General features: G+C 38.3%; 1 protein-coding gene across 1 annotated transcript; it reads right to left on the bottom strand.

The window, feature by feature from the left end:
* Positions 1 to 20786: 20786 nt before the first annotated feature.
* HTR7 (5-hydroxytryptamine receptor 7) lies at positions 20787 to 58430 on the bottom strand. Its single transcript, XM_068688043.1, has 3 exons — positions 57426 to 58430; positions 30655 to 31401; positions 20787 to 21406 (listed from the first exon to the last, which is right to left on the bottom strand). The coding sequence occupies exons 1-3, from the start codon at positions 57950 to 57952 to the stop codon at positions 21370 to 21372; spliced, it is 1311 nt and encodes a 436-aa protein (XP_068544144.1). The 5' UTR covers positions 57953 to 58430; the 3' UTR covers positions 20787 to 21369.
* Between the last annotated feature and the right edge of the window lie 8348 nt (positions 58431 to 66778).

A 66778-nucleotide genomic window follows, 5' to 3' on the forward strand; every position in this document is an offset into this window, starting at 1 on the left:
CCTGATAAAATTTTTATTCTGTGCAACTTTATCTCTGTGTCTAAACTTTGTATTTCAAATGTAAATTCTAATTAAATGTTGGAAAAGAGAACTTACAGCCTGCATTGCAAGGTAACTATGCACTGAGCTGAATAACAATGAGAGGAGATAAACATTAAAGTAGTTTCTTCAGTTAGCAATGCTTCCTATTAATGAATGCTAATGAGTCTCTTCAGACAGTAGCACCCACAGTTGCATTTATATGCATTTTGGGCAAAGTACATATCAAAGTGAGAGCCATATTTCTAATGGCAGGTAGAATGGTAATATTTGTTTTTCATTTGCCTTCTACAAGTTTTTAAAAGTGTTTTCTTCTATGGAGACTGTAAAGTTAGACCTGTGCCCCCTCACGAATCCTTGGCTACTGCTCTTACACAACACAGAAGGCCACTTGCCCTGCTGTGCTCTGTGGCAGCTTTATTAGGTGTGAGGGCTGTTTGCTTATGAAAGGCTATTGCAAGTTCAGACCCTACCGATTTGGGGTTATGCAGGATGAGGAAAAAAAAAGTATGAACTATATGGTACTAGCCCTACAAATATTTGGAGTAGCCAATTGTCTGGCCAGAAATCCTAAGTACTTATGTTTGCAGAATTAAATGTGTTTATAGTGTAATGCTGAATATAATTCCTATGCTACATTGCAAAAATAGTTTTATAGGTTGCATTCCTCATAACAAGAATGCCTTATATCATTTATTTCCATACAAATGCTGATTACCATTTGGTTACATAAGGAATATTAGTGTATTTTTGGGAATACCCACTGTTTCTTGGATATGTGAGATTTTACCAAAAGCATTAATCTAGACTGGCTAAAATATTATGCCCAGAAGTCCAGTTAGAGAACAAATGTTGATTATGTAGGAGATCATGCCATCAGCTGTCTACTCAGTATGCTGAAGATTGTGACTTAGAAAAAGTAGAAACTATTTTGTATAATTAGACTCTTTCAGGTAGAAAATCAGAAGTACAAATAGATGAAAAGTGAGCTAATGAAGATTAACAACTCTGTTCTTCCCCCACTTCTTCTTTTTTCTGTCACATTAAAATTGTTTTCCCACCTCCTTGCTGAAGCTTTACTCTCTTTCCTAGGATATTGTTGCTTAGATCACAACTTAAATTTACTCTTGTTGAAAGGCCAGTGTATCAACCTCTGCACTGGGGCAGTGTGGTGAGTGTTTCAGCATTTGGCATTTGACCATTGAAGGAGTATCACTACTATTTCTTAGTAAGTGGACACAGAGTCCCTGGGAAGAAAAGGAGACACTGTTTTCACTGAGAATTGTTCACAGTTGTGCTCTCAGCTGCTCCTCACATTCCCCCAGGAGATCACTATAACAACCCCATCTTCTCCTTAAGTAGTAAATGACTGTTTTTCATCTCCACAAGTCTGTAGGTGAACTAAGTATAAGAGACTGTCAGGATGTTTTTAAGGCAGCAATTCTCGGGCAGAAAAAAAATAATATCAGGAGAAAAATCATGAATTTCTTATGTGAAAGCATCCTAATGGTGAAGCTGATATGTGGTCAAGAAAGACAAAGGATGCTGTCTCAGGGTACTCAATTTCTTCTTGGATAGCTTACGTGCTAGAAGGATATAATGGGCAAAGATTCATAGGGGTAAAAGGGCAACCAACACCAGGATGAAATGAATCAGTGAAAATGGTTTCAGAGCCATTGTTTTAATTAGAGAGGAAACAGTTACTAGGGTCAAGTGGTTTTTTTTGTTTGTTTGTTTGTTTGTTTTTTTAAGTAAGTTGCAGTAGCTTAAGTATAATATGTCTTGGAGGTGTGGCTGGAGTAATAAAAATAATACTGCATTCATGAGAGAGACACAGGTAAAGAAAATCAACAAAATCCAGGAAAAGTCACAAAGTTGAGAGGGATGGTTAAAGTTATGAATTAAGTGGAGAGTAATTAAGAAATTCCAGGACAATTATAATCAAGGATTTGTGACAACAGATTTTTTCCTCATCTGCAATGGTGCAGTTGGGTCACAAAATTCCCAAAGTTGATCATTTATGAAATGTAATCTCATTATCAGAAGAATTTTGTCTAAATCTGCACTTGTGACATATACAAATGAATTTACATCAGACATCTAAAGTCTGTTTGACTGAACTGATTGCCTATTAGTGAAATGTTAAGACTGCTGTGAGAAGAGTAGACCATAGTTTACAAAAAAAATAAACAAAAAGCAGTTTATCTGAAATATTTTAATGAAGGTTATTTAATTTCAGCACATGCAAGCTGATTTCAAACATATCTAATTGTGAAATATGTTTGGGAAAGGGATGATAGTAATGCATCACCTTGTCACCTTGATCAGAAATTATTTCTCTACAGGAAAGTTTTCCTAGCGGAAAGCAAAAATCAGTTTCCCAGTTATGGTTATTACATCCTGACAGATAGCTCTATCGGTGCAGAGTAAGTTATGTCACTTGATTAGCAAAGCATAAGGAAGTACTGAGAGTACTATATTTTAATCTAACACAAAGATATGGATCATAATAGAAGCAGCAGGACTGATCCTGCTTCTGTTGGCATCCAGGTAGTGTGACATCAGTCACTACAGCTTATTTTATGGAAGACGATAATCTGGCATGTTTTCTTTTACAGTAAGACTCAAATAGCACATACAATTATATACTTACACTCTTTATTGCATTTTGCATGACCAGTATCCAGCCTCCTTTATCAGCAAAGAAACCTCTTGCTTTCTCAAGGAACCCACATAATTTCATGTGCTTAACTTCATGGTCACTGCTGGTTGCTAGCTTGATGGTCACTCCTGCCCAAATGAGCTGTAGGCTGCCAAAGTTTAAATCTGCATGCAAGAGAAAATTTCTAGAAAAGCACCTGAATGGTGTTCCCTCTTGCTGAATACAGATGGAAGGCACAGGACATCCTGGAGTATTTGATGAGATCAGAGAAGCACCTTTTGCATGTCAGCTGAATAGGGCAAGTTGGAGAGAAGGAGAATTAGCTTTTAGATGTGTTCTTACTATAAAAAAAAAATAATAATAATAATAATAATAATAATAATGTCTTCACCTGCCTGTGTTAACTCCTGTAGCAGTGTTATCTCTTAGCAATGCTGTTAATACTTGCATTTGTTTTTTACTGTAATGTGTTTTGACTTATGTTACATAAATACATTTGGGTTTTGAAATTTGGAAAAACCCACCGTCACAAACTCTTTTTGCATCTTACGTTTTCTGAGGGGTTTTTAACATCTTGCAGAGAGTGAAATGTTTCCTAACCAAAGGGAAATGAGACCCATGTATACTGTACCTTCTAAAATGAGACCATGTATCTGCGTTTACCTGTGGATTGGATCCTACTTCTGATAGAAGTTCATTCTTCTTTTCTTTTATGATTTCTTTTACATCTTCCTGTTTGTGTATCTATTACTTCCTAATATTCACAGAATATTCTAGACCTTTATCATTATCATGCTGTTAGAATTCAGGTATTTGTCTGAGTTCATATTTTTTCTTTATATTGTATTTTAAATTTTATATATTACTGGTGGTTAAACTACGTACAGGAATGTTGCTCAGAAGTTTGAGTGAAAAATGTAACAGTTTAAATTGCAGAAGGAAGTTTTTCTGGAGGTAACTGACATAATGAAAAAAAAAAACAGAAAGGTGCAACAATTTTTTTCCTTATAATAAGGAAAAATTATAAAAATACATACATTTATAAAAATAAAAGTGCTTCTTGGACCAGAAATGGATTCCTAGTTACTTTTTGCTGTGTTAATGCAGGCGGAAATCCACAGTTATGGTCTCACATACAAATGTTTTTACATTTTTTTTAAGCCTTTGAAATAAGACGCTCAAAGAAAATATCAAAAAATAAGAAATTGTCTTAGATATAGCCATATTAATTCTCTTGTCTTTCCTCATTTGTCTAATAGGGCTTTGTTTCATCAAACCACTTGAGCTCCACTTAGTCTTATTGATTGCAATGAGAATGACACATGATTAAATGCGTGCTTATATGCTTTGCTTGCTAATGAGGCAATTAAACATATGCTGGAATAGTTTACTGAAGAACAGTGTTCTTTTCCTCCTTCCTAAATATGGGAATGTCTGTGTACGATACAGATGTCATTCTTATACATAATATATCATACACACACATGCTGCACACACAACACTACTCAGGTGATCAGCTGGTAGAACAATAAATGCTTTTAGAAATTTCCCAGGACCAAGTTGTCTCTGGACTGGAGTTCTGCCTCACCAGACCTTTGCAGCATGAGCCTTTTGCACTTTCATGAAATGACGCATGCCAGACCCTCTAGAAAGGATAGTTTACTAAAGCTGCCTCTCTTGGTCAAGCCAAAAAACAATATTGGATACAAATTCAGAATACAGTTCTGTTGATCCGTAGGTTTTCTGGCAGTTGGAATGGACTATTATAATGGTGTCAAACTTTACCATGTTTGATAAGGTAATCATTTCTCATCTCATCTTCAGATAGGTTTATTTGAGGCCCAGTACCTGGAGGTATTCTGTAGTCCTGAGAAAATGTAGGAGATTCCTCTGGCAAGCCTGCTGTTTTCATTTTGGGAAGAGCTGCAATTTTATTTCAACTCCTTTCTTGCCTCCAAATCTCCAGGTTCCTGATACTCTGCATCAATTTTCACACCTTTTAAATCATTAATTTTGCCATGCTGGTTTCACTGTGTGACCATATTTTTCAGTCATATTCATCTAAGTGTCTGGTCTCTTTTCAGTTCAAATTGCATTTGTTTCCTTGCTTCCATCATGAGTTATACTCTTCTATGCACACTCTTTAATTTCAGGCCTCATTTGCTTTATCCTCATTGATCAATCATATGTGGTACCTAAGGTACCAGCTATAGCATATATATTGCCATCCAAAGGCCCTATAGCATTCATAATCAAGGATTTACTATACCCTGTAGTCTACCCTATTGATTGAATTAAGTAAGGAAGAACATTTGATATTTAATACTGTGCATTATCCTGCTCCATTTTACTCCGGGTATTGCTTATTTTTCAACAGTCATTCATAGTGGAGGGACCTGATGGATCTGTTCCACTAAGATTATATCCAAGTAGACATGAAGTTGTGCCTTGGATTATAACCCCTTGGATATAATAGCCCTTGAAACAACAAAACATGGGTCATTGTATCTGAGGAGGGGGTTAAAGCTGCCCAGGAGGAGCACTAGCTGTACGACTGTGGTGGGTGAGCATGCTGGCGCAGCTTAATCATGGTGTCACTGCCTGCCTTGCTGTGTGGGAATGCATCATTTTAGTTTGCATTGCTCAGTGTATTTACCATGAACATCTTCAAAATGAGCCATTTGATTCCACCCAGACTTTACTTAAGAAAAGTTTTTCTATAAACTGCTTGGTGTACTTATTGTTTGCAACCTCTATCTTTACCTGCTTTTCCCAGTCTGCCACTTCTGCGCATCTAGCCACTCAGGAAGCACTGCACTTGAGCTGATGGTGAAGTTTGAATCTGGGATTGTCAGCACAAAAAGCCCCCAAATATGTGCTAAACTTGAAGCACTGAGATCCAAGGACACAAAAAGCTCAATACAAGAGAAGGTGAATGAGGATTTTGTTAGTGTGATGGCATGCTAGAAGAGCATTTGATGTGGTCACAGTTTTGGTCAAGAGCACTCCTTATGATTTAAAAAATAACAAAAGTACTAATTATACTTCAAGGCTCCAGGGGGTATTTACCTGTAGCTGACATTATGTATGCTGACAGGAAATTTAAGTACCAGTTGTTACTATTAGTTCTGCACCTTCATTAACAAATCAGAAATAGGTACCTTTGACTGAAGAATGGTTCCCTAATGTGATATAAAACACAGTGGAGTAAGAAAACAAAAAAGGAAGCGTTAACAAACTAGCCATTTCAAAAGCTGTTTTTCCAGAACACTATTCATTCCCAAAGAGAATAATTATGTAGCTTGCAGACAATTCAATTTGGTGTCATCCTTCAAAGTAGCTCATGTTATTGTTACATACCTACATTGAAGGTACTGTTTTAGTACTGACAGAAGTTAAAAAGCTTAAGCAAATGCCCATTTTGTTCAGTCATGCAGAAAACTCTGGAACATAGACTTATCAGTTTGTGTGGCTCTGTATTGGAGTAACAGTGCAGAGCACTGAGGCAGGTTTTGATTTATCTCTGAATTTTCTGGTAACTTATGTACAAATTCCACATTTTTCCTGCTCTTAAAAATGGGGAGTTTCGGTCCCCAGCTACATGGGGGATATTTCATGCAGACAAATGAGTTTAGATTTAGTATAACCATCATTTACAGACTACTGATTCCTTCGCTATATATAACTCAGTTAAATAGAGATAGTCTATAGTCAAATATATGACTCAGTTAAATAGATAACTTCAAAGTGGTGTTCTTTTATGGTAGCTGTATGATGTGAGGAAAAAAAAAAAACACTGTAGGGTGATCTGTCTTTTATCTTCAACAGACTACGAAGAGTTTGTTCTGATGCTGTTGTATCCTAAACAATGCTTGAAACAGAGTGACAGTGGAGCAAATCCTTTGCCTGAAACCTGTAGTGTTAGGTAAGAACACGCAGTTACTTTGTGTGTTAATGTGGTAAATAAAATTTAAAAGAGCATAAAATGCAAGCTATATAGACCAGATTACAAACTTAAAATTATGCTTCCCTTAAAACTAAATTATAATTGTATCAGTGACAGCCTATGTTCCATGTTCACTGCCACTTTGCATTACAGACGGCCAACTTGCTGATCAAGCTTAGTCTTGAACGACAAATCTGACATCACAGTGTTTTTAACTGCCAGGCCAGCTTCTGTTAAATACGGTTTCTCCCACAAATGCAGACAAAATGTTTTATTTCGAGTTTTCTAAGTTAAATACACTGTAAAAACAGGGAAGTTTCTTTTCCTTTTTAAGTCTATGGATAAAGCATGTGAAGAGTTGTTACATCTGAATTCTGAAATAATGAAGGACAGAGAGACCAGGAAAATGTTAATTCAGCTCATTAAATACAGGTCCCATTACCATAGATTAATAAATCACTTAGTTTTTGAAGTGCAAAGCACTTCTAATCCATTCTCCTCTGTGTAACAAATCAATTATAAAATAGTATTTTTCTTCAAATTTATGAACTTTGTTTCCATTCCAAAGCAGTTTGACACACAACACTAGTTAAAACATCCTTAATCTTTAGGTCAGATCCATTAATCTTTAAATAGGAATGTCATTCACCTGTTCAAAACTTAAAGTTTAAGACTGAGTACATGTGCATTAATCTATATAACTTCTTGAATATCTATGCAAAGCAGCAAAGGCAAATATGAAGTTTAAAGTAAAGGCTGCAAATTAATATGTACTAATAATTTCTTACTCTTGAGACTTAAATTATTCCTTTATAACAAATGACAGAAAGTACAAATACAAAGACTAAAATTGGTATTTTAAAGGTTTTTGCTTCCTAATTTAAATATTAAATAAATAGGTGTTTTAAAATAAAACGGTATAATGGTATTGTGCAATCACTTAAAATTGGTTTAATTGCCAGGTTTTAGAATCATTTTAAAGAGAGGGTGAACTTCCAAAATTTTATTTTTTTGTGCTGAGTCATTCTCATGGCAGACAACAAGGATGTGTAGGAGGGGAATCATTTTTGCAGATTGTTTTTTTGTGACCTCTCATAACCAGCATAATCTGGAACTTTCTGGTGGCTGCTAATATGATGTTCAGGATGTAAGGATGCAGTGAGTTTGCCGCTGTACTCAAGTATGCAGTCCACAGCATATTTTATCAGTCGCAGGCCAATCTCCTTGAACTATTTATGTGCTAGGAAAATAATTATAATGAAAAAACTGTCTGCTCTGGTTATCTCTTCCTGTAAGAGGGAGAAAATGAATTCTGCAGCTTCTGTAAACAATGGCAGGAACAAGATTGCTTCATGGATCCTCTTGGATTCAAATTAGCCAGCTGGCAAACATGTTTGCATGGCACCAGCAACAGATACAGCTGTTTGTTTCTGCTACGGTCCGCAGAGGGTTGATGCACTCCAATTTCTTTCAAAGCTTTTGCTAGCTAGGAAGCAATATCCTTTAGTACAAATTAAAAAGATTCAGATATTTATCACATGTCATTTGAAGGACAGAGATACCCGTATGATTTTGTATCGAGTAATCCCAGGGTCATTTTCTCAAATAAATGCTTGATCTTCTCTGTGTTTTATCAGAACTAGTCAGTCTTTTCTACTATTTTGTTCAATGAACTACAGTTACAGACTGTAACTTGCAGATAAGAATTTGAAGCCTAAATTGAAAAAAAGTGTATCTGTGTGAGATGCAGTTTAGGAAACTATAGCAGATAAAGAGAAATATGTCTTTGGAGCTCATTCAGATAATTTTTCTTCTAGGTATTCATTTTGCAACCTGCTGTATTGTTTAACCAGCTGTTTAGGTAGGTCAATTCATGGAAACTGAGAAAATTTGATCTCTTTACAGCCTCTTGTATGTGATGATATAAAAAAAAATAAAATAAAAAATCCTATTTCACCTTGTCAATTATCTGGAACAGTTCTAAAGGGAGGATTTTAAAGGGTATAGTGTTCCTTTGTGGCAAAAGAATAATTTTGAATAACATTTTAAATCTTGCTTTGATATAAAAGCTTTTATGTTTAACAGTCTGAAGATTTTTTCACCCAGAAAACTCATCCTGGAGCAGAAAAATAAGCAACCATGTTATAAAAGTGGCAGACAAGTCTCAAGTTTTCAATATTTTATTTTGATATTTTTGGAGATGTTACCCAGACTTACCATGCCAAATCAAAGCTTATATTCTGTGAAGCATTAATATATGATATGCAGCAGCTATTTTTCTAGCTTCAGTTATGCACTGTGAAAGCAATTATTGCCAGCTAAACTTATGTGGAGAGCTAGGAGCTGGGGATCAATTCACTAAGACAAATCCAAATACTGAAATTTACCTCATTTCTGGTACGAGTTCCAACTGCTGAGCACTACGATGCAGAACCTTCTTCATAAGACCTCACTGAAGCAAGTAATATCACATCAGTACTAATGTAACAACTGAATAAGTGTCTATAGTCTAAAGCCCTCCCTTGAGGTGATATTTTTCAGGATATGCTCAATGCATATTCATAGCACATGCTCAGTTTTTGATTAACAGGCAAAATATCAGTGCTTTCTTATTAAAGTTTTGTGAAGTTTGAGCCATCATTTAAATGCCAGAGAACTTCACTTTTGCATTTTGAGAATATATTTATGTATTGCGGGACAGTCTTTTTAGCATGCTGTGCTAAACAATCGGAACATGATTGTAACATCTCAGCCCTCTCTAAGCTGGGCCTCCTCTCTGGGTTCCCTCTTTGGGTTTATCTGGCCTGCTTTCTTCCTTGATGACCATCCATCTGCAGCAAATTTGCCTCCCACTCCAATCTGCCTTTTTTTAGTTAGGAAATCTTCCTTCCTGTGTTCTCGCAAAGTGTATAGGACAAAGAGATCCTAGTCTTGTTGAGGTAAAATTGAATTAATAAATAATCTTAAGTTAGATAATCTTTAAAATAAATGTGTGGTTTCTCTTACATGGCAAATGTTAACTTTTGATCAAGATAAAAGACACAGTAATTGAGCTATAGTGTAAAGGAAGATGTCCCAGCTTACGGGCTCTTGCTTTATAGCAAGTCGGTAGGACTGGATATTTGGGTTGATTTGAAAACAAGGACATTGAGAGAACAAGTTAAACACAGGAACAAGTTCAGATAAAAGGTTTCCAGGAGAGTCCTAAAAGATAGAGTTGAGAGTTTGATAAGAAATGTCAACGCTCTACAGGGTTAGAAGAAAACCTTGTAAAAACACATTGAGAAACATTACAAAGGAGGGAACTGTTAAGGCAAAGGCAAATTTCTGAGTGGAATAGATGCATTCATGTAAGGTGAAGTTATATGGGGAAAGTTATTTATTGTCAGCTGTTGGCATGCCCTGAGATGCAGAGTAATGTATTAAATAACAAATAGCTGCTGGTTACCTCAGCACAATTTTGCATAAATTAATTTTCTCAGTTCTTGAGTAATCCATAATGGATCAAAACTTCTGTATCCAGTTGGTAATTTATATGAAAAGCTAGTGGACATATAACATTAAAGTCTTTGAAAAGTAAATATGAACTCAGAGTTCAAACAGTGAGATGAACACTGAATTAAAGGCTTTAGGCAACTGACTTAAATATACACAACAGATGATTTTGGTTTTCATCTTATAGAAGTTGACTATATGCAAATAATTAGTAACAGTGGGGATTTATCTTTTTTAGCATAACTCCAAAATGCATCATAACAAAGGAGTTACTACTGTTGCTAATAGAAACATGTCTTCAAATATGTGAAAAATGAAAAATTGCAAATAAAGATTAAGTCACTCTCTGGTAAGTTACATAAATGAATATAATCATTCACTGTAAAACATCATTTTTAGCCCTATGCTAGTTGCACAATAGCTCTGCATACTTAATAATTTTTACCACATCTTAGTCAATCCTCAGAGAGAACAGTATATGTTTTCTCTTAGCTAATTAAAGCTGGTAATATAATATAATATCCATGACTTCATCCACATGTTTGTGCCAGCACACTGAAAATAGTTGTATCAAATCCAAAGTAGTGCTTAAGGCTTAACTTCTTAAGTTAATCTTTATGTCTGAAATGAATTGCCTATATTAGACACATAGGTTTCTTCTACAGAAAGAGGGGGAAGTCTGGGTTACTCAGAGTAGGGTCGGAAAGCAATAAAGCCCCCTTCAGATAACCAGTTTAACGCTCTGTGCTACATGCTTAATACTGCTTTTGGAACTGGGATATGCCTACTGTGTTTGGGGTTCATTCCTAGAGATGGCCTCTGTACAGTTTTCTTTCACAGATCTCTGTGAGGCTCTTTATTTACTTTGAAAGAGCAATTATATTCTGAGCATTTTATTAAAAAAAATAAAAATTTTATTGTTTACAACACTCACAAGAGACAGTCCTTACCTTAAGAGTTCCTTACCTTGAGGGCCCATACCCTGAGGGAGCTGTTCTTTAGCTGTTGATAAAGACCCTATATACCAAGGTCTTCTGACTTGGTGTTAGAATGGTTTCCCCTGCTGCTCTGAAAATGATGCTCTTTTACAGGAAAACCATTTGAGATCTGTGGGCCAAATAGAATCTCTAGAGGCTTGATTCTGCAGGATGGGATGATGGAAAATCTGTCTGGGAAATTGTAAACTTAAGTACTGGCTTCAGCTCCCAGAATTTTGTCCACAACATTGATTGCACATTTATAGTACATCCACTGGGTAAAAACTAAAGTATAAACAAATATCTTAAATACTAGGATACAGAGTCAAGTATCCCTTCACATCCATTTGCTGCAGTTAACATTGAACTACTTTATACAAAGTGCCTTCAGTGGAAGGGGCAGACAATGCTTCTGTTGCTCTGTATGGCCTGGTGGCTGGAGTGCTCAGAGAGTAGGAAGTGTGGGTTTGATGTGGGTCTTGATGCTAGATTTTCCTGTGCTGAATAAGTGCTCTGACCACCTTACAAGAAACATAGATACTACAGCTGTCACAACTGTTTCTAAAAGAAGGTGACCAGATCTGCATCAGGTAGTGCTCATTGGATTGGTGACTTGGGCAAAGGTTGGTTTGTCCATACTGTGCGTCTCTGGCTCTGCAGCCCTCTGGCTCAGGAGGTGACCTCCTTGCCCTGCAGGAGCTTACAGCTAAACAGGGAAGTGGCTATTCAGAGAAATCTATGCTGTGGTGGCAGCCACGTGGGGCTTTTTGAGCATGGTTCTAGAAATATTTCTTCCAATCCCACAAACTTTTCTTTTACATTAAGTTTGGATGGAGATACCTTATTCCCATTCAAGAATTACTATCTACTGGTGATACGTGTGGCAAAAATGAAGCTTATTTTTACTTTGTTCTCCCAGTAATTGCAAAGCAAGCTTTTCTGTTCGTAGGTCTTGCTGGTTTGAAACAGGTAGCAGCTATTCTGCTGTTTCTCTCTCTTCTTTCTCCTTGCCCTTACTGTCATTTCCAACAAACTGATCACTTTCCATCTCTTAATCTTCATAACATTTCATGTGAGAGGTAAGCTTATAGTTGGACTTTTTCCTCCAATGATTCATCTATAAATCATGATAATGAATAAAATAATTTTATTTAGCTAATTGCTACCCCATTGTAAGTTGTTATTAAAATTTAGTTTCCTACCAGCAATTACTCCTCAGAAATCATATTTTATTCAATCTGTAAATCTACTGTGCCATTCACAGTGCTATTATACCTGTGACATTGTAATGGCAAGAGTGAAAATCAAATCAACATTCTGCTGACAGAATAAGAGCAGTAAATGTCAAACTAATGAATATAGAGTAGGCATATGCAAATGGCCTAGGAGAGCAGAGATGTTCTTGGCATTTCTCATTTTAAGCATATATCAGGCTAAGTTTCATCATGTGAAAGAAGCTTATGTGGTTCATCTGCCCTGGCTATAACTTCATATAAAATGATTTTGAGACGGGCTTCATATTCTTGCTAAAAATTAAGTGATGATTAATAGATGTCTAGCCTGGCAAGAATAAATAAAGGGCTGTGATAGCACAAGGATTCCTTTCTATTAAATGGCATAACAGCTAGACTCACAAGGACTGGAACTGGAAAGAGGCTTTGGGGCTCAGCTCCATTTTGTCCAGCTACCTCCTCAGAGGGACCTGGATCAGTCCTTTAGCAAGCGGCATTTCTTCCAGAAGAGAGTGTTAATTACAATCAGGTGCTCCCTAGAAAAATATTTGGTGACCTGACTTGGCGAGTGAGTCTGTAGATCTTACTGAACTGTTACTCCCTGGGGTAACAGTAAGTCTGTGTTTTGGGGGCAGACATGCCCTGTGCCGTGCTCCAGTGCTGACTGGAGCAGAAGGTGTACTGGCATGGAACAGAAGACATGTTGTAGTGCTGCAGGAACAGTGAGTTGGAGGTGAAAACATGCACTTGAGTCTTCTAGTACACACACGTCTGTAGTGCACACATGCTTTCTAGCACACGTGCTTGTACACCTGGGTTCAGGTACAGGGCAATATTCCTAGACAGAGCATAGGTATAACCTGCATGTTTGTATTTCATTTGCTCTGGAATACTGAAAACATATCTTGACTTTTCAAATACTTCACTTTCACTGACTTTTCTCTGATGTTATTTCCTGTAGTGGTTTCTGTTGTATTTGTGTCTTTCAAATTTCCTGAAGCTGGTAATTGAAACTTCAAGGTATATGTTTTGCTCAGAACTCAAATGGCTACACATAAGAATGATATTTTGAGAGCAGTTTCAAAACACCCTGCCTTCTAAAAATCTCTTTTATGATTTGCTGCAAAAAGTAATCACAGGGTTGTCTCATTTATTGGTTTATTTTGATTCTACTGGAAATCACCTCTGATAATTTGAGTAAATACACAACTTAGATATGTGGTATTCTTAACAAAAGAATTTGGGTAGTTAGCAGTAAGAGGAGACATTGGTACAACAGGGCAAAAGGGATGAAAATTATTGCATGAGCAAAACAAATATTGTGAAAGGTTGGAATATTGTTCTCTGTAGATTTCCTGAGATTAATGCCTTTTGTGCAATGAATAGGTCATCAGAGGCATAATTCAGATGTCAAGTATGTACTGTAAAGGTTTGGTTTTCCTAAAAGACATTTAGATTGAGAGGCTGTGTAACAGCATTTCCTAGCTCTGGGCCCTTCAAATTATCACTATCAGTAAAAACTCTGAAAGTGTAAATTATTGTACAAAAATTTTGAAGAAAAAAGGCTAAACTATACAGTATTCATATATGCATCTCTGTGAGGAAACTAATAAAATAAGTGTGAATGAAAGTGAGATACAAACATTATAAAATAGATATTTGTTTGTAGATTAAAATTAATTTGACTACACTAGCAAAGGCCATTGCATTTTTTAAATAAATTTTAGGTTATTAATTTTTAATAAACAAGACCAATGTTAGAGGATTTCCTAGACAATAAGCTCTATGACTTCTTTAAATAGAGGTGGAAGGAAATCCAAATCCATATTTATAATGAATAACATTTTTAAAAAGTTTTAGTCAAAATATCTTTTGTGGTCTGAGCAATCTTCTCTTGACTGGAAGACAGCTAATACTCAGGTGTTTCCAGCAAAGTCCTGGCTAGGAGGATTTGGTTGAGTGGCTGAGGACAGAGACAGCAATATAATATAAAGGATAAGAGCAGCATCAGACAGGGAGATGGAAGAAGGAAAAAGGAAGGAAGACTTGAAGAAGATAGGGTTGGAAAATTTTTTGCCTTTTTTTTTTTCTTTCCTTTTCCAATATGGCTTCTGTATTTTAACAGCATTTAAAAGAAGTCTGTAAGAGAGGGAGATGAGGTGTGGATGCCACTGAAGTATGACATGCAAGGTCGGCAGGACAGGGAACACAGGTGAAATGGACAGTAACATCAATGTAGCAAAGAGAGGAACAGGAGAAATGAACAGAGGAAGAAGGAATTGCTGAATTTCTTACCCTTCCCTTACAAGGCTTGAGTAGATGAAAGCAGCTTTTGATGTGACAAATCTTGACCTGCTCAACAGGGCCTGAGATGGTGTTCCTCATAGCAGTGCCTGTGCTGAGCAAACAACCTGTTCCTCAGGAAATTCACTCAAATATCCTTGCTCTTATTATTTCAGTTTAGTGCTATCTAACAAGTGTAGGTATCTCTCTTTAACATTTATTTTGATATGGTAAGGATTTAAAGTGTGTTGAGCTGAAAAAAACAGACATTTTTTGTAGATGAGAATGTCTTCCATGAATCTTAATTAAAATCACTTAAAGAAATGGACTCTCTGTTTTCTGTAGCAGTAATTCAAAGAAAGCACGACACAGGGATTAGTATTCAGTAGACTTCTTATTTTATTGTATAAAAGTAATTACCTTTTAAATACTATCCAAATTAACATTTTAATATCCCTCTGGGCCTTTACATTTTAGAAGCATAATATAACTCAGTACCTAATACAGAAGAACTCTATTTCCTCTTCTACTAAATTAGTCTCCTGTATAAATTTGAATCATTTTCAGAGTAAGCAGCAGTAATTCATCATCCCCCCCCCCATCTCTTCCCCCCCCCCCCCCCCCCCCCGAATAAGACTTGCATTAGAACCGAAGACATTCAGCATTTCATCAGAGGCCACTTACAATTTGAGGAGCTTAATTTCTTTGTATCTGAATTCCTTGGTAAGGTACTTGTGCAAAACAGTCTCTTATGTTAACAGTCTTCTTATTATACTACATTTCATAAGGGAAAAATACATGACTTAAAATATACAGAGTTGCAGCTCAAGTCTGTGATGACTTTTGTGTATGAAAAGCCCCATCTAACAGAAGTAACATATACAATTCAATTTTATGTGTTAAATTTTTAAGAATATCTGACTTTTCATATTATACATAGATATGTGTTTTTTTTTCATACTTTCACGTAACATTTTAAGCAGTGCATCTTCTGATCATTAGAAAAACTTTCACCTTCTGTCATTGTGTTTATTTCATACTCAGGTCTGAAGGAAATTAATCCCTTTGTCATAAATAAAACCAGATAATTTAACAAGAACTTTAAACTAGAATCAGGTGGAATTGGAATCAGTAACAACTAGGAAAAGGCTTTATATTTGTAAAAGACAGATAAACCTAGACAAAAATAAATGAATAAAAAAAATAGGAGGGAGTTGAGATGTAGTAAGGGTACTGTAACCTTTTGAAGTAGTTTACTGGCTCACAAAGAAGTATCTGTTGACCCTGAGAATAGACCTGGAGAGCAGGACGTGCTGGGGCTCATAGTGAAAGATCAAGTGGTTTGCTACTTACAGGGTAGTCATGCGACTGAAATACCAATTAAAAAGAATATGGAGGCATTCAGGAAGGCCAGGCAGGGCAAAAAGAGACATTGCCTTGTATTTCAAAAAGGTAGACCCTTCCTGAGATGCAAAACAATTATTGCTGGTTACAGGTAATGGTTAAAGGGGAGAAAGAAGTTGGTGGCAATCAAGCCACCGAGGCAGCAGGGTGAGGTGGTTGAAGCTCTCTGTGAGCAGCTGCATCCACTGAAGTCCTGGGCTTGGTGGTGGTAGATTTTTCCTGATCAGACATTGCTTGGAAAGGAGGGCTTCAAGACACAGATTGTCTAGATCTTTTCTGAAAAACGTGGGTGAGATCCTTGACAGAAGACAAGGAATGCAGCTGAACAGGAGGCTCTTCTAGACCGGACTCTGACTAACAAGGAGGGACTGCCCATGAACACCAAGGCTAAACAAGCAACTGCTTTAAAGCTGTAATTACAGCAGCTGCTGGTATAAATTATACCTAGACCAAACCTGTATCTAGGGGTTGGCAGAATGAAAAACATGCATAAAACCAACCATAGATGTTTCCCTTGACCTATGCTTCTTGTACCTCAGGCACAACAACTCAGGCCTTGGCACTAGGGATGCTTAAGTTTTACTGCCTGCACTCTGCCCATGGAGAAATCCCATGTAAGAACACTTTAAAATAATATTTTTTTTAATTCCCTAAAGGTCTTCCATAAATGTTTCCTTGTTTCTTTTCCATGTGTAAAATCCAATCTCTCTGAAATCCAAGATTTCCTTTAGTAAGGTCCAGATAGCTCTCCAAGACCAACATCTTTCAGCTATGGTGTGAAGGCAGTTTCCCAAAATGGCATTGGTTTAGATGAGCTGTTTTCTCCAGCACCTCACTAGTCCTGGTGTAGTCCTCTCAACCTCACTGGTCTGGAAGAGTAGTGCTTAGCAGTAAAAAGTTTCTCCATAGCCACGGGAATTACCAAGTAACAGACCTTACTTTTATGGCAATCCAGAACAGATATTTTAGGTTGAAAGTAGATTTAATGTTCTGTCTCCTATAATTCCTATAATTTGTGTGATTCAAGATGCCAGAGGATCCTGATGTCAGGATGTGGAGACAGTCTACTAAAATAGCTGTGCCAATATGCATATATACATATATATAAATATATATATAAAAATAACACAATATACATTTTTTTTTGTTTGCTCTTTAAAAGCAGGAGGCTGAAAATTGTCTAATTTCAAAGAATTATGAAAAATGTTTGGGTGGAGCAGGGAATGTTGCAATGTGCATTTAGTTAAATTAGAGAAATGTGTATGTATGCATATGGGATGTGGGTAAAAAGCTGACTGATTGTGAAATATCAGGCTGAAAAACTGGGTTGCAAACTCAGCCATAGATGATGATAAGGAATAGTGGTAGTTTTTGCAGGAAAATGCAAAAATTTGCAAAATATGTATTTTTCAATTATTTGTAAAATGTGCAAGGTCTGCAAATTTCTGACCACAAAGTGGGCAACATCTACTTAGTAAGCAAAACTACTTCAGAGTAGCCATATTGATTTTAGAGTTACCAGATGCATATTGAGGAAGCTTATAAGTAACTTAATCTTATCATTTCTCAGTGCAGGTAGGCATAACTCTATAAACATAAGAGTCTTTAGACAAAAATAATTAAAAGAAATGTATGAGACTAATATTGTAAATGCCTTCAGATTTTGAGACAATGCAGAGTTAAAATAAAATAAAATAACTCTGATGAGTTTAAGGGAGTTTAACTGGCAGTTAGGAGACTTTGACTACCTGCTTCACTACTCTTAAATTTTGCTTATGTTCTTTTTGGTCAGAATTTTCCAGAGCAACCACCTATGTAGACATATAGCCATGATGTCTGGGACTGCTTGGTGAATTCAGGCAGCTGTAGGTCTTTGTGCTGAAGCAATGAAAAACCTAACTAGCTGCTTCTTGTTAAGCAGATTCTGCTGAGAATTAGAGGCAGTCAGTCCTGGCTTAATCTGGGATAGTGATAACCTCTCAAAAACATTCAAGTACAGTAACAGTGCTGATAACTACTCCAGAGAAGAGGAGAAGAAAGAGAGTGTTATAGGAAGGAAAAAATAGATTAACAAAAAACTGATTTTGGAGGACTAGCTCACGAGACTCATGTTGTCTGGGAGGCAAGAGAATATAAACAGTAATGAGGCCTAAAAGATTGTCTGGGGTTAGATTATATCTAATAGTTATATTCCCATGCTCTTTAAAACTAATTAGTCTGTACTTTTCAGTAAATAAAGGTGTTTTGTTTTGTTTTGTTTTTCCCTAAGCATTGTCAATTTGTAAATTCTCATTTTTCTAAATAATCCTAAGGCTTGAAGGTTCTTCTATGCAATTTTTGTTTTTCTCTGAAGAAGTTATTTCCTTGTTCCTCATTTAGAAAGCTGGGGTGAGCCCCAGCTCACATTTTATTTATTAAAAATGACAAATTTGATAACTACCAGAAGACAGCTTTGTGACTATCACATCCCAGGACAAGATTCGTGACAGAGATAGAAAAGCATCTTCTGTAGATCCAGAACTGTGAGTCTGAGCCTTGTTTTCAGCTCTGTTCAGTCTGTTAGATTTATAGCTGGAGACTTGGATTATCAGTGTAAGGCAGGTGTGCGTATTGCTTTTGTACTACGGGTTACAGAAACTGTTGAAAGCTAAACTCATTATCCCTATAGACAATCTAATATCTTGACTTCGATTAGCCCTACTTTTCTAATCCTCTAAAATATTGCACACTTGACTTGCTAGTCTTGAATACATTCTTAGCCTTGAGTGATTCTCCTAGTTACTGCGTGGGTTTGTGCGTTGGTTTGAGAGAGGTGACAGACCTGACAGTTACAGTAGGAAAAAATGAGATTCATCTTGTATGACAAAGTATCAGTACTTTGTAGTTCCCAATGTTCTTTTGTGACTACCTGTCTGAAAACTCTTTGATGAAAAATTCTTTATGGGAAATAAACAAATAAATAAATAATCAGACCATAACTTTATAGGTCCATCATACTAATACATTGTATTCTAGGACATTCTCATATTTTTAAATGTTTGTGTTAATTTAATAGATAATAAATGATAGTGATGCTTATTAGATGACAATCTATTTGCTTCCTTCTTTTCAAGAGGCAGTATGATTCTAAAATACAAGGGATGGATGTGTGTTGTTATATGTATATATTTACAGAGTTTTTTTTTATTGTTCTGCTTAAGAATCTACCTTCTCCTTATCCTATTAAGTCCAGTTATAATATTATTTGCCAGTGTAACTCCAACTTCAGCTTGGTTTCTTTGAATATATTCTCAAGTAATTCAATCAGAATTGGTCCATTAGTCATTGACAATAACTGTCCCATTTTCTGCTAAATACTTCGGGCTAACCAAGTAAAAAACATTGCTTTTTTATTCCCTTTAGGAAATAAATTATAAAAAACTCATTTCAAATGCAGAGTTCACAGTGGTTAGTTTTATCGATGGAGTAATGACAATAGTCTTGCTTGCCTAGTACTGAAACTATGCTGTGTGTGCTCTTGTGTAATTACAAGAACTGGTTTGGGGTGTCAGCATAGTGAGCTCTCTGTCCCAGGTTTTATATAGGCTTAACAATGAATTAATTTCTTTCCATATTTAGCTCTTACTCGTAAGTAATGAACTGACCTTTGTTGGTTTTCACAGTTTCTCCTTATCCAGATAACAATTTTGGACTTGTATATTAACTTAAAGAACAGAAATCAAAGTTGTAATGGCATGTATGGTCATAGAAGTATAGAACAGCTTGGGTTGAAAGAGACCTTAAAAATCATCTGGTTCCAACCCCTTTGCTGTGGGCAAGGATGCCACCCACTATGTCTGGTTGTTCAGGGCCTTGTCCAACCCAGTCTTGAACACCTCCAGGGATGGGGTAAAACCACTATTTTTTACCAGAGCTGTTTTTGGTTAAACTGCAAGTAGAAGATTAAATTGCCACAAATAATACAGCTATGAAATTAAGCTGAGTGCTTATACAGATGTAACTTTAAAAAAAGAGAGCCTTTAGGAATGATGTGTCCCACTGTACAGTGAATTATATAACCCCACATAATTTAGAAATTCTGAGGGAAAATGAATATGAGAAGCTCAAAAAAAAAAAGTTATATTTAAGGATTCGTTGAATCAGTTCTCCATGGGACAGATGTTCATTAACACTTGCCTATTTATTTTTGTCAATTCAGAGGGTTTTATTTTAGCTGTAAAATAAACATACACAGAGATGTATACTCATTTTGTTCTGTTGCTCCATGTTCCGCGCTTGGATAGAGGCAGATGCATTGACTGTTCATTTTGTAGCAACAGAGAAAACGTCACTTATATCATCTATCTGGGACCCTGGATTCCAGGATGAATATTTAAAGAGACATGTTTAAAAAAAAAATAAAAAAAAAATTAACACGCTTCATAATTGTCAGTCTTATCTAGCTAGCCAGTAAGATAAAAAGCAAAGTGCTATGGAAATCCTCCAGACTTTTTTTTTTTTTTGTAATTGAAATACCTATAACAATTATGCTTTTATTCTATTATTTGGCAGATCACAAAAATTACATTAAAACAAGCAATCCTACTTGTAAATTAACCATGGTGTAATGTGTGTGTTTTAATTCTGTCCTTTAACTTTTGCCACTGTGTAACTGGGAGGCAGCTTTTCTCCTTATAAGAATAGGAACTAGACCAACAAGCCATGTTCACCTCACCAAGTAAACAGACATTCATGTATTACGATGGAACTCTTTTACAAAAATCAGTCCTTTATTGTTGCCTTTGTGGGTCCTGTTCCAGGTGCAGAGAATCTCTTTAACACAGGCCTTAAAAGCATCCATAGTGTTACCATGTGCTTGAAAATATCTTTTTGTAGTACAACAAAATACATTCGATATTACCGATGATCCCTGAATGTTAAAATCAAAGTTAGGATCAACAAGCATGGTAAACATAAATGAATCTTTTCTACATCATTTAATGCAGTGTAAATCTGCCCAGCACTTTGTCTTTGAATTTTATTTGCTTTTCTTTCCCACCCCACGTGCCAAACTTTTATTGCTGAAATGATTTGGCTTTCTCAGGCAAAAAACTCTTTTCTCTTTTATATAGCAGCACTTTTTTCCATAACAAACAAGATGTGACTACTTCCAATAGAAATGTATTTAATGTAATGTATTAAGCTCATTGAGTATTTTTAGTGCATTCCTATCAAAAGAAGATGAAGTACATTTCGTAAATCTATCCATTTCTTCAGAAGCCAACTTTTCATTTTCCTTCTTCCAGTTCTGGCTTGTCTTTTTTTCCTGGCTGCTTTCATGCAGGTCATGAGTCAGGACTCTTTTTCCCTGGAGAAATCAGAACTTCTCCTTTAAAAAAAAATAATAAATAAAAGTGGATGAATTAGATGGGAAATGTCCTGGAGCAACTAAAAGTTTGTATTCCAGATGCCACTGAAACAAATGAAAACATTTCTTAAGAGAAAAATGGCTAATGAGGTAATTCTCAGAGGTCTAGTAAAAAGGAGGAAGCTAGGGGAAAGTGGAGGATTTTTGCTGTTTTGCAGTCCTTTGTAATCCTCTTGTTTTGGATTGCTGTGAGAACTGAGGAAGTTCCAGTTTTACACAGTTTGGTGGCCGAAACCCCAAGTGGCTGCTGCAAAAGCATCAGAAAATGCAGCTCTTTTCCCTGTGAGCCCCTCACCTGACCCAGCCTCCCAATCCCTGGCTGCAGCAAAGATCTGCGTGGTGTCACTGCTCACACCTCACACACCAGAGAGAAAGAAAGGAGCCAGAGCAGTAATGAAGATTTCTTCCTTAGTTTCATAAAATCATCTATAGACAAATAGTTACTGCAAAAACTTTGCACAGAATATTCTGCTTAGCTGTCATGCTATTGTATTTTGTCCTCCCTATAACATTATTCAGTCTGTAATTAGGGCCAATTCCTGCCTCTCCTCTCAATTTTGGTGAGGGGAAGAGCCAATCCCTATACGTTAACAAGGCTGAAATTTTCTAACAAACATTTGTGAGATTAGAAGATTTTGGGTGCACCCTAAAACAGTTCTGTCTGTCTGTAGTGAACAGCAAGGTACTTTTTTGTCTTGTTATAGCCTCCCTGTTGAAATTATTGGATTATTCACATCAGCAAATGTACTGGGAATAGGGATTTTACAGACAAACCTGCCCTTTCACTCATTATCTTATTACATGAAAACATATCATGGAAAAAATGTATCCAAATTAAAGGGAGGCAGGCAGGTAGGAACTTCTGAGAACTAACAAGGTAATTATTTCCAATGTTAACACTAGTCATATAGGAAATCAAGGACTTTTTGAAGCATTAAATTTAGCTAGTTATAGATGTTTTTAAAATCCAAAATAAAATTCTGGACTTTAATGGCATTTTCTAAGGCAAATTGCATGGCATTTTATTTTCTGTTCATGTACTGTGTTCATTGAATGAATAAATTTTAAGACAATGCATGGACAAAAGATGATGTGTTAGTTCATTACTGGACCTAAAAGTTTGTTTTTATCATTCTTTTATCTCCAGACTGTATTGGTGCTGCTCATCTTTGTTGTTTTCTGCACTACCAGAGGATTATTTCAAAAAAAAAAAAAAAAAAGAAAAGCCATTAAAAATATATATATATATTCTACAGTATTAACTTTATCTGATTGAACTGCTGATTATTTTTTTAATTTATAGTTTATCATTGTGATTTTTAATTTATTTATGATTTATATATATATAAAGCACCTGTCATCCTATTGATAAACACTCTTTGAACCATTCTGATGGCAGCGGTAAGAACAGGTACTGGTCTGTCAGTACCTCTGCACTTCTGCTTCCAAGTAATTAAGAAAAAAAAAGTTTTACTCATACCATGATTTTCACACTACTTGCTGTATCTGTGCCTTATTTGAAAAGGGAAATATAATTACAGCATTTTTGACAAATAAATTGTATAAGCTAAGAAAAACTGTAAATATTCTGTAAGGAGCAGTTAGGCTCTCTGCATGTCAGCAACCAAATATCGAAAAGGTTTCAAGTTCTCTATGCTTGTTTGGATCCCATGTTATCCTTTAATTATCTCTGTTATTCCTTCTTTGAGGATAAATATTTTTACTTCTTTAATGTGTTATCTTGGAGAAGTTATTTGTACCTGGAATATAGAAGGTGTATATCCTATCAAGATATACATGTATAATAGCATAATCCTTACAGCAAACCCACACAAACATAAAATTATTTTACTAGACCGCAAAATTACAGCAACTTGCACCAGCATTCCTTTGTGACGGTCTCTGGTAAGTAAATGTCCAAAGAAATCAGTCACTACAATTTTGAGTAAGTAGCTCTTACTCAGTTTGGAAACACTTACCATTAAGATACTAATTTCTGTGTTTCTGTAAAGCAGCTGTAACATTTTGTCATTATGCTGTTTAAGTGTCATGATAACCAAAATGTCACTGCTGTTTTTTTACTTATTAGCTGGGGGCTGTTTTGGTTTTGCAACTGTTGTCGTGAAGTAGATGTTCACTTAATTGGCCTGATTTTATCTTTTCCTTGCAACCATCTTCAGGACAGTAGATTTGCCTGATGAATCTCTGCCATTATATCAGAGACCTGCAGAAACCTTGGCTAGATCAGCCAAGGATGTGAAATTTTCTGAAACACAAATGAGTTTATCCAATTGCATTCTGAAAAAACATGGATTTCCAGAAGGGCTGAATGGGGATACTACACTGTCCTTCTCTTCTCTTGTAGAAAGTTTCAAAAAAAAAGCATAATGTAAACACATTTTTCTGGAACTAACAAGACCACACAACTACTAAATTAATGAAATATTGTTGGTTTTGACTGAGTAGATAGAAAACTACAAGCAAAATATTTATTCAGTCTGGTATGTTGGTTTATGAAAGTGCATTGGTCTCTCACTTCTGAAAACATTGATACATCTGCAAGCACTTTTTTGCTGAACTAACTTGACTAGCTCTATGTGAAAGTTCACAAATAACAGAAACAATCGTTTTAATCAGTAAAGTCATAAAGCCTATAAATCATCAAAATATTATCCCTTCCAGTAACTACATATGAATATCTCAAAGAAATCATAGTATCTCAATATGTTGTGGGTTTTGGTTGCTTGGTTTGCTTTGTTTTTTTGATCTGTAGCAATGAAAAATTAACAATAAAGCTAACTTATCTGGGAATCATAAACATATTTCAGATTTCAGTGAGTAAAAGCTATTCTGCCCTATTGCAAATATTGCAGTATGAGAATGGGTTTTGGCAGTGCAACAGGGCAGCTGAAGGGGTGCCAGAATAGTGAGTGTGGAGGATGACAGGCTTATTTGGCAAAATTTTAGAAAGCAGGTATAGAAAATGACATTAACTCACTTCAAGTTCATGCCAAGCCCACTCTTCAGTGGCAATAACTACTTAAGAGATTAAAATCAGTAAAGATGGATATAAATTTGTATTTCTTGCACATTATAAGGGTTGCTCTTTTACTGCAGTGTTTCTTAGGCTATATCTGTGTGTGTGTTGTTGTATTTCAATTATTTTTTTTAATATGCCTGAGTCCTCCACTGTGGTGGGTTTTATGTTTTTTATTTGAAGAAAAATCTGTCTTCTCCCCTCCTGTCACCTTAATTTTTTTAAATAGGGGGGTGAATGTCTTCTATTCTGGGATACTAATAATTTTGCATATTAAGACTATTCCCATGGAATTTCTCCTTTCTCTCTCCCTGTGAAACATTGTTTTAAATGACAACAAATTCTTTAGCAAGCTGTGAAGATGATTTGACAGGAAATTGATCTTGCACATTTTATGAGAATGTTATACTTTGAGTAGTTTCTCCTGAAGGACAATAAAGATTATGTAGAAGCTAAGTTGGTAGCAAGAGGAAAGCAATATGGCTTTGCTTCAAAAAAACTTCCAGTTCTGTGCCTACAGCATCTCAATCAGTGATCCCCAAACTTACCTCACTGCTGCTCTCCCAGAGATGCTGTGCTGACCCCAGTGTTTGGAGCAGGGTCTGCCAGGAAATCCGTTTTCCTTTGCCTGTCATAAAGCACTCTGTGTGTGTCCTGTCATAAAGCACTCTGTGTGTGTGTGTGTGTGTGAATGGACTGCAATATTTACAATAATAATTTGATAAATAATTCCTTTTTTGCCTCATTGTAGAAGATTTATTTCACCATTTAACATCTTTCTGCAGGTGGTGCAAGGTAGTAAAACATCTGAACAGATAGTGGAAAAAAAACATGTTTTTCTTTTCATGAAATGGAACTGTGAAGCAGTAGGCATAAAATATGAGATATTGTGAATTCCCAATTTTTATGACTCTGGTATTTCTATTTTTACATGGTAAACTCTGACTAAACAGAGGAGTTCCGTGATCAGTGCCAGTACTCTGCCACAGTGTTAAACCTACACACAGGTATGCAGTGGGAGCTGGGAGAAAATGTTAGGAATGAGTCTTCTACCCCAGCCAGTCTCCCTCAAAAGAAAAGTACCAAGTGACCAAGGGCAATATAGTTTGTATCGACACCACAATAAATCCTTGAGTTTTATTCGAAATAGGAGGAAAAATACCACGGGGAATACTATAATGTGCTTTTACTGTGTGTATCCCCTGCAGATTACCTGCTGCTCCTAAGAGAGCAAGTGCTTTGCAGGGGATTTGCCGTAACTTGGCAAAGACAGCTCTCAGCAGGAATGGCCATGTACAAATACAGTCACACTTAAGAACCTCTGAGCAACAGTTACTGATTTGACACTGGCTAAGTAACTCTACTTTTTTTCTAAAGAAACAGAGATGGAGGTGGGCAGTGAAGGTTAAAAAACAAGGCAAACCCTTCACAGAACCATTATACCAAATTCTATGCAAAGGAACTTTTCTGTTCAAAAGAACTTTTCAAAAAGTCTAAAGCCCTTACTGTAAGCTGCTTTGTGCCCTGTTTATTGAGGAAAAATGGTATAAATATAGTGCATCTGAGCAGGATGTGACTAGAGGGGTTGCAATGGGCTTCTGGTAAAGAACCACCAAGACATTGGCTGCCATCCTGCTGGTGTGAGGTTAGTGTAGAAAGGCTATGTCAGGTGAAGGCAGCACTTCCAGGGATCCCTTCACCTGGGAGCCATTGAGAACCAATGCTGCATTTATGGGTAAATTCTAGACTGGCAGTTGCTGGGCAAGGGTTATCTTTTCATGCCCTGCTTATAATGTTTATGTTTACTTTTAGGCTGTGTTTATATTCAGTAAAATGTGTTTGCAGTACTGAAAACTAGGCTCAGGGAGGGATCTGCAGCACAGCTGTGTCTAAACCCCCCTTTTAGGGAACTGGCTCGCTCAATGGCTGCTCTTGAAGATCTTCACATACCACCGTATTGTTGAACAAAGGAGGCATACAAAGCAAAGAAGTTCTGACTGGCATTTCCCTGTGTCGATGTCTAGGTACTTCTGCAGCAATTGAAGATTTTGGGGCTGTAGCTGAGGAGCATGCCTGATCCTGAGTGGACACTTGTGCTGTTTGAAGAAGTGAGGTAGGTGCTTTCTGGCATCAGCTGCACAGTAGAAGTGCTGTCTGCTTCCTAACTTTTTCAGGTCCTAACACAGGCTTTGGTGATTACTCCGAAATTTCTGCTTGAGCAGTAACCAGTATCAACTTGTTTCTCTCAGCGTTTAGGCATGGTATAGCTGAGTGGTCATTCCCGGAGCCAGTATGGCTGGCCACGTTTCCCCAGAAATATCATCCAGAGAGATCCCAAATGAAGAAAGCCCTAACCTAATAGTGTGTTGTGGTGATTTCTTTCCTGCTTGAACAAGGAGGGGTAAATTCCTACTCGAGAGCTATGCAGGAATTAAAAAGGCAAAGCAGCCTCCTGAGATCATGGAAAACAGACACAAGTACAATGTGAGAATGAAATAGGAACAACTGTTTCAAAAATTTATCATTCTAGTAAACAGAAGCAAAATTCAATCTCATCTTCTTGACACCATCACCACCTAGAAATCACATAGTAGTAGCTAGAAATCAATTTTGGAACTACTGGCCGGTAGAAAGATGGTCTGGGACATACAGCAATATGACTAAGCTTTCTAATCAGAAATGATGAATGTGGGTACTGTAACTAATAACAAATGCTGCACTGAGTTTCCACAGACAGAAAATCCAGCTGGGGCAAGGCCAGTTCTGCACTATAGCTAATAGGCAAACCCATTCTCTACAATAGTTTTCTCCAGGCTTTCTTGTTTCCCTGACTGCTGTCCTGTGGACCAGCTTGAACCTTTCCTGTTGAGCAGTACACAAAGTGACAGCTACCTTCATAGAAAACCTGAGGCTGTGCAATATTTCAAGTCTTTCAAACTCTGTAGTTAACATGGGATTTCTCACATCTCAGGCTACAGCTTAAGGATGGGACAGATGAAATTTTCCATTACTCCCAGGTGTGGGGTTATAGAGTTAGCTGTCACAGTTGTCCACATTCTTCTCTGACTACAGTTTATAGAGTTGGACAATATGCACTATGTCTTAAAAGTAATTTTTGGCTTAGATTTCATTGCTTTTACATTGGAACAGATGTTACTAAAGTTGATATTCACTTCATGATGGTATTAAAAACAAACAAAACCCAATAAAACACTTTTTGAACTCCAGAGCAACACTGAACTTAAGAGCCCAGATTCCCTTTAAGTAGTGTGGTTAAAACATTCTTCTCACTGGGATTGTACAGTCAAATGTTATGTTTGTGTCCTTATCCTCAAAAGTCAGATTAATAGCATATCATCTAATTAAAGAAAGTACTACTACTAAAGTTGGGTATTTTGCTGCAGTTCTGTTTATTTATGTTTTTAAAAAGTAAAATGTCTTGTTCTTGAGCCCAAGCAATTATTTCCTTATGTGTCTCATTTGAGCCTCTTTCACTTACAATTCTGTCTGGAAGCTTTCTCCTTCTCCATGTTACCCACGTGCTTGAGAAATACAACATTGTTGCAATCTTCTCAACTTTTTTACTTTTTCCACTGAATACTTTTTCTTTCTAAACACACCCAGATGAAAGATGGATGTTTATCTCTAAAAACTTCAAGGACTGACATAGCCCAAAACAATTCTTGTTCTTTCCCAGGATCTTGTTACCTGAAACAGATGGTGGAAGAGAAGAGGAGTCCTGCAGGACACTTTCTCTGAGGAAAGCAATTGCCTTTAGTGACAGTTGAGCAAATGTCAATTTTTGATTCATAAGACACTTCTATATTTCAGGAAAAATATCTTATTTGGAGCAACTACAACTTAGACTTTCCCACTTTCCCACAGAATGATAACAGCTGAAACTTATGCTCAGAATTCCTAAATCAGCCTCAGATTTTTAAAATTCCACTTAAAATCTTCACAGATACTTTTGTTTCTATATTCTTCAAAATATCTTCATATAGGAAAAGAAAATAACAGAAAGCAAGTGAAAACTTCTCACTCATGGTAGGAACTAAAAAACAACAACAAATGCTTCTCTGATAGGTAACAAAGTCAGAAATATCCATAATTTCATGCTGAATATGGAAAATATGCTTGAATTAACATGATCCCTACTCTCTACTACAAAGCTTGTGGACATTCTTAGCAAAATTTTTTTTATTTTTTTTTTGTCCACTTTTAAATATTTCAGAAGGAACTAAAATCAGAATGTTTAAAATTAATTTGAAGCTTTTTTTTACAAAAACTTTCTGATCCTGGGATATAGCATATATTTTACTGTTAGAAAATTGTTATGCTTTTCTAAAAATGAGGCCAAAATATAAATTGACTCGATATATCCTGATGTAGAAATTCATCTAAAATGGCTTAAGTTTATTTCAGTGTGTACAGCTCAGTGTGTCGATCCAGGTCTTATTTATTTTGTAACCTCTGCTTACAAGCTCAAGTGTTTGCAGTGATCTCTGCATGCTTTGAACAAGGACTCTGGCACAAATCTCCCACTACTAAAATTAATTCACTGATGTAAATCCCGACTAAGTCATTTTGGCTTAAAGAGACACTTGAGAAAGTGCGGACAGAAGGTAACCTGAAGTGTGATTTGCCACTGAGGTGTTTTGATAATGAGCATTGTCTCCTCTGCAATGCCCAGATGTCTGAAAACCCAGTTTCTGAAAAATACACCCTGTGCTTCCTCTGCAACATGGCATGCAGTGCAATCTCTCTGTCCATAGGAAACATCTTGTTTTTATATTTTGTTATAAGCTTCTTATTATCTTATTACATTAATATATCACATAATTACTACGTTCATATTAATATATTACTATAATGCATAAAATAATTAATGCATTTGTTATTGTTGATATATAAAATTATCATTATAATATTTGATCGTGTTCCACCGAGGGAAGAGATTTGTTAACAATATCAGGAGAAGTAGAATCACACAGTTGCAATGGTGGAGGGAAATAACAAGAACGAAAAATCATAAATGTTCTTGATTCTTACACAAATCATAAATGTTCTTGATTCTTACACAAGGCAAGGTTTTAAACCATTTTAAGCAGAAGTGATGACCAACATCAGTTTGTAAGAATAAAGTCCAGGTGTCTCTAAATGTCATCTTCTTACTGACTTCAGAAAGGAAAGAAACCCCAAGAAGCTAGAAGAGCTTCAAAATAGGCATAAAATTAACTCCTCTGTTGGAACAAGGACTAGCCATTTATCAACAGAAACCAAGCCCTGAGTGTAGACAGTCTCCATATAGATTAGATAAAGGCTCAACTGATAAAACCAAGAGAATTTAAGGAAGAAAAGATGGACAAAGACCAGAGAGCTCCTGAAACAAACGATTATCAGGCATTTGTTCTATTAGCAATATAGGGTGAGATCTTTACCTGCTGTAATTACCATAGAAGCAATGCAACTAATTGTGCTGCATGGCGGCAGTAGCTGTAGTCCATGTAACTTTACTCAATCTTATATTCACATTCTAAGTGTAATGCATTTTTTCCATGCCATAGTTGCTGTGCAAAGGCAACAAATGATCTTCATGAAGTACTTTCTTCCCAGGCAATCCAGTAAATTAACACTTAATGGACATCTGTTTTTTATAACAAATATTTCTAAGCATTATAACTTCTCTGATTCAGCTTCACCTTAGATGGTTTATTTTTATGATAACAAAGAGGAAAGAAATGAATTATACTGAACTTTTCACCATTCACTGGTCTTTATTACAGCAAAATTCTCTAGGATACAAGCTGCATCCAACATTCAGAGCTACTAAAAGTTTTGTGGGGCCAGGAGCCAAGGGAATGGGTTGGTCTGAGCAACTTTGCTCTTTCCTCACTAGCAGCTCAAAGATCCTGCACTACATTTTATGCTCCTCTGTCTGTTATCTAGCACTTCAGTTCTTCTCCCCTGTGACCAAATTCTTTAGATTGTCATCTTGTTTCTCCAGTCTTGCTAGAACTGGGGGGCTGTACAGGAATTAACCTTACAACCCTCCAGTGTCTTGGTGACTATTAAATGTGCTCAAGAAATCTGTTTCTTCCCATAGCTCTTTCAAATCAAAGCTAATGCAACAAAACAATAAATTACCATAGGAAAGGATAAGTGACCTTACAGAACAAATTCTGGCTTTTCTGCAAGCTTCAGAGCTTCATGCATTCCTGCAGCCGATAGTTTCCGGTTGATATTTCTATATCTGCATTGCAGGAGGTTGCGGTAAGTTGTCCTCAGGTCCCGATTGAAGAAGGCATATATAAAAGGGTTAATGAGGGAGTTTGCGTAACCCAACCATAGAAATGTTCTTTCAACCCACAGTGGGATACAGCTGCACGCTGTACCACAGATAAAGGGCCTGGCAGTTGAGAGGAGAAAAAACGGCAGCCAGCACACGGTGAAAGCCCCAACAATAATTCCAAGTGTAGTGGCAGCTTTCTGTTCTCTCTTAAAGATGGAAATGTTTTTCTTGTCGTTCTTCAGGAGTCGTGAAAAGTTAGTACATTCTTCAGATTCTTTGTGCAGTTTTACAGCTCCATTCATAGAAATCCCTTCCACTTCTTCTGGCCGGGGAAAACCAGCAAACTTGTGTTTGGCAGCACTCCTCTTAGCAGCTTTGTAAATCTGATAGTACATGAAAAGCATCACTGACATTGGGATATAAAATGCAACTGCTGTGGAGTAAATTGTGTAGCCAAAGTCTTGACTGATCAAACAAACCTTTTCATCATTTACGTTTTTGGCCCAACCAAAGAGCGGGGGTATGGTGATGGAGGCAGATAGGAGCCATACACACAGGATCATTTTAGCCATACACTTCCCGTTCTGCCTTACAGGATACGTGAGAGGTCTTGTTATTCCCAGGTACCTAGAACAACAACGTAGAGTTTTTATATAATGCAGTGGTTAACTAATAAAAATAATTTCTCATAGTCTGCTATTAAATATAATATCTTTAGCTAAGGTTTCTGGTTTTACATTTTTCAATGCATGTATTTCAAACTTGAAAATTCGTGTATATACCTTTCACTTTAAGATTTATGGTGCTGGTATTTTGTATAAAAGTTCTTTCCTAGAGGGAAATCTCTAGCCACAAAGGACTGGGATTTTAATGCAGTTGTGTAATCTTCATGCAGATAATTAATTTTTTGGTTATTAAGGAAATTCTGAAACCCAAGTTTTATTCAGCTAACTTATGCAATCTTGGTGTATAGACAAGTGCATGCTCCACAAACATATAGTATATTTTTTCAGTGGATGTTTAAGTTCAAAGAAGCATGCATTCATCTTCATTCCTCTTACACGTTCATCACTTTTGAAGATCCCTGCCACTAACCTGAGATGATGAGTTGTCTTTCTTAGTTTCACATTTCAGACAGGCACTACGAACTGTAAACTTATGTCAAGAGTAGATTATTTCAATACTACAATAATTCTTTTTAACGTCGTTTAATTAGAAATGACATTTATTCGATATCCTAACTCCTACCAAACAAAATAACAATCTATCACGGTGTCAGTTCAGGAAGACCTGTGATAAAAAAAAAAAAACAGTTTTACCAGAAGCTAAGTTTAGAATGGTAAATAATCATAAACAGACAAGAAACATGTTTACAACGTATCAAGTTTTCATAGAAAAAATGAAGTCTGCTGACAACTTCCACATTTCCAAAGCTATGAGAGATTATACCACTTTTTTCTTTTTGTTTGTTTGTTTCTTCCTAGTAAAACATTTATCACTATTGCCTCATATAGCTGAACAGCAAGATCCTAAGCTTGTTTGCTCTCAACTACAGAAGATCTCCTTATCTTCTCTCTAATGATGGGAGCTTCTCTTAGATGGCATTGGACGTTTGGTGGCTTTTGTTGTTGTAGTTGTTGTTTGTTTGTTTCCACCTAACATTTATACTTAAAATTTGGTTTTTGCTCAGCTGGAACTTAACTTCCTGTTAACTTCTCAAATGGTTCTTTTGTTCCCTCCCTCACCCCCTCACCCTCCCCCCCAAAGGAAGAATTTTGAGAAAAAGCAACGTGATTCACATGGCTACCTACTTATAAAAGACATGGTTTCACATCAGCTTTCAGAACATGGCTTGGGTTTCAAGAGGTACCAGCATTCAATTATACAGTGAAGGTTTTGGAAGGTTATAAACAAGAAATATGGTAATATGAGTATATTCATTTTTATCTGAGATTTTTTTCCTTTCCCTATTCACCCAGCAAATCAAAATACAAGTATTTTCCCAGCTCTGCAGAATGCTGCAATGTTGATTTTACTGCAATGCAGTAAATTATGGCCAGTGCTGCTGCTTTCAACAAGAACCCAGGTATGCTACAGTATTGGAAATAAAAGGATGCATCATTTCATGATGTAGTAGGTTTCTGTTCTGATGAGTAACAACAACCACTGTCAACAACGTCACTGACATTTATATTACTGATATGGCAAGTTTTATACAAAGGACAAACTGGTTTATTTTCTCCTATTCTTGAAAGCAAACACAAGCAAAAGACAGCAGTCCTCTATTGTGCCAAAGAAGTTGTGCCTGGTGGTGCTGTGAGCTAGGATTATTAAAATTGGCTGGAATTAAGGCACTGGGATGTATGAACATGGATCACAGTATTAGAAAAGGTTGTTTCTTGTCCACCTCATCATCATCTTTAGAACATAACCATTACCTCAGTGACAAGGGCCTTGGGCATACTATAGATGTCACAGAGATTTCTATTTTACACAATAGTAGCCAAAACTGGTTGCACTGCTAAGGAGGGAGACTTTTCCAAATTGAAGAAAGAGGAAAGTTGCTCAAACCAACCCATTCCTTCTGGGACAGCAGTGACACACCCTTAAAATTTGTCTGAGCATAGCGTGACTTAGCTACAAAAGAGCTAAATGCACCGTTTGTGCAGAAAGCTTCCATATCACTTACAGTGTATTGCTTAAAAAATAAAAAATAAAAAAAAAAAAAAGTTGAAAAACTATTACTCAATTTCTCATTAAAAATAACATGATTACGAGGTGAGCTTCATTATGTAGCCAGAATAGTTAAATTAGATTTCTGTGAAAATCAGATCTGTGGGCTACATACGCTGAATGCCTAGTGAGGTATCAGAATATAACAAAAAGAATTAATGAAAGCAAAAGTATACTGAAAAGACTTAAAATTTATTGGTTTTGCCCTGGCACTACTTTTTTGGGGAAGCTATCTGAGCTTCAAAAATGCTATTTGAAATTAAAATACATTAATTAACATAAAAATATACCAGCATCCTTTCTGCCTTATTCATTTTGGTAAATGTAGTATGATGGGAAAAAAGTCAGCAGGCATAAATGAAGGAACTTTATCTTTTTATCTCTATATGAAATCTATTACCCTTGAAAACTTACTTGCAACTTCAAAATAATGTAAATCATTGCTGTTGTCTAATACACTAGAGAGTGTCCAAGACTTAATATATTCATGAGTTTCAAAAATGTGTCAAATTCATTGCAAAAATATACTTTGTAATGTTTAATCTTTAATTACTACCTTCCAAAATGACTAGAGGTAAATCAGCTGAATTTACTGTATCATTCCAAAAATACGTAACATCTTGAGGCATTAATGCTGGGAAAGATTGAAGTCAAATTCCCCAAAAAGCCTATTTCATGTATCTCAGACATCCACATGTCTGAAAGAACTGTCTTGGACTTGCTATTCTGAGATTTGTTCCTTTTCCATGCCATAGATGTTTGTTTTGATCTTGGCAGGGAAGAATTCATGCCTCAGTTCTCAGTGGCAAGAAAAGGGCAATGCAATTTGCTATTCTTCCTCTGTGGACTTTCCTGAATACACAGCTATGCCAGACAGGGCTTCTTTACCACCTATTCGTATTACACCCAGCACAGTGGGGACTAAATCTAGGTTATTCCCCAAAAGCTCCCTATTGCAGGCACCTGGCCTTTACTTCTCACTCTGCATTGTCTGATGCTGTGTGCAGCACACCCAAGTGCAGGATCCTGCCCCAAACCACTATGGGATCACTGTTATAAGCACAACACATGGTCTGGTCACAGCCCTGCTGCCTCTCCAGAAAGGCGTGAATGAAAGAGTGAATGGAGGGAAAAGAGCACAGAGAGCCTAGATACTAGCATCTAGAGCATACAACAACAGAAAGATGATGGGAAATTTTCTTGTACTACATCACTGAAATCTGGAAGACAATCCCTTGCTCAAATAGCTCAAAGTAAGAACAGAGAATGTAGACCAAACAGAGGGAAATAGTGAGGAGCAGAGTAAATTTGTTTTTAAAATAATGTGTAAACCTATAAGCACATCCCCAATTCTGGACTAATTTCTTTTGATTTCTTCTCTTTCCTATTGGAGGAATAGAAACTGCTTCCTGTGCTGCAGTCTTGTTCAGGTGTGAGGCATGAGGGGTGCCCAGTCCTGGGGAGGAATAATCACTTGCCATCCCCTTTCTGCTCATACGTAGGTGCGAAGAGTTTCCTTCTCCTTGGAGTGCTATCATCGACTATTGTGAACAGCCACCATTTGCCACATTTACAATAACAACAATGCAAAAGTTAAATGAATAAATCAACGAATAAATCTTTTTTTTTTTTTTTTTTTTTTTTTTCCCCCTTTCCCTTAATAAAGATCCGGCTCCCCCTGACCTAGTGTTCTTTTCCAGTACCTCTAAATTGTTACAGACAATAATAAAACCAGTACAACTGTATAGGAGAGCATTCAATGTTTTCTGTTTGGTTTTGTTTTGTTTTCTGTCTTTTTGATGTTGATGTATTACAATGATCTATTAGAAACGTTTTTGTCCCACAGGGCTAACACAGTCTGCATTGTCACTTGAACTGCAGATCACACAGGCATTTGTTATGAGTGTGCTCAGTATGCTAAATACTACAGAAGGCGTTGGGCTGTAGCTTACATGGAGGGTAGGCAGTGTATCACAGAACAGGAATCCACAGACCCTGGTTCCCATCGCTGGCACATCATTTTATCTTACTGTGACTCTTTGTATTCCTTCTTCCCATCCGTGCTTTGCTTAGCTATTTGCTTGTTGTGATGGCTGTCATATTCTACTGCTGGCACAATGATTATCAGGACAAGAACTGGACTGCTACTGTGTGCCACTTGATGTTACTAGATATTGAAAAAAAAAAGGCAAAAAAAAAAACAACAACACCCTACAGGCTCAATACAATTTCTTTTATTGTAAATAAGTTTACTTTATTCTCTAACCTAGAAAACTGTAAAAAATAGTTTGCTTTTTCTCCACTACTGTGAAGTGAGTTCACATAGGCATCTCCTCCTCATCAAAAAAATTTCCATGAAGATATTTCTCATCATCTGCTTGTGAGTAACTCTCCATTTGTGACTGAAGCAATTCCATAGACACAGAAGAAGATACAAATTCTTTCTCCAAAAATAAAAAAGCAGCAGTGCCAGGCATGGTAGCATTTCAGGTTAACCAAGCATGACTTTTTTTTTTTTGGTGTTTTTTTTTCCAGCAGAAAATTCTTTTTTTTTTTTTTTTTTTTGTTTCCACTTGAGAAAGCTAAATATCTGTTATATTTAGGCTGTAAAATGGAAATTTGTTCATAGCTAGACTGGAAATTTTGAGATAGGTCTATTCCCCCCACCTTCTGAATTATGAATAAAGCAAACTGAGACAAACTGAAACTTAACAGCTACATCAACTTCAACAACAGAAAGAAAATAGTATTAGGATGGTCCAATTTACCTCTGTTATTTGTCTGTGACAATAGTCAGAGTTACAGAAAAATAAACAGCTAAGAGCATTAAAAAAGTTTGAAAGCCTCCTGCACAACCCAACAGTAAATTGAATGAACCATGACATGGGGATTGCTTATGCTTTTTTTTGAAGCACACGCATATAATTCCTTTGTCTCTCGTCTCTATGTGCTTTATAAGTAGATAGAATTTGATTTTAATTAGTTCACGTTTGTTTCTAAGACTTTATCTGTCTGGTTACTCTTTATTGCTGACCTTATCTATCACTTGGTTATTCCTGAATCAGTTTAGCATCTGCCACGGTCCGACATTGCTTTCATGAAGCAGATCAGATTACCATGGAACAGAACTGGAAAAGCTATAGTGAAAATTATACAGATGTGTATTACAGCTATTTCTATCAGTGAAAACTATACAGATGTGTATTACAGCTATTTCTATCGGGAATCTGATACTGTTCTATTATCACTTTACTATTTGAGTTGGAGTTGAGCTTAAGCTAGGGTTTTCTGTTCTATATAAAAAAAAAAAGCTTCAATACATAGTTCTCTGTATTTGCTTCTTTGCCAACCCACAGCTATACAGTCCTGTCTAATGATTCGCCTGCCATAATAACTTATTCTGAAGAATGATGCAAATCTTCTGCTCTTCCTTCAGTGGCTGTGGTTCTCTCATGATCTTCCACAATTTTTCTGTTCAATTCAGTGCAACATTAAGAGATACTTAGCAAGAATAGAAGAAAAATGGCATTCCTAAAAGCTATCAAGCGTTCAGAACCATCCCTATACCAATCTATCTAGAATTATTTTTTTTGCTTATATTTTGATATATTAAAAGACAAAATAAATATAAAAATAGCATACTGAAACAGTGGCCAAATCTATTATTTTTTTTATGGTTACACTGACCATCCTAACAGAATTTGTCTTCTTTTCAGAACTACTGTGTACCCACTGAATAGGAAATGCTTTGTCCCACAGAACTGCATTTAAACAAATAAGCTATACAAACTGATCAGAGAAATATTATTCTTATCACATATTTAAGTAATTGAGATGGAAGCAAAGGGGCAAAAACACAAAAAGACTTAAGTGGTGACACATAGGAATTAAAGTGCATGACTATGCACTTTATGTTATGGTTTATGTTATGATATGAAAAGTGACCTTGTTAATTATTATATGATGGCCTTGATACCTGCCTTTCTGCAATAGAGGCTGGCCTCATAATCACTTCACGATAAGTGCCAGTTTATTGTTACAGAAGAGGAATATATTTCAGAAATATATAGTAACAGAAGTACTCTTCTTCACAGAAGTTACTGATTCCATTGCATACATGACAGCTTTCAGAGTATGTATTAGATCAATTTAAAATGTAGATATTAAGTATCGTGCAGTTTCAGAGTGAGACAACAGAACTAAGAAAATCAAACCATTAGTGAGGGCAAAAAAAAGACTTTGTTCAACTTCTTCTGTGCTCCATCTGGCTAAACATTGCATCTTTTTTATGCAGTGAATTAGCACATAGTCTATAAAAAGCCTCAGCACAGTCTCCAGATTCCACTTAATTGCATTTGCTAGAAATGGTTGAGGTCCTAATTTCTCCTTTGTAGTCAATGTTGAATGCTGTAACATGAAAGACCTTAAATGTATGTAGTGGTATCTATTATGTTAGAAGCTTACTCTTCATGTTTCAAGTTCAACATTATTGATACTATTGAAATAGTGATACTTGAATTGTGATGTTTGGAATAATTGTAATGAAATAGTTGCTATGCTTTCAGCAAGGTTAACATGTTCTATTATTTCTCCTTTTGCTTTCAATTAAATATATTTCCTATAAATAACTTATCGTTACAAAAGGAAGACATCCCTACTGTTGGAGTGGGTATATGTTAAATACAGTATTGTGCTTTTATTGTTCATAGTAAATGTTCTGATGATCTTTCTTTTCCTGAAAAATTATTGCTTATTCTTGATGGGACTCAAGAAGCATATGTTTTCTGGCAGTGGAAAAAGATTGAGTCAATCAAAACTCTTCATTCTAAAGGAATAGAATTTCCCTAGTAGAAGATTATGTTCTCCTCTCTTACCTTTCTCTCAGTTTTCCTGTACCTTCATGGACTCCCTTCCCCCTGTATCAGACATTTTAATATTTATTTTAATTCATTCTTTTATTCCACTGATTCTATTTTTATTTCACTTTCTTGCTCTGCTTTATTTATATTCCTTTCTTAGTTCTGTATATTTCCTTCTTAATTTTTGCCTACTCATCTCAGACTTCTGTTCCACAGAAGTCTGCTGTCATTCTAACCAATTTGTAACAGCCGCATTTCCAGAAAGATATTTGCAATGTCTTTCCATTCAGTCTTTCTCATCTTAGTCATAATTTCTATAACCATATTCCTCTTTCACTTCAGACCTCAGAAAATTTCTTTTAGCTGTTCTAACCTTTTGCCTCTCATTTTCCCACTGCATGATTGTCAAAGTATTTGTCACCAGTTACTGCCTTGTTCTTAGCTACCTGGCAAAACAGTTTGGTAGCCTTTGGTTTTACTCTGCAAATGATATGCTGGATGAAAGAAAAGGCCCCAAAAAACTGTTGCTGATTTTTTTTTACATATATATATTTTTTGCAATGCATCCTAAATATTAGATAACACATATTTCCTGGCCAGTATTATACAATTACACAAATAAATGTATTATAGAGTAAACCTTAAGGGATCACCTGTTTTCAGCAAATATTCTTGTTTAACATGGTATGTGTGTATTTTCCTTTCTTGTATCTTCACCGATGATGTAAAGATAGGAGAGATAAGAAGGGAAACGGGTTTCATCCCTCACTAGCCTCCTAGAATCTAGATGTATTTAAAAACTGAAGAGGATTGGAAAAGAAATACTTTGAATGAAGTTGCACAGTGTAATGGAAGATTTCCTATTTTTAAATGTTTACAAAGTGTCTACATTCTATCTTTGTGGGTTTCTTCATCTCTGTTCTTCTGCATATATATGCGGTTCGCTTAGTAATTGCAATAGGGTTAATTATAATTATATAGCTCAAAAGCACTTCCCACCCCACTCCTCGATAGATAATCTGTAACACTTTAAAAGTTCTCTAAATATGGTCAAGTCACACATGGGTAGAATCCATTTTTCCATATACTGTTCAACTATTTGCAAATTTGAGGGAAAATAAATATTTTCATGCTTTTCTAGAAGAAACAGCATAACTGTGTCATGGGGGACACTTTGCCCACTTCTGCCCTTTCTCCCCTGCCAGAGTTCCCTTTTAATTTAATTTTATTTTTTAACATTCAATATTTACCTCAAGTAACAAGCAAGTAATAGTGGAAGAAGAAGTGAAAAGGGAGTCAAAAGGCTCTTCTTAATTTTTAATTCCTTACCAAGAGTGAAAAATTATATAATCAAAATACACAGTGAAGTAAAATTTACAACAACATACTATCTGAGAAGACTAGACCAGGGAAAGCTTTGTTCTAGGAAAGAATTAAAGGGAAAATACACTCTCATTTTTTCCTGTCTGGTTGTGTTGCAATGTTCACGTCAGATTGGGTGTACAGCAAAATAGAAGTTCAGGCTGGAATAAAGCTGGGGAAAGGGATTGTATCTCATATAGCCTTATGAAAAAGGTAGAAAAGAACTAGTTAAATCTGAAAAGGTAAAATGGGTCTGAGGATGACAAGTAACTGATTTGCTGTGACTGGAGAGGGCAGCTCTGTCAGTCAGCTTGAGGAGTAGCAGAAGAGATCTTGAGCATGAATGCATATGATTCAAAAGCTGCTGAGGAGGGATGAGGTTTGACTTGAAATGTTTCTTAATGGTGTTACATGGGACTCAAGAAGGGGGAAAAGCCAGAGATGGGCTGGGATTTATTTGTGTTTGTTCTCTTATCAGTTTAGAGAATCTGAATCAGCAAGTGAATGGATGGGATGAAGGACCAGACCACTGGTTACTGGTAAGATACTGGCAGAGAAACGATGTGGCTCTATTCTTTTTTTTATTGCAATAAAGAAATTGGGGAGGAATGTTTTAGGACTAGAAGTTATCTTTATGATGGCTTTTAGTTTCTGAGAAGTTAATTTCATACCCTGATCCTTATACCCAACCATTTCTATATCCTGCACAATAAACTTCACTGTGTTCTTGCAATTAGACACAGTCTGTCAGAAGATGGGCATTAGCCATGATCTTTTGCTGAATGCCTATATGATTAGAGGATCTAAATCTTTACATAATCTATCTGCTCATTGGCCTGAGCCATTTATATAACTGAAAGCAAGCTTCAAGTTCCTGAACTTAATTTAATCCTATGGGCTAACTAATATAGGAAAAACATGATAGCTGGATGTCATCAGGATAACCCAAGTTGCCCAGCTGATAGGCAGAAACACTCCAGACAGCTGATATTGGGAATAGCTGCTGTTAGGAAAAGTTTTATTTGCTGCTTTGCCCTTGCTGTGGGGGAGAATTACTTTATGCAAAGATGTGGTTTCTTGAAGTATCAGCTGAGATGTAATGTGTATTCTGTTAAACAGGCAGTTCCTGAGCAAAAGAAAATAGAGGAATGGAAAAGAACAAAATCTACAGATTAGAAACTGAAAAAGATACCAAACCAATATTTTCCTTTTCTGGGTTATCCCCATCTTACTTCTCCCATCCCTCAGGCCCAGGACCTTCATCAAAGCCAATGAAGATTTCAGGTTCTTGCCAGAGTTTATCCTACTTCTAACATAATTCCCCTCCTCCCCCTTACTGACTTCAGAGGATTTGATTCTCCAGCTCACAATGTAGTAACAGAGCACACATCTCTTTCCCCCTCATATTCTGACTGGTGTTGCCTGTGGTAAAGACAAGCACTCGTGATTCCAGGCTAGCCTGCTGGCTTCAGCCAGGCCACAGGAGATGTGCCAGGAGACAACCACCAGACATGCCTCAGCCTTCAGACTACCCTGTTCTGTGCAAACATTCAAGTAGACTGTAATAAAAACACCAATGTGTTTTCTCTCAGTTTTGTACTCTGACAGTCAGACACCAATACAAACATCCCTTAGGTGAGCAATGAAGCAGTCTGAGGCCTACAGTGTCTGCAACGTGTTTTGGCCAACATGTCAGTCTAATGTAATCTCCTACCACAGATACACAGGAACATACATACACAAACACACACACCAGATGACCCCTTTGCATATGGCAGCAAGTGGGTCCCAAAATGTATGTGCTACACAAAAAGTGGAAAGCCTAGGAAGCTCTAGGAGGGCCTTCAGAAAAGGTGCTGAAGTGCCTCTGGTCAGCACACGTGATGCTGCCTGTGTGGATACAGCTGGGGCAACCTGGAAACTTTCTCAGGACTAGTGGTGGAGACATACATTTGGGATGGGACACCAGGCCTTTAAATTGTTCTCGGGAGGAAGTTGTCCAGGATGTCCAGTCCAACACTACAAAAATGACAAACACAGAACTCCCCAGTTCCTGCATCCAGCTGGGTGCTCTGGCTGTTCCCTGAGCACCATACTGACACAAGACGCAGGCATCCTACACACATTGCTTTTTGCAGGAGAAGGCCTAAACACACAGGAAGAGAGATACAGAGAGCTCTGTTCTGAGTGATCGGGGAGCCTGAATATCAGGGATTGCCCTGATACCAGGCCTTCAGTCTACATGCAGTTTAATTGACCTGCCCAGAACCACAAATGAGCCTATAGACCCTTATGACAGGGTCACTGCAAGCCTCGGTTAGTGCTTTAATTGCATAACCATTTTTTAAAATTTTTTTGCTTGAGGTAAGCTAACAGGTATCTTCAACTAAATGTGTGGGGGCTTGATTTCAGACCGATGAAAACTGTATTTTTTAAAAAAAGAAAATGCTTATCAGACTCCCATAATGTAAAAATGGCTAAGGTGATTTTCTCCAGCTTCACTACATGAGTCACACTTGGGTTGACACTAAACATCAGCTTAAAAGGAATTATTTTGAAAGTTATAATGGTGTTTCAAAATGAAAGCCTCCTACAACTTTAACTAGAAAATTCTGACTGATCTCTTTAGTACAATTAAATGAAGCATTTCAGAACCTTTCATAGTATAAGTAAGTGATGAATGAAATGAAAAATCATAGCCCATTGAACTGATAATACCACTATATTAAACCAAAGTATCTTCAGGGAATAGTTTTATTTAAATGTGATGATATTTATGTCCTCTCTCTTCCTTCCTTGAATACAAACAATTTAAGCATAATATTTTCAGACAAAGCACTTAAGGAACAACCCCTTCTTCCCTCCTCCCCCTTCTCTCTCTTCCTGTCTCAGTAGAGACAGGAAAAATTCTGGAAGGACATGGTCCAAATACTCCTCTTTGCTTCTCCATGACAGTGATTTTGCAACAGCCCTACTGAACCGTGATATAGTCATTATGGGTGAATCTAAATACAGAATTGATCTACTTGGACATTTTTGGCTTTGGCCATTGTAGTATTTGCCTGAAGACAAGTTTGAATATGTCAAAAATTACAGCAGGATTTTGCTATATTCATTTGGGCCAGATATGTACAAGTCTGAAATGTTCACCTCAAGTTTAAATTTTTTACCAAAGCTCAGCAGGGAAGAAAAACACAGAATACCAATAGATCATGTTACACAGGAAAATCTAAGTTGAAAGCACAAAGCATCTTGTATAGAATCTGTATAGTGTATAGATTTCCCTATAGTATCAGCTGTGGAAATGTCAGACATGGGTACCTACTGTTCCTAGAAAGTGGGCACCATGGGTTTTAATTCCAGCCCTTTCTTGAAAAATACTTTTAAAATATTGTCATTAGAGTTTAGTGTAAAACATACTCTTCAGTAATGTAGCCCTCTCACAAAGGAACTCTCAATGCACATAGGTCCGAAAGCAAGAAGAAAACCCACTAAGAGAATAAAAGTGGGAAATGGCAACTCTGGGACTGTGACTGAGGTACTAAAGTAGCAAAAGTATCAAAGTAATTCAGTTTCATAAAAAAGTCCAACAACAAAAAGTCACTGTATCTCCTCACACGAAGGTATATTCTGGCTGACTAACTTGTATCAGTGATTCTCTAGTTGTGAGTAGCAGCAAGCAAAGCTTGCTTTTATTCAGTCAATTAAAAGAAAGGAAGAAAGGAAGGAAAGAAGAAAGAAACCATGAACCATGAAAGAAAAGATGAACCAACCAAAAAGAAAACCATGAGATAGGGAGTTTGTGATAAATTTCCAAATTCTGAGCAATTCAATCATTCCAGGTACCACTCTAATCAAAACACTAGGAGAATAAGCTACTTCTGCTCAAGTCACATTCTTACAGGTATCTAGCCATGATTTGTGAAAAATTAAAAGAGTCATACTGTGTTTTATGAAAGCTTTAAAATCAGCCTTCTTTCTGAGTTCTAAGAAGGAAAAATCCAAAGTTTACTTTTATTATTATTTGTTTGTTTGTTTTTAATCCTAAGTGCACTGGTTAGTTATGCACTGGTGGCTGACTCTTGCTTTTCACATTTAAGCAAACAAACTGAACCAGCATGTTCTGAAACATAAGAAAACTTCAGAAGATAATTCCAATTGTGTTAGTTTCAAAAAAAAAAAATGTAGAAAAATCATCCCAACTACATAAAATATTTTGATAACAGAATGTGTTGTGTTTATGTGGCAAGGTTTTGGTAGTGGAGGGCTGCAGGGGTGGCCTCTTTGAGCAGAGCCCAGCAGCTGCCCCATGTCAGATCAGAGCCAGCTCCAGCTGCTCCAAAAAGGGACCCACTGCTGGGAAAAGGGAGCCAAGCCAGAGAGCAATACTGGTTGGGCCTCTGGGAGGGAAGACTGAAGAAAGAGAAAGAACTGCTGTGCTACAGGAGCTAGGAGAGAGGAGTGCTTGGGTGCAGGAGGTAGAAGATGGTTGATGGAGAAGGGAGGGGGGGAAGAAGGTGTTTTTTTTAGTTTGTTTTTAGTATCTCAGTGTTCTAGTCCACTAATGATAGGCAATAAATTACATTAATCTCCCTATGCTGAGTCTGTTTTGCCCATGAGAATAATTGGTGAGTGATCTCCCTGTCCTTATCTTAACCCTCAAGTCTTTCCTACTGTATTTTCTTCCCCTTTTTCTTTGAGGAGGAGTGAGAGAGCAGTTGTGGTGGAGCTCAGCTGCCCAGCAGGGTAAAAACACCACCCAGAACAATCTATTCTGATCTACTACAACTCTGTTTTTTTAAAGATGCAGACTCTGGAGTTGCTTCTCTTCTACAGCAGTAAAAACATGTCTCACTTCCTAATGTGAATAGGGTCCTATCATAAAAAGTAATCATACATGGTTTTGTAAGGAGAAGCAGTGGGATGGAGAGAGCACAACTTGAGGGGAAGGTATTAAGGAAGGACGGCAAAAAGTTAGATCAAGTTGTGTATCTGCAGCTTGAGAACCTTTTAGAAAACAGTCCTTTCCAACAGAAACTTGTGCAGTGGGGACTTACCAGAAGATAATAAGGTGATTCCTTCACTCTAAGTCAGTCAAATAGCTATTTGTTTGTTATTAGCAGTATATTGCCTGCTAAGTTTGTGGTACAGAATGAGGTTATCATATCTCATCATCTTTCATGTCAGTGAGTGTGAGGTCTAGTACATCTACCACATCTCCCAGTCATACCTCATTTATTCCCTTAACACTTGTTTAAATGAATTTATTTACAACATGACTATACACCAGATCCAAAGTTTTTCCTTCACTGCAACACAGTTTTTCCTTCACTGCAACACTCCTGCTTCTTGTCATTTCCTTTGAAAATATCTCATCCTGTGATATTTTGGAACTTCATTCCAATAAATAAATTGATCAGATCAAGCTGTCCTCTATAAACTGGAAGAAGATTTCTGTAGGAATTTAACATAATCTTATAAGCATTTATTCCCCTTGCAATCACTCAGCATTCTCAAGTCTACATCCCCAGATGCCCTTCAACTGAAGGAAAAGGTTAAAGGGAAGAAACATCTAGCGATGAAAGCTAACTGCAGCAAAACCTGAACTGTGGTGGGTAAAATTGTATGTTTAGCCCTTCTCAGCCACAGGATTTAATAGTTTATTTGCTATAATATTTACTCATTTCCATCTAGTGGGTTTGAGAATGAAGAAAGTAGCTAACTTGTACTCCACTCCAACAAACTTTGAAACTTCTGGGTCTTGCTCAGACCTGCCAGACTGCAGATTCATGTAGCCAGCATTTTCCAGCTTGCTGCTTCAGTAGAATTTTATCTAGATCCAGAAGTTTCTACTTCCCATTTCAGACATCACTAGGTCTACTTTTGTGAAGACAGTTCCAAATAGGCTTAGACTTCTCTAAGTAGGAAACCTAAGAAAAATTTAAGTCAGGATTAAGTGTCCTTTTTGTCTCATTGAATAAGGGTCTGCATACAAAAGGCTTCCAGTACAGCATATCATTTTCCTTCAGCAACATCATTCATATTTTTCATCATTTTTAATATCATGCAAAATCTGTAACATTAAATATTTTAATATAGAGAACAAATTCTAACACAATAGAAACTGCTACTAACCAACTTCACAGGCATACAGGATAAATCTTTTGCTTTTCTCCTGTTGAGAAAAGGGGCTTCTGACCCTCTACACTTGGGCCTTTTGTACAGAATGACAAATTTGAGGCCATATTCAACTACTGGTAATACACAAATAATCATTTCTGCAGCTCAGGGTGTGTGTGGAGTCACAATTCTTTTAAAATACCCTTTCATATTCCCCAGAATTTAGAGCTATACCTTTATGCCAAAACACAAATAGGTACAGCTGATGATAGGTCACGTCCCCCTCCTAAGTCTTTAAAACTAGTGGGATTTAGAGAGTATCAAGGATCGCATTCATTTTACAGATGCTGCAACATACAGGAAAACAGTGAAAGATGTAGAATCAGCAGAAGAAAGCCCTTCTTCTCCCCGCTCAGTGAGTATATCTTTCTTGCATTTCTCAGCAACACGTTGGTAACACTAAGGTTCTTCTGAGATGTGGTGGTATCAGCTGTGTGTAGAAAAAGACTAAAATACACAAGATTTATTGCTGTGCCTACAGTTTCCAGTAATCTCAGTTCTAATTGCTAGACTAATATCCTCAAACATGTCTTTGAATTTAGGAGATGAACTTTGTTATCAGCATGGGATGAATCACCACAGATGAGCCTGTGCAGTTCTCACGTAGCTCACCAAGAACTATAGGTGTTTGGGATATTTGATAAGATGTTCCCTTCAGCACCTAGGCAGCAGTGCAGAGACTTAATGTGAAGTAACAGTTTTTAGAAATGTTAAGCCTCCTTTTATATTTAGTTCACAGGCAAATGGTCCACCATGCCATTTTAGTTTGGATTATTTTGGAGGGGAAAACAAAACAAAACAAAACACTTGTGTTCTGCTAATGACCAAACTCAGGTAGCAAAAATAGCTTTTTAATATGGGACAATAGACTCTTGAGAGACTACAATTAGCATTGTTGATAAAACTGCTTGTGCTCGTCTCCAAATGCATATTCTTAAGGTAAAAGAGAAACTAAAGTACATAACAAGCAAAAATAAAGTCTTTAGAGCTGGAGCTGTATTATTTTTAGATCAAAACATCTTATTAGACTACTAAAGAAAAGCTTGCATCTTGCCAGCAGCTGCTTTGGGCCACGTGTTGTTTCCAAGTAATTTGTGGCCAGACAACAGACACTGACTTTGTTCAGTGATTTAATATTTCAAATATTAGTTAAATGTCTACTTCTACAGCAAATAAACAAAATTTAGCAACCCACATGAAGAACTGTTTACAGAAAGTTATTCTGGCAAATGGTCTGTGTATATGAAATATTTCATGACAATCACAACATGTTTTTATGGTTTGTATTCATGATGACAGTTATGTTGCAAATTATACAATAAGTTTAGATAATAGCTTGTACTTCTGTTAACTGTGCTCATTCATTCCATTCCCACCTCCTAATTTTTATGTCTATCACCAATTTCTAAATACTGGTTACTGGAGTAAATCTCTTAAGCCAGTATTCTTTAGTTTGATTCACAAATCCCTACATTTCTAGGGTAGCTCTACATTTCCTAGCTCTAACTAGGAAGAACACACTACAGACAGGCTTTTCTTTCTTTCTGTTTTATTTTTTTTGTAGTCACATTGTGTGTCTGTCTCCAAAGATCTGCAAGCCTAATGTTGAAATACGTTGTCCCTAGTTTCTAATGTATCTCTAATGAAAAGCAGTTAAATTTTAAATAAAGTACATAAGAAAGCTCTGTATCTGGGATTCAATTTCTCTTGCAGTGGCAAGAGGCCGTATCTCTGACTGAAGGTACTTAAAACACAGCTCATGAGAAATGATGATTCCAGTGCCAGCAAGGTTACAGATCAGTATTCTTCAGTGGGAATAAAAGCAGCAGAACTGCATCGAAGGTTACTGGGAGGAGGCCTCTTGATGGCCTACATCTTCTACAATAATAATTTCTCCCCAAAAGACTGAAGAATTTTCAACTCACAAAGGCCAAAATTAATTTAAATGAAAACTAGCAATTTAATGTATTTCAATATGGAAAACTCATCATATGGTGAGTTAGAAGTAAGAAAGTTTGTATGCAATTATCCCACAAGAACCATCCCCTTGCAGGCAAGCCTTTGCTTCTGGTTCTATTTTTACCCAAGTCAGTGAGTGTATGAGATACAGCAAACTTTTCCTTTGTTCCCTGAGCAGTTTTCCTACCACCTTTAAGACGTGGCTAACTGCTGCTTGCTCCTTTCTTTGGATTCCCCAGCTTGCCATCCCCTGCAGACCTACAGCTTCCAGTGCGAGAAAGTGTTATCCTTCCACATGGCTCCACCACCATTCCCCGTGGTCTCCTTAAAGGAACATCAAAAAAATGTAACAGAAATGGACAAGCAACTTTCCTTGTGGTTATATTTTTAATCTACACTTCCACAAGCTACAAAACTTGATTTCAAGTTATTGACAGTACCTAAAAACACCCATTTCCTTGATATGTCTCAGGAAAAAACTTTGTTGCCAGCTTTTTCATCAAGAAACAATGTACCTCTAAGAATAGACTTCACCCTGGTTTCTCATTACTTTTTTTTTTAAGTTATTTTTGTAATGTCCCGCCTTGCTTTTGTCTTCTATACAAATCATGACCATTTTGCTGTATATATAGGAAATAATTGTAAACAATTATGTTAACCCCCTCTGTGATGTCTTGTGCTGGCTCACAATTTGGTAGCAGAAGCCAGCATAAGGACTGAAAGAACATCTGTAGAAGAACTCAGTACTGCATGGATTTCCTTGCACATCTCTGTTTGGCGTGATACTGGAACAGCTGGCACTAGTAGAATTTTAATTCTTGTCTCCATCTTGCCCCCCCAAAATGTGTTTACTGTTAGACTTGAATCACTACCTGATTTGTGTATATGCTAATATTTATGGAACCACCCTTATGTATCAGATAATCGAGATGTTCTGTATAAAGCCTCCTGATTGAATGGCAAAGTAGGAGAGGAAAAACAAAGCTGCTACATTCATTCTTTAATTTTGTTATATTACTTCAAACAAAAGTAGTGGCAAAGAGCTATGAAAGTCCTTGTAGCTTTAACTCTATAACTGAAAATTTTTACTCTTATCTTTGCAAAAGTTTCAGTTTTGTGCATCCACACTCAATATTTGCAAATGATTTAAATTTGTCGCATCATTTTCATCTTCCATTGTTACTTATGACCAAGACCAGCAAATTTTAAAATTGGGATAACATATGGGATTACATATGGGTTGCAGTAATATCCTTAGGCTCATTTCAGAGGAGTTTTCATGATCACAAGGACTGAAAGGTAACTTCTGCATGTTTTGGGATGACAAAGTTGTCAATTTTTTGCCAAGTCTAGCTTTTCATATATTTAGGAAAGCTGTAACAAGCGATACCTATTACGACAGCAAATATTTGCCTCAAATTTGTGATCTAGCTCCAATATTAACTCAAGCTTCAAATTAAGCAGGCAGAACCAATGTGTGTTATTAGCATTTCTAGCTAAATTGATGCTCAGACTCATTTAGAAGCAGCTTGCTGACTCCCCCCTCTTCTCTGCACAATCTCTCCTCCTGTCTCCCTAGAAATACAGTTTAGATGTGAAGCATTCCCACTGCATTACCAGCAGCAACCTCTTTGTGAAATTCTGCAATGATGCTATGAGGAATCAAGCGTCTCAGTGTCACTGAGTAGACCTGGAACAAGAGAACTTGCCAGCCTGTGTGTGTCAAGTTTGGCAAGAGTAGAACAATCCTTTAGAAGTAGTTGGCTATGAAGTGCGATGTGAAAAGCTGACACTTGTGAGCTTTCCAGCCATAAGAAGTTATCCTCACCTAACACGAGTGACCATTTGGAAAAATTGCACTGAGCACTGATTTATGGCGCTTGTATTTTGTAAAATCAGGTACCAGAATTGGTAATTTCACTCCCCAGTCTTTATTGTATGATAACTGCATCTTGGCAGACTCAGCTGTTTCTCCAGCACTTCTATGTTCATGCAAAAACTGCAATGGGCAGATCTTTCTTCAGATTTCCTATTCTACACAGAAAGGACCAGATCTTTCAGATCCTTATGTGATACGCTGAGAGGAAAAAAAAAAAAAGGTTTTGTAGTGGAAAGACAGAGATATGTCATAGACATATGTACAATACCAACTGCAGATTAAATGGGATGTTCTGTTTCAAAAGTTGTCACAATCGTTTTTATAAAACATTTCAAACTCAAAAACAGTATTAAAAATAATACTGGATCTCTTTTAAAGAAATAAGATATTTCCTTTATGTAATTTACAAGGCTTTTTATAAATAAAAAATATTTTTTCAGAGAAAATTATTCCATAAAAAATCAAAGAATATTCCTTGACTAATTTCTGCTCCTTTAGAAGGCTGTGAAAGCATGTTACCAGTAGTGCAGTAGTAGAATAGCTTCAAACACAGGGCAATAACCACAAATACCTGATTGTTTCATTCTATAGTATTTATTCAGTTTGAGAAAAAACACTGTAGGCAAATATAGTTTGATATCAGTGTACAGAGGTTATACTATGCTATAATACCATTCTGATATGTATTTGTATTTTTGTGATTTATATTAGGAGATATTTCTGAAAGCCCCCTTCAAAAACTGAAGGGAGTGCTTCTAGCATTTTATTATTCCTGTGAATCTTGAAGCGAATCCAATCTCACTCATGGAAACTCTTTTTGTGACCTTGACAGGAAAAATCACTTTTCAAATGTCTCCCGAATGCCCTGCTTGGCAAAAATGTGAATTAATATTCCCTTACCTCTGATTGTCAGGCTCCTATGAAATGTGGGGATGAAATCACAATAATTAGAAACCCCCAAATCACTTCTGAAAACTCAGCCAGTGTTAAGCCCTGGTAAGAGCAAGCAGAAGATAGTTTCATATGTGGGGTAAGAACTTTTTTTACTACCACTTGTTTTGGTAGTAAACAGACCTCCACTTTATTCCTGAGTTGTTAACTCTTTACAAAATGGCCCATCTCTTAGAATTCTGTTAGAATGCCTTTTATTTGCTACCTCCTATTCTTATAGTGCATAACTAAGCCTAGCTATGAGGCATAATATCTGTGCAAAGACATAACAAAGCAATTCCTATGGCCAAGAACAGATTACAGTGTAAGTAACTCATCTCTTGCAGGCTGCCTGCACGACATAGGAAAAGACACCCGAAGATGCCACAAAAAGGTACCTAAAGCAGTTTGATCATGTTAGCACAGCACAACATACCAGCTTCATTCACTCTCTTGGAACTGGCTGTCAGTGAGAGGTACACATTGCACTACCATAAACTTCTTAAAAACACATTCAACTTCCAATTCTATTTCTTCATCTCAGGATTTGTGAGCAAGAATTAATGTTGTACCTCTTCTCAATGTAAATATAAAACAGATTACAAAACTGTTTAGCAACAAACACTTTATGAAAAGAAACTAGAACAACTTGAACATCCAAGGTGACTAAATTAGCAAAACTACATGGAAAGGAATAAAAAAAAAAAAAAAGCCTTTTTTTTTTTTTTTTTTTCTGAAATAGTGTATGGAAATACTGCCCGTATCTTTTGTGAGCTAGACAAGTTATTTACAGACTCAGAAAGAGTACAGTTGTTTATTGGGTTGACCAATGGAAGAAATGGATCTTGTGATGGTGATAGTATTTAGGAATTTGCTGCCATATTTATTGATCACAAAACTTTATTCTGCAATATAGACCTCAACTCTATCACATACAATTCCTTTTATTTTTTTTTTTCCTCAATGTCTCAGTTATTTATATGTGAATGGAAGCTTTCTGCTTTTCTCAAGCTTTCAGTGACATCAGACCTCTGCTGCTTGCAAGGTGTGGGGATCTTAACCTTGCAAAGATACAAAGGAACACACTTCACATTTAAGTCAGTGAAAGTTAGAAGATTCACTACCTATAGACTGTGTCTGAAGAAAAACCTTACGACTCACGACTTTTGTATCCTATATACATCCCATACCAAGGTTCTCTAAATGTAGTGTAAAGTAGGGTGCCTCAGAATGGGAATCAGCCAGAGCCAAACTCCAAGCAGGGGTCACAGAGCCAGCTGGTGCTAGCCCATAGGGTCTACCAGGACAGTCATCAACTAAAGCAATGATAAAAGTTCTTGGACTATACTTTGTTCAAGACTGTACACTGAACAAATTCTCCTGGACCTGAGGGCACTGAATGTGGGTGTTAATATCTACTCTCAATCCAAAATACATTATGGATTTTTTGATATCTAGCTGTGCATACATCTACATATAGATTCTAAAGAAACCAAGCAGAGCTAGCAGCACAGACTGCAGCCTTTTCCACCCATGCCCTAAGGGCAAAAGAGTTTCATTTCGAACAGGAAGCCACACAGGGCTCTTAGGGGCCATTAGACTTAGGAAATTGCTGACAGGGTTTTCAGGTCACATTATCAGTTTTGGATGTGGGCAGAATTCAGACACCTGGATGCAATTTTAAGTGCTGAAGTCTGTATTTGAATTTAGTCCCAAGTTCTTCCTCTGAGGCACTGGGCCTCTTCAGTTCCCAGGCATGCACCAAGGAACCGTGAAATGGGTAAGCATCTAGGGAGGGGCATCCTCTAAGGTGAAGCATAAGCATTCGTACTTATTTTGGGCATTGTAAAAGATATCACACAGGGAGGGGCAAGAAAACTGTTCCTTGTGTATAAAAAGCTCAGGAACAACAAAAAGCTCCACTATTGTGCCATTTGCATAAGAATTGAAAATCCTCATCAATTTAATGCCAGTCTGGAATACTCATGAATTGCTGGATGAGATGCAGACTGGAAAAGTTCCCCCAAAAATGTTTCATTACTTATGTGGGTGTGGGGAAAGTGTTATAATTCTCCAGCTATAGTTAAGTTACTTTATTACTTTCTAAGCCAAAGAGTTATTTTTAAATTGAATTAAAAATTGCTACTTATGCAGTTATTCAGTGGATAGTCTCCAAAACAGGATTTCTGTAGCTATCTTGGGTCAGAAGAACGTGATGAATCAGCAGGCAAACAACACCAGTTTAAATTCAATTAATTCCCTTTCCATGTTCATTCACCCACTGAAATAGTTTGCATCTTTCCCTTGTAATTCACTCGCAACATTCAGACACTCTTAAATGTAAAGGAATCTAATTGTGGTATATTTTTTTTATTTCAGAGCCAGCAAAGTGGACCTTCAGGAGAAAAAAAAAAAAAAAAGCTAATAAGAAATGTTTAAAGTAGGTTACGGAGGCACGATTCATTGAGGCACAATTATCTTACCAAAGTCTCTCTGCTACCTTTCTCCAGCGCTACCTCTCATATCATGAAAATAGTGAGGGTAATATTGATTATCCAGGTATCAAGCTGTCATGCCTGTTTGATCCTTACAAAATTTGGAAAGGTAGAAATATGCTGGTCTCCCTGTCATGTCTGTTTTTACTTCTGTCAGACCTGTCCATAAGCAGATAGCTTCCTCCCAAAGTGAGGGCTTAAATAAGGTAGAGATAACTCAAAAATAACATGTTCATCTCAGGTCACCCTAATAAAGAAGGGTTTTGTGTTGTGAAATGAAAGGAAAGATATGAACTGAAAAAAGCATAATGGTCCAAAATTTGCATTGTTACAGACATTACCTCATGATTGCCACAAAATTTAGTTCTTTGTAGATAACAAAAATGACTTGTTCAGACTAGCATGTGCACCCTGTACAAAGCTGGAGCTCTGCATTTTAGCATACTAGCATATACTTTGCAGTCTTAACATTTGTACAACTTAGAGTAGAAGCAACTTAAAAAGTACAAGCAGTTCTATTCAGACTCTTTAAAATTATTTTTTTTGATTTTTTGAGTTTTTGTTTGAATCTCACATCCTTGTCCTCAAGAGCACTATTCTTGAATTAAGCCAGCCCTTAGACATTTGGTGTTTATATGCAAATTTCAAATGTCAATTTAAAAACGCAGTATGTATGTATCCTATTTGGGAACCTGTGTTTAGACATAGAGTAGCGAGGATGAAAAACTTAATGTTGATGCCTATCCCTGGAGACAGACGTTTCATGTTTTGGGTCACTCTACTATTGCTGTAAAAGAACATGTTAATCTCCCATTTGCTGTTCTGGAGGCCTCTCTATAAGACAACTGTCTACAAACATGAGTGAAGCATTTTGCTGACACTTTTAGAGCCATGCTGTTTTCTTTAGAGCCATGCTGTTTTCTCTAGCTAATCTTACACATAGAAATAAATAAATAAAGGGAAACAACAGGGAAAGGAAAAGAAAGAGGCATAATATGAGACGTTTCTGGATTATTTCTGGCAGTAACACACTCCTTTGGAACAGACTGCCCAGGATGTGTGCAGTCAGGAAAAAAATGTGTTTTTTTTTTTTTTTTCCCCCAACAGAATAAAACCAGTCCATTGGCAGACTCCGTGATAATCCACATCTCTAAGAGCTTTCCAACTGATAGAGAAATCTAGCTGAAAAATGCATCCACCATTGAGGGCTGTGCAGCAAAATTTCTCACACTTTGTGCAGTAGGCCTGCCAGCTGCTGGCATTCAGTGACACGAGCCAAATAGCATATATCTGTACAAGAGAAACAAATCAAAAAGCCTCCTGAATTTACTCACTTTATCCTGTTTGGAAGGGCTTCAAGCTTCTTTTTTTACAAGCTATATTTGTTTGTCTATCAAACCACACTACCTCTCCCTAAAAACCTTGCCTAACAGTTTGTAGTGACCCCCCCCTCCTTTTTTTTTTTTGAAAGATTAATTCAATAGTAACATTTTTTTCAGCTATTTACCTTGATAAAGGTATATCTGATATCTCTTTCAGGAAGATCTTAGAAGTTTAACAATGACAATGCGAGAACATCTAACTTATCTGCTCTCTCTGCCCTGCCTGCAACAGCTGCAGCTTTCCCTTCAGGAGAGACTTTACTAGATGACAAATGCTTCCAAAACTATCCTAAAGAGCCAGGTGGCAGTCCAGTTCATAATTATTCTCAAAAAAATGTTCAGTTTTACCCTATCTTAATCATTCTCCCTTAGCAAATGTGACAACAGGACCACTTAATTGTGCTACAAGAAGTGTATCTGATGGCACCCAGGACAGTGGCCAAGTTGAAAGATGGTGATGTCATTCACTCCTGACCTGCTTCTGGATTTTCTGGTTGGTGTCATATTTGTATTCTTTGCACTGGCATTATAAGGGCTCTATCACCAGAGATCTTCTCCTCCTAGAAAATATAAAACATGCAAGTGTTTGCACCAAACCCATGGAAAAGGGTCCTTGAGAATACAGTCCTTGTGAAAATGGCCTGAACCTCTAATGCACTATATACACATACACAGGAGATTTGCAGACTCCTGTACCATATACAATACTTCATCTAGAAGCATTCATTTTTTTCAGAGGTATGTTTCCATCACTGAATAATTAAAGCTTTCCTTACTACACAAATGTAAACAACTCTATGTAAGCTAGAGCCATTAAATCAATCCAACAGTGGTGATATTTCATCGTTCACATTTAATTTTCATCATCTCTTTGGTCTGCACGTTTTCAACATACACACTTTACAAAGATAAGTTAACATCTCATGTTAATCGTTGGTCTGTCTGAGCAGTGTTATGACACTATAAGATTATTTATTTTTAAATTGCATTGCAAATCATGGAGTTTTTAAATTCTTTATTGCCAAGTGGTAAAGACATTTTGCTAATTAATTGCTAGCTTGCCTCCTCTTTACAACATCACCTATCTTAACTACATAATGGATTTGGGTAGCAAAGGTTAAAGCATCATGATTGACATAATTTTGACTTCAAATAGGGAGTTGACAACAGTATAATGAATGATGAAGAGACTGTGTTCAATAAGCATTCAGTAATAGAAGCAGGAATTTGCAAACACTAGAAGAGAATAATTCTGTTTTAAAACAGTACTTGTTAATGAAAAGCAGTAATACATAATAGGTTATATTCTGTTCTAAATATAGAGCTGTATCTCTTGTAATTATTTGTTTGGGGGAAAGTGAGAGACCTGATCATTACTGTGACCAGTCCAGGCTCAGCATACAGCAGTGATCTCAGATGTTAAGCTAAGCAATGAAAAAGCATAAAATGGAATTATTCCAATGCTACTATATCACACATCCTTAATTGGATAAGAAAGCTTAATTGTGTTAACCTGTCTTAAAAAGGTTATTAGAAATAGAGATGGAGAGCTCAGACATGAATCTCAAGAATGATCAAAGAATGAAAATATGTTGAGAGTGTGGAAAAATGAAATGAGCTATCTTAAAAGTTACTGGGATAGAAAAACAGAATAATGTTGGGAAGGAAGATAAGCTTACTCGTATTTTCTTACAATACTAGAATTAAGTTAAAAGATGGGAACAAAAGATTTCAAGGCAATAAAAAAATCCTTTGATACTCAAAGTTAGTATGTAGATTTCATTGCTACAAAGTGCTTCGCAGCATTCAGGTAACTGCTAGCCATTACAGAATTCACAAAACAGAAAGCATTCAAGGCAGGAAATGCTTATAAAGAAATGAAGTTTTGAAAGTTTTGAAATGAATATAAACTGTGATGATCCTTGGCAGGAAACAGACCTTCCCACAATAACCAAAGGCTGTTTCTTTGCAGAAACCTAATGCAGAGTTGTATCTAAAAACTTTCTGCACTAGTCAGCCGGGGCTGGATATTGGACTCTGATAAACTCTTACAACCTAGTTCAAAAGTTCTTCAGTTTCTGCTAGTTGTGTTGAGTTGTAAGGAAAACAGTCTCCCTCAAGATGCTAAAATGACTGGTATAGGATTTAGGCTGTGGAAGAGGGAAGTTACAGGCTGCATCTGATTTTAGAGTGGGACCTGCATGGAATAAAGGAACCTGTTAGCCAAGAGCAAAATACGAGATTTGACGTATGGCTATCAGAAATGCCTAAGTTCTTCTTGCAGTCTGTATACTCCCTTTTGCTCCAGTGCCTGCCTGGAGCTGCTTTTGGAAGATGTGAAACACCAGTGAGGACAGCTTCATAGTGGTGGTTTCCTTTTTTTTTTTTTTTTTTTCTAAGGGGATTGCAGATACATATACAAAAATGCAAATACATGAGAGCTATTTTTCCTTCGATCTTGTGGTTATTTGGCCAAAACAGTTCTGTTAGTTGAAACTGACCTCATCTCAGGGAGTACTAAAATAACAGTAAAAACCTGATAAGCTGCAAGTCCTGAGCCTTCTCTGCTCTGGTGAAACTCCACTGAACTCAGGCTGCTTGTGCTGGCACTAGCTTTAGAAGCAGCCCAACCCTAGCCATACCACGAAGGAGTTTAAGAGGTATCCTGCACATTTCTCAGCCTCTGCAAAGACCCACCAAGTTAGGCAGGGGGTACTGGGGCGTGTGGACGGTGCTGGCAGCAGGCAGCACCCGCTGCTCTGATGGAGCCCTGAGGGTGCAAGGGGACTCAGAGCTTGTGACCTGCCCCTGGCGTGGCAGCAGGGCCACCGGGGTGTCAGAAGGGACTGGCAGTGGTCCCACACCTGCTCACCTGTCAATGCTGATCACGCAGAGGGTCATGATGGAGGCTGTGCAGCACATGACGTCCATGGCGATGAAGACGTTGCAGAAGAGGCGCCCGAAGATCCACTCGCCGCCGATGAGGTCGGTCACGCTGACGAAGGGCATGACGGCCAGGGCAACCGAGAGGTCGGCCAGGGCCAGCGAGACGATGAGATAGTTGGAGGGCTGCCGCAGCTTCTTCACGAAGCAGACGGAGATGACCACCAGGCAGTTGCCGGCCACGGTCAGCAGGGTGATGAGGGAGAGGACGGCCCCGATGACGACCTTCTCCACGTTGCCGTAGCTCAGGATCTGCTCCCCGCACTGCGAGTCGTTGGCGGCCGCGGGGCCGGTGGGGGGCAGCTCCGACGGGGCGCCCGCCGGGCCCAGCTTGGCCAGGCTGCGGGGCGGCCAGGAGCCGGCGATCATCCTCCCGCCGCCCAGCGCCCGCGGCTCCTCGCCGCCCAGGGGCCGGAGCTCACCGGAGAGGCGGCCGCTGCCGAGGGCGATGACCATGGCGGCGGGAGCTGCCCATGGAGCCCCCCAGCCCACCCCACCACACCCCACCCCACCTCTCCCCACCCCGCCTGGCCGGCTCTCCCCGCCGCCCGGCCGGCTCGGGCTCCTCCTCGGGCGCCGCCCGCCCCCTCGCCCCGGCGGGGCCCGGCCCTCAGCGCCCCCCGGAGCGGCCGCTCTCGCCCACGGCGTCCCCCGGCAGGACGGGCAGTGGGCACGGCGCCATCGCCCCCGGCCCGGCGAGGGGATGGAGGGAAGGAGCGATGGGGGCGGCCGCCGCCCGCTGCCTCTCGCGGCGTGCTCTGTTCCGACGGCGGCTGGCAGCGGAGCCGGAGCCGCTCCGCCCTCCTCCGCTCCCTCCCCCGCCGCGGGACCCCGGCCTCGGGGGTGGGGAAGCGGCCGCCCCCAGCCCGCTTCCACCTGCCGGCGGCGGGAGGGCAGCGGGGAGGCGGCTCCCGGCTCCCCGCAGCCCGGCCGGGGCGCTGAGGTGCCTGGGCGGCCCCCGCCGGCAGGAGCCGGGCTGCTGCTCCGAGAGGGCTCCTGCCAGCCGGCCCCCGGGTGTCTGTCAGCCTGGGGGTCGGCGGGGTTTGGAGCTCGTCCTTCTCACTGTACTACTGTCAGTTCCATTTCCCATGTCCTCTTTTTTTTTTTTTTTATTAATACAATGCGCTGTGTTCAACTGACTCACTGCCTCACGTGTAATCCTTTCTGCAAAGTTAAACAAACAAACAGGAGCATCGCTTTGAAGTAGCTGCTTTTGTGGCAGGGATTCCTGGAACTCACGCCCTGGCCCGCTCCTGGGACTCAGCAGCTTTCTCTGCTCTTCAGGTCACAGCCTTGCCTCCAGGCGGAGGGAGGACCAGCCGTCCCAACTGGCAGCTGCCCACGGGATGCCAACAGAAGGTTGCTCTTCTTGGTACGGTGACATGCTGGGCAGCAAGTTTTAAAAACAGGAAACATCTGCTCCTGAGTGCCCCCTTGTAGTCCTAAAGTGAACCAGATGAAATAGAGGAAATGAAAGTGGGAGCGTTGACCCCGGATGGATCAGTAACCACTGACCCATTTCAGCGATATCTGACGAGGCGAGGCGAGGTCCTGCACCAGGCAGAGGGAAGAACTGTACGTGTGGCCCCATCCTAAGAGGGACTGCAGCATGAGCTCATGTCATTCAGGCATAAAAATCTGCTTTAAAGAAGGACCTAATAAGTACTCAGCTGCCCGAACAAAGGTTATTTGACGCTCCTAGGCACTGGTGAAGAATAGATCCATAGCAAGTGAGGCCTCTATACTTGGCTGACAGAATGTCTTGTTTTTAATGAAATCTTCCCTTCTGTCAGCATCACCAGATTCCTGGAACCAGGCTTTGTGTCATGCGTGGCTGTGCATTGGCCCAGCTCCCCTGTGAGGAGGACTTTGGGGCTGGGGTCAGGTGTGAGGAGCACAGGCGCAGCCTTCTGAGGCCAGCACATCCACCAGGTGGGGAGCAACACTCTGGAGTGCAGTTGCTTGCTTTCCCTTCCACCCCCACACCTTGATTTGAGGATGATAATAAAATAGGCAACTTTCACGTTGTAAGTATGGGAGCTAGTTGGGCAGCTCTTTGACCATTATCAAGCTGAAAGTGTTTTCCTGTTCAGACACTTATTTTGATGCATTTTTGTGTTACTTGCCTCATTGTATCCACTCACAATAAAAGCCCTCCTTGTTTAACCACACAGGAAGTATCGGTGAACTGTGAGCTGCAGATGACTTACCCACCAGGGTGATAAACCCATGCCTTTGTCCCTCCTCCCCAGCAAAGCAAATATTAAGAAGAAAAAGAATCTTTACAAGTGGTAAGGGTACCTAAAAATAAGTTAAAGCATTGAGGCAAAATGTGGAGAAAGGGGAGTATTTCCTCATTGTGCAAATACATTTTTCTAAAATAGTGTCTGAAGTACAGTAAAGCAGATAGGAACTGAGTAAATTTTGTTCAAAATAGATCCATATCATAAAAGCTGATAACATTGTTCAGTTTAATACTAACTGTAAAGGCAATTTTTCAGTTGCTTAAAATGTCACTAAGGCAGAGCAAATTATAATCTGGTGCTTCCTGGAAATGTGTTGACACAATTCATTAAATCAGTCATTCTTCTTGACAGCTTTTCAATACATTTCTGGAACGTGACTCTGTAAGTGTACCCAGTGGATTATATGCAGGATCATTTGCATGTTACACTTACCCATTTCAACCTACAAGGAGGATTTTAGCCTCATCTTTTGTTCTGTGCCTTAAATTCCCATACAATTCGTTAGAAGTTAATCACCTGGTTTCTTTCTTTTCTCAAAGGCTATATGTTACCCTTCTTTGCATTTACTCTCTTGATCTTATCTTTCAAGAGACAAGCCAATTTAAGTCAAAGGGATGACATGCAAACATGCTATTACAGAGGGTTTTTTTGTTTTTTTGTTTTTTTTTTGTGTGTGTGTGTGTGTGTACTTTATAGAGGAAATGCAAAAGCTTGGCAAGATGAAGCAGCTGATACATCCCTAAAATCTTTTCCTTGAAAGTGTTTCACTGGGACACACCTGGAAAAACGTTCCAGTTTCCAGGGCTGGGCTCAGTCTGGTGAGGTGCTTTCCCTGGGGGTTTCAGAGGCTTTCATATCCCCAGAGCCTGTGAAAGCAGAAAGTGTACATCATTTCATGGGACCACATCTATTTTATGCATTTAAAGGCTATCACACATGAAGTTAGGGGTTGATCCTTCCAAGTGAACATCCCGCTTTTGTCTTCAGTGACTCCATTTACAAATTCTGACTGCTGTTCCAGACAGCATATGGAAATTAAACCTAAGATTAGCTCATTGGGTGTCAAGAATAACAAGTTGACATTTGTGATACCCCTCTTCCACCCCATGATATTACCTTTTCACCTGACATTGGGCTTCAAAAAATATCATCAAATCAGTTTCAAGGCTGAGGTTACTAACATCTTGTCCTTTAAGTAATTTATTTTCTTTCTCTATAAAAGCCTCTTCATATTTCTGTGTACCTCTGACTGTGCTACGACCCTTGTCCCTCATTGTTCATGCCCCTGTTGAAGTTAAATTATTTTGGTCACACCTGCTAATATACTTCATTGCATATCTCATCTTTGATATTTCATTCTTGTTATATAGAAATGTTCCAAATTTAAATAAATAAATAAAAATAAAAATAAATAAATAAATAAATAAATAAAAATAGAAAGGGCAAGGGAAGCTTTTTCTTTGATTTTTTTTGCCCTCCAAAAATAGTTGACTTTTTTTTTTTTTTTTTTTTCCCCCTCTTTGAGAGATAGTGTTGATCACAGAACATCAGAATTTGTGATCCATACTATGTATAAAATATATCAGTGGGTTTTGGTATCAATTCTTTGCCTCCGTGTTAGCAAAGTAAGGTAAGATGGACAGTCAGAGGAAGAAAGCAAACAAAATGTCACCAGCACATGTTGATTTGGTATGTCCATTCTGTTTCTATGAAAGTGTTTATGTTGAAAGAACTTGCACTCAATCCTGGATGCTTCATCCCTTTCCTGAGGACTTAATTCTTGCAGAGTCCATTGAAACAGCAGGTGTTTGCTAACTTACAGCCCTCTGACTGAAATGGGTCCAGGACTGCAGCATGAGAAACTTCACCAGCAGAAGAAAAACCACTGACAGCCCAGCACAGTAACTCTTTCCCCTCCACAGCCATGCCCAGAGCTGTGCTTATCTTAACATAAAATCTTAAAGATGCTGCCATATTTTCATTCTTAAATGATTTAATTTTGGATACATAGCAAGAAGGTACAACAACATGAGCATGAAATCTTCCAGGGTCCCTTCCAATCCCTAACATTCTGTGATTCTGTGAAATATAATAAACAGGAAAATTTTCTTGCTATTTTTCCTTTATTTATCTCTTTTTTGTCCTTCCTTGCCTGAGCTAGTCTATATTCATAAGCTGTTGTTTTCATTTATCTCTTGTAAATTTTTTTCATTCGTTTTCATCTTCTTTTCTTGGAAACCAATATAAGTGTGGTGAGGACCTGCTGTTGGGAATAATAAATAAAGTATAGGTATATGTTTCTTCTGCCTTGGGGAAGCGTTGTCAAAATATTTAGAATATTTTATCACAGATTGGGTAGAAATCCATGGACAAATATTATTGAAACCTTGATTTTTATTCCCAGCATGTAGTTTAGCAAATAACACTCTTGTCCAACTTCTAGCAAAGATGTTGCAGCTGCAGTTTCTTTTCTGTCCTTTCTTGCCTTTGTGAAAATAAATCATCACTACTCTGTGGCAGTAAAACAGAGAGGTAACCATTCACATCTTTGGTGTTTCTTATCATTGTCAAAATAAATACTCACATCTGTGCAAGTTAAATAAATGTGAAATGATGTCTTCCTTCTTTGGAACCAGCAAATATGAACAAAAGCAAGCTGTCATCTCAAAAGAAAACAAACAATTAAGATGAAATTTATACTAGGAATTTCTTTATCATGCAGAAAAACAGAGCTCTCATCCCTGAAAATTCATTCTGCAGCTTTATGAAGGAAACTGTTAAGGTTATGATAAAAGTGACCCTGATATTTATGTTACTGAGTTGCTGAGATGGGTGATACCAAACAATATCTTCAGCTTCCTAAAGGTGCTAAACACAGAACTAAACAATAAATAAATAAATAAATAAATAAATAAGCAAGCAAAAATCTATCAGCCACTACCCTGGCTAACATGTGTAAACATGTTAGAGGAATTGTTAGAGGAACTGCATAAAAAAAATACCAGAAAGGACTTCACTGAGATCTAAATATAGTGAGAAAAAATATCTAGAGGGAGAAAATTTGGCTCTACTAGGAGGACTTCAGGCCACACATAAAACAAAGCATATTAGAGGCTTGTGACATAATAGCCAGAACCATAAAGATGTTTTAAGTAGATCACCAGGGCTGGCCTGAACAAAAATAGTAATATTGAAGTAATTAATGTAGGAAATAAGGTTGCACGCTGGTCTGTGAAAATGATTTGTGATATGTGATGCTAAAAGTGTTTCATACTCAGACTCTTACGCCATCATAGCTAATAGTGTTCTTCAGAATTCATGAAGATCCATTTAAATGTTCTCCATTTTAAGTGCCTCAAGTAAAGGTTTGTTTAGCTTGTATATCGCCAAACACAAAAGCTGCTTAATCTTGTTCAATGTCTCTTAGCACAAGTCCAATAGGGTGTAGTGGGTTTATGTGGCAATGTTTTGGTAGCAGGGGGCCATAGGGGTGGCTTCTGTAAGAAGGATCTAGAAGCTGCCCTATGTTTAGTAAGGGTCCCACTGCTGACCAGAGTCGAGCCAATAAGCGATGCTGTTTTGCATCTCTGTGAGAGCATATTTAAGACAGGGGAAAAAAACGCTGCGATACACAGCAGCTGGGAGAGTGAGAGGAGTGAGGAACAGCCTTGCAGGCGTCAAGGTCAGTGCAGAAGGAGGGGGAGAGGTGCTCCAGGCGCCGGAGCAAAAGTCCCCTGCGGCCTGTGGTGAGGACCATGGTGAAGCAGGATGTCCCCCTGCAGCCCATGGAGTACCACGGTGGAGCAGGGTTCCACGCTGCAGCCCGTGTAGGAGACCACGGTGGAGCAGGTGGACCTGCACCAACGGAGGCTGTGGCCTGTGGAAAACCCCTGCCCAAGCAGATTCCAGGCCGGACCTGTAGCCCGTGGAGAGGAGCCCACGCAGGAGCAGGTGACCTGGCAGGAGCTGCTGCCCGTAGGGGACGCAGGTTGGAGCAGTTTGCTCCTGAGGGATGGACCCCGTGGTACGGACCCATATCTGGAGCAGTTCTGGAAGAGCTGCTGCCTGTGGGAAGCCCACGATCACTTCATCAAGGACTGCATCCCGTGGGAGGGACCCCACAGCACAGGGGACGAGAGTGATTGAGAAGGAGCAGCAGAGAAGAAGAGCTATAGACTGACCATAACCCCCATTCCCCTGTCCCCCTGCGCTGCTCAGGGGGAGGAGGTGGAAGAGGGTGGATGTGGGGGGGAAGGTGCTTTTAGTTTCTTTCCTTTGTTTCTCACTTCTCTAGCTTGTTAGTAATAAGCAATAAATCTTACTGTCTCCCTATGCCGAATCTGTTTTGCTCATCACAATAATTACTGCATGATGTCCTTGTCCTTATCTCCACCTTTGAGCCCTTTTCATTGTATTTGCTCCCCTTTCCTCTTTGAGGAGGGGGAGTGAGAGAGCGGTTGTGGTGGAGCTCAGCTGCCCACTCAAGTGGAACCACCACACAGGGCCACTCAGAAATAATTGATATGTTTATGGATTTCTTCCTACAGACAAGACAAATTAAATCAAGTTATAGCATACATAGTTAAAAAAAATCTGAAATAATACTTGAAGCTCTTCTATGTTCACACCCTTCACAGAAAGGCCTTGAGAATACCATTCAGGCTATGCTAATTGTTCAAATGACTGGCAGAGAAGCATTTCTGGCTGATCTAATAAGCAAACACCTTACAGGCTCATATAGGCCTTTGCTGAAATAGCTTGACCTCTACTACTGTCAAAATGGCTGCCATACCCGTGGCAACAACAAAGACTGTATATCAGTCTGTTTTTTCCCCTTTCATAGAGATGTGACTTAATGTTGTCTACTGTCCCTTAAAGCCACCCTGAGCTCCTACTCTGGTCTCTGCAGCCACAGCTGGCTTCTGTTAATGCCATCTCAGGTCTTTGTAACTCTAGCAAGGCCAGAAATTTGTCAAGCAGACACTGTTGTTTCTTGGTGATCTGTTGCAAAACATGTGATCAGCGGTGATGGTCATCCAGAGAGGTCCCAGATGACTAAAGACTTGCTAATGTGATGCCCATCTATAAGAAGGGTCATAAGGAGGACCTGGAGAACTACAGGCCTGTCAGCCTGATCTCAGTGCCAGGAAAGGTGATGGAACAGGTCATCTTGAAGGCAATCACACAGCATATGTGGGACAACCAGGGGATCAGACCCAGTCAGCATGGGTTCATGAAAGGCAATTCCTGCTTGACCAACCTCATCTCCTTCTATGACCAGGTGACCTGCCTGGTGGATGAGGGAAAGGCTGTTGATGTAGTCTCCTTAGACTTCAGCAAGGCTTTTGACATGGTCTCCCACAGTATTCTCCTGGAGAAGCTGGTAGCCCATGGCTTGGGCAGGTACACTCTTTGCTGGGTTAAAAACTGTCTGGATGGCAGAGAGTACTGGGCCCAGAGAGTAGTGGTGAACAGAGTGAAATTCAGGTGGTGACCAGTCACCAGTGGTAATCCCCAAGTGTCAGTGTTGGGGCCCATCCTCTTTAATGTATTTATTGATGATTTGGATGAGGGAATTGAGTGCTACCTCAGTAAGTTTGAAGACGACACCAAGTTGGGGAGAGGTGTTGATCTGCTGGAGGATAGGAAGGCCCTGCAGAGGGACCTGGCCAGGTTGGATTGATGGGCAGAGGCCAATGGGATGATGATCAATACGGCTAACTGCTGGGTCTCACACTTTGGCCACAATAACCCCATGCACCACTACAGGCTTGGGGAAGAGTTGCTGAAAGGCTGTGCAGAGGAAATGGCTCTGGGGGTGCTGGTCGATGCTCGCCTGAACATGAGCCAGCAGTGTGCCCAGCTGTCCAAGAAGGCCAACAGTATCCTGGCTTGTATCATGAATAGTGTAGCCGGCAGGGCCAGGGAGGTGATCGTCCCCCTGTACTCCGCTCTGGTGAGGCCGCACCTCCAGTACTGTTTTCAGATTTGGGCCCCTCACTACAAGAAGGACATCGAGGCCCTGGAACATGTCCAGAGAAGGGCTACGAAGCTGGCAAAGGGACTGGAACACAAGTCCTGTGAGGAGTGGCTGAGGGAACTGGGGTTGTTTAGTCTGGAGAAGAGGAGGCTCAGGAGATCTTATTGCCCTCTACAACTATCTGAAAGGAAGCTGGGGGTCAATTTCTTCTCACAGGTGATAAGACTAGAGAGAAAGGCCTCAAGTTGCGCCAGGGGAGGTTCAGGTTGGAAATGAGGAGATATTTCTTCTCAGAAAGAGTAGTCAGGCATTGGAACGGGTTGCCCAGGGAAGTGGTGGCATTACTGTGTCCCTGGGGGTGTTCAAGGAAAGGTTGGACGTAGTGCTTGGGGACATGGTTTAGTGGGTGACATTGGTGGTAGGGTGATGGTTGGACCAGATGATCCTGGGGGTCTTTTCCAACCTTAATGATTCTATGATTACCTCTTTGGCACAAACAAGCCACAAGTCTCAGAGCATAATGGGCCCAAGCTGCACCAAGGAATGGTCCTGTAAGCAGCAACATACCTAGGAGCAGGCAGCACTGCTACCTTGGCCCCAGTGAGGAGCAGTTTTGCCTGGCTAAGGGTACAGAGTTCCATATACTCCACAGATTTTTCTTCATGAACTAGCCCAATAAGAAGAAAGAGGAAGTAAAGGATTTGCAAGGCCCTGCAGTACAACCTCAGAAGCGGGAACAAATTGCAGACTTGCTGTCTTCAGCAGCTGCTGTAAGTCCCCCACACAAACAAACCAAAAAAGTGGTAGTTACCACCCGTATTTCATATACACTCTGCTTGTTATCAACATTAAAATGAGATTTGTGGTTTTACAACTGTGCTATGTAGTCAATGTGTTTATGTTCTGTGGTCTATTGTAATTCCTCAGCACTTTGGCATTTTGGGGAGTATCTCTTGCATGGGTCTTTACTTCACAACTTTTTAGCTAACATGGGAAAAAAAGAAGACCTTTAAATAACTAGAAAGGACTCTTTTCCTTATACAAATTAGCAGTGCT

The sequence above is a fragment of the Anas acuta genome, chromosome 7 (genome assembly GCF_963932015.1).
Source record: "Anas acuta chromosome 7, bAnaAcu1.1, whole genome shotgun sequence".
In the NCBI taxonomy this organism is placed as follows: Eukaryota; Metazoa; Chordata; class Aves; order Anseriformes; family Anatidae; genus Anas; species Anas acuta.

Coding starts and splice junctions, on each gene's coding strand:
- HTR7 (XM_068688043.1), bottom strand. CDS start 57,952: ATGGTCATCGCCCTCGGCAGCGGCCGCCTCTCCGGTGAGCTCCGGCCC. Junction 31,402..57,425: donor TGCGTGATCAGCATTGACAG/GTGAGCAGGTGT, acceptor TTGTTGTTCTAG/GTACCTGGGAATAACAAGAC. Junction 21,407..30,654: donor GAAAAGCCAGAATTTGTTCT/GTAAGGTCACTT, acceptor TTTTTTTTAAAG/GAGAAGTTCTGATTTCTCCA.